General features: G+C 34.3%; 1 protein-coding gene and 1 long non-coding RNA gene across 2 annotated transcripts; both read left to right on the forward strand.

Moving 5' to 3' along the window:
* Nucleotides 1–14,904: 14,904 nt before the first annotated feature.
* Nucleotides 14,905–22,610, forward strand: LOC139429056 (uncharacterized). Its single transcript, XM_071194498.1, has 2 exons — nucleotides 14,905–15,631; nucleotides 20,458–22,610. The coding sequence occupies exon 2, from the start codon at nucleotides 20,458–20,460 to the stop codon at nucleotides 22,279–22,281; it is 1,824 nt and encodes a 607-aa protein (XP_071050599.1). The 5' UTR covers nucleotides 14,905–15,631; the 3' UTR covers nucleotides 22,282–22,610.
* Nucleotides 22,611–43,434: 20,824 nt separating this feature from the next.
* LOC139430224 (uncharacterized) lies at nucleotides 43,435–43,775 on the forward strand. Its single transcript, XR_011640734.1, has 2 exons — nucleotides 43,435–43,652; nucleotides 43,709–43,775. It is a non-coding gene; the product is annotated as an uncharacterized lncRNA (long non-coding RNA).
* Nucleotides 43,776–72,089: the final 28,314 nt, after the last annotated feature.

The raw sequence follows: 72,089 nt of genomic DNA on the forward strand, positions 1-72,089 counted from the left end.
GTGAAATACACTGTAGATCATAAATTGAAGCTTAAAATGTCCTGTTTCGAATGACATAAAGAATATCCGAGATACATCATAGATATAAAATGATGCTTCTTTAATCATTAAAGGTGGTCATTCATAAGAATGATATTTCTCAATATTACCTTCACACCTTTGAAGGTCACATCTCCAACGTCATGCCAAACATCCCTCAATGTCCCAACAAATCCATCACAAACATCCCAACATCATTCCTATCACTATCATTCGTGACAATTCCCATTATCCCAGATATAGTTTAAAGTCATTCATAACATTTTAAAACAATATCTCCCTGGTAATCTAAATATCATTCCTGGTATTCTAAAACATTATCTCGAACATCTTTGCACGTGGTCTATGAAAATCATTAACATACTGGCATCTCTTTAGGTTATCATCCTAAACAAATCACAACATCGTCTTGGACATCCTTCATTATCATGCCCGCCATCCTAAAATATCCTAAACTACGTCTTCTCTTTCAATCCTCAACATGTTCTTGACATCTAGAACATCTGGAACTTTTAAGGTGATTCTTAACCTCTTTCAATATAAGGATGATATTGAACCATATGATACTGATCAACACACAACATTGTCCTAAACATTCCTCAAAGCGTCCCAAAACATTGTTAACTAGAATTTGTGTACATTTCATCTTCTTGGTTTTCTTGTAGGTGGCTGAATTTAAAAGGCTTTTTATCGTATTTTTCCTATCCATAATTACGTTGTCATTCCTTTTATTGATGGAACGATGATTTTTTACTCATATGTATATAATAAAAATGTTTGGTGATATTTCTTCTAAATGATGAAAATGGGTGAAATGTACTGTCAAGTTAAATTACTTGATTGCGGCACTAAAAAGTCTTATTAGTCGTAATGAATTTAGGACGGTTTGCCGCACGGTCCTATCGTGTAGTTTCATTAGATCAATTATGAGCACTTGTAGCCGTAACAATGTGCCGCCCGACGAACAATAAACTAATATAATGCTTAGGTCGTTAGCGTACAACAAGTTTGAGGTTTGCATTAGAATATAAATTTGCATTTACACATTCTGCTGGCCCTTTGCCCGACAAACTTCCCTATAGGACGTTTACGTTAACGCCGCCCTTGACCAAACCATATTAATACCCTACAACTACATAGAAGTATATAGTAGTACTAACGACCACGGTATATTAAATGTTACACTATTAATATTGGTCATATTTCCGTTTAATTGGGCCGTTAAAGAAACAACCTCCATAGCCCAACAGAAATTATTATTGCAGCATCTTCATCTCGCCAACACGAAATTAAATAGATACCCAACCCAACTTGCATTAAATACCGTATAAAACAGATAATATCGTTGTATTTAAAAACGAAATTAGTACAACACGAAAACAATTACCGGTTACATACTCGTTTTCCCTTTATACAATCTTCCAATGGTCTCACCATTCATAACAAGATCGCTTATTCAAAGCCCAACCCTACTACAACTAATTTTCAAAAAATTACAAGCTAGAATAAAACGAAACTAATACGTTCTGCGTGCTCAACACGTTCCGATCTAAAGATACAAAGAGCAAACTCGACCGCGACCCGCCATTCCGCGATTATATCGAACAACGTTCGCCTTCGAGATTAAACCTCTTTTGAACGTCGATTGTCCATAATAAATAATACCGCTACCCAACCGCCACGACATAATCTAATTAAAGCAGAATTTAATCTAAATAACCAACACGACGGAGATAGAGAATCATCGGATCGTCTCCTAAAACAGGATCTTCTCTAACTAAAGCCGGCTTTTAAACTCGTTCTTACTTTGCATATTCGACAGGTTTGTGCCTTCCGGCTTTAATATTCATACCGAGTAGGAAAGAAATATGTCAATCATTCACAACGTAAGCCTTAAATCTTCCTCATTGAGTAGGTAGATGATTCATTATAGCGCAACAGTATTGTATTTTATTGGGTTTAACTGGAAAATAGTTTATGACATAACTAGAGAAAGGAGCACACGAAAAGAGTGAACGAGAAAAAGGGAAGAGCAATGACATGGTATGCTAATGGTGAATATTTGAGTGAAAAAGCAACGATTTGAGGCAATAAGAAGAACTGGTCGCGTCGGAATTACCTACATCAATCCATCTGCGTTCTTGTCTAAGAGGCCTGTTTGCGTTAGGCTGTCAATTAGAGAACCTGCGAGAGACAGGTCGGTCTGACCGGCCAATGACACCTCATATTAGATATCCTGACTGAGTATGTATATCTGGTGTGGTTCTCCACATTACAGCTGTATATAATAAATTAATTTTATTCACTACAATACAAAAGAGAACATTAGCACTTATTTAAAGATATTATATAATTAAAGTTTGTTTAAAAATTATGCGAAATAATGAATTTACACATATACTAAAAAGAATTTAATATATATTATAATGGATATATTAATATAGCAAATTCAATATCAGCTAGATATAGTAATATCAGCTAGATGAAAAATATATAACAATATATAGGAATATAAGAATCTTTCTTTCTAAAATCCATAAAAGACAGAGAATAAAAATATGTACATTTCACAACAAGGAATAACCTAAAGAGATGCCAGTAATCAGGTTAATGATTTTCATAGATGACGAATGATATTGTGGGATATTCCGTATCATATAGTATAGTAAGGGAGATGTTTTAGAATGTTATGAATTTATATGACTTTAAGCTATATCTGGGATAATGGGAATTGTCACGAATGATAGTGATAGGAATGATGTTGGGATGTTTGTTATGGGTTTGTTGGGACATTGAGATGTTCGGCACGATGTTGGAGATGTGGCCTTAAAAGGTGTCAAGCTGATATTGAGAAATATCATTCTTATGGATCATTTTATATCTATGATGTACCTCGGATATTCTTTATATCATTCGAAACAGGACATTTTAAGCTTCAATTTATGATATACAGTGAATTTCACTTAAAATTCAATATACAAAAATATATTTCCATAGAAACCTACTTACTTTGCCTCACATAAATACATAGTTGTAGGTCTAGTGTTAGATCTAGTGACAATGGTAGGTAGCGCTAGTTAACATAAGATATCACCATGTTGCATATTTTTATTGAACTAAAACGGAAAAAATTCGCTATAGTGTTAGTTCTAGATACTATATCTAGAACTAGAAACATTCGGGTTTAGCCGTCTTAGGAGACGTACGGCTAAACTCGAATGTTTCTAGTTCTACGCCTAGTATTAGTTCTACATAGTAGCAATGTTAGTGTAAAACTAGAATTAACACTATACCTAGAACTAAAATCATTTGGGTTTAGCCGCACGTCTCTAAAGACGGCTAAACCCAAATGATTCTAGTTCTAGGTCTAGTGTTAGTTCTAGTTTTAATTGTTGTTCAGCGTTAGATTGCTGTATACACGGTGTACAAAAAGTATGGAATAATGGTTCTACCGTCTTGTAGAACCTTCCACAACTTGAGACTATTTTCCACATATCTTGGTGTATAAATAAAATAAAAATGATGAGGGCAGTTTGAGTTATGACATGGTGCGTGTGTTTTCAGGGAACATCCTGTATATTTTAAGGTTTTTGGATTCCTTTTGACAAGGTGGTTCAAAATGCCATAAGGTTTTAATGCTTTAAACTGCATAGTTTTAGAGATATTGCAACTTTTATTTAAAAAAATTTGACGTTAAGTTGATTTCGACAAGGCCTTAATTGTAGATATTATATAAATAAGAATATGGGTGGTTACTACATTTAATTGTAACAAATAATAATTAAACAATAAAACTTCATAAAGAACAATAACAGAAAATAAAACAAAAACGGTAACAATATTAAATTAAATGTTCAAAATGTTGTCCATTAGCAGCAAGGCAATGGCCTAAACATCACAAAAGCTCGAATTGTATTTTTAAAATGATCGGGCAGTATTTGAGCTACTTCGTACCGTATTCGCCGTTCTAATTCTGCTAAATTGTTAGGGCGGTTTTTGTATACTTTGCTCTTTAGGTGATCCCATAAGAAAAAGTCGCATGGTGTCAACTCTGGCCATTCTACAGGACCCCTACGACATATCCAACGATTCAAAAATACTTCATCTAAAAGCTTGCGTACATTTAGTTGACAGTGAGGTGGTACCCTATCTTGTTGAAACCAGAGATTGTTTTCGTTCGGAAAAAGGTCTCTACAGGTCGGAATTATTTGTTCCTGCAGTAATTCCAGATAACGATCGCCAGTAAGGTTTTCATAGATCATAAACAGGCATAATTCGATCTCTACAAATACCTGCCCACAAATTTATTTTCTGCGGCGTTTGCGTATGAGTTTCTATTACCCAGTGGGGTTCTCAGCAGACCAGTATCGGCAATTGTGTCTATTCACTTTTCCATTCAAATACAATGTGGCTTCGTCAGAAAATATTATGTTGTTAACGAAATTTGGATCATCGTTAATTCGCCTCATCATTTCTTCACAAAATTGTACACGTCTATCAAAATCATCTTCTGATAACTCTTGCAGTAAAGCTGGTTTATAGGGATGTTCTTTCTCCTTTTTCAAAATGTTATGAATAGATCCTGTACTGATATCGAAATTTAAGGCTAGTTGACGAATCGAAGTATGTGGATTATCTGTTATAGTAGAAACCACGAGAGCTGGCAGTGACAGATCGCTTAAAAATGGTATGAACCAAGATATGGACGTACGACTTAGATTATTTCGCCACATACATTTAAATGTAGGTTATGTTAGTAATGGAGGTTATATGTCAAAGATATTATTTAATGATTTTCCTTTCAAAGAAAACATTTTGGGCTTGTAAAAACACTAACATATTCATGACAACACTCACAAGACGTTTCGATTTGAGGTGATAATTATAGAGTGACATCCCTTAGAAGAACAGACGTACTTTTTCGATGTGGCCATTTGAATTGTACAGCAGACATATTAAACTAATGCTATCTCTTTCCAACACACATTACTCTCTAGCGGTTTGTGAACTACGTATGGCATTTGTAAGAGCAGAAAATGATGATTTACTGCCAGCTCTCGTGGCGTCTACTATATTTCTTCTAACACACCTTGCCTCATCATCTTCATTTGTTGCAACATTCGATAGAGCGCATTTTGGAATATCCTTTACATGACCCGTCTCCTTAAAATGTTTTAGAGTTTTACTAACAACCGATTGACTAATTGGTTGTCGATTTGGATATGTTGCACTAAATAAAACACATACTTCATGTTGCGTTCTCATACGATCTCCAAAACCAATCGTCGTTAAAATAATAATTCGTTCTGTTTCCGTTAAATATACCATTTTTCTAGTAGATCTTTAACTAATAATGCCAGCAACTCTACTTTGTTTAAACTATCTCCGTTACCATGGCAACGCACATAATAATCATATCGTCACGTCATAGCCTGCTCCAGAAATGTGTAGTTTAGTAATTTCATCATTTTGTTTTTAAATCTACACCAAAATATGTGGAAACTAGATTAATGTAAATCCATGTTCTTATTTATTTAATATCTATAATTAAGGCCTTTTCGAAATCAACTTAGCCGTCTTAAAAGACGTACGGCTAAACTCGAATGTTTTTAGTTCTAGATCTAGTGTTAGATCTAGTAACAATACTAGGTAGCGCTAGTTAGCACTAGACATCATTATGCTACGTATGTAAAATAATATGTAGAATATGCTGCTATGTAGAACTAACACTATACCTAGAACTAGAATAATTTGGGTTTAGCCGCACGTCTCTAAAGACGGCTAAACACGAATGATTCTAGTTGTAGGTATTGTGTTAGTCCTAATAATAGTGCTAGTTTAAAACTGGAAATAACACTAGACATAGAACTACAAAATGTCGGGTTTAGCCTTGCGTCTCTCAGGATGGCTAAATCCGAATGATTCTAGGTCTTGTGTGAGTTGTAGTGATAGTGCTAATGTAAAACTAGACTGCGTCTTCAGACGCACGGCTAAACCCGAAACTTTCTAGTTCTAGGTCTAGTGTTAGTTCTAGTTTTAGTTCAATAAAAATATACAACATATTAATATGCTAACTTATGCTAACTAGCGCTACCTCCCACTGCCACTAGAACTAACACTAGACCGAGAACTAGAAGCATTCGGGTTTAGCCGCAAGTCTCTCCATACTGCTAAACCCGTATGATTCTAGTTTGTCGTTCTCGTTCTTTTTCGGCTATAGTCTTGTGTTAGTTCTAATGATAATGCTAGTATAAAACTAGAACTAACACTAGACCTAGAACTAGAAAATATCGGGTTTAGCCGTGCGTCTTTAGACCTGATCTTTAAACCCGAATGTGGATAGCTGTCCAAATTTGTGTGTATTAATAATTATTCATATAACGAACACTGCCTACCCCGTATTAATCCGTTATATCGAGGTTTTACAATATACATAAAATTATTCGCGGTCTATTTATTAATTCTTAACGACCTCGTCGACGTTTTATTGGTATGGCGACACCAAAATAATTAACAAGCCGTGACGGGAAAGAGATAGAGTCGAGATCCGTTTGGTTCCTTCGCAAGAAATCGAGATATTTCACGGTGCCACGGTTCAATATCCCGTTTGATCGAGAATTAATTAAGTATCGATACACGAGACACGTTTGTGGTTAATTTTTATGTACTTGGCTGCATTTGCGCGTCGACCGCAAAATATGCGATGCAATTAAACCAAAAACGATGTTGCGGTCGGTTACGGCACGTTCTAACTGGGGCTTTTGGGACGGTATTGATAATTTTGAGCGGTACTAAGCTGGTTTTATTAAAAATTTCCTATGGAAGATGGCTAAAGTAACCGAAGAGATCTTTTTTTTAAGACCTCTTTTACTTTTGTTTCCTACAGTTATTAACGTTTATTGAAAATTTTTTTATTTAGGTTTAGAAACGTCCCACTTTTTACAAGGTAAGTAATTGAATATCGAAAAAATCGAATTAATCATCATGTTGATTATATCCAACGTTCTGTTCGTATCAATTTAACGCAATGCTCCCTAACGGATCTGTCAAAACGCAGTGGTAGTAGGTATATTGCAATATTGCTGTGGGTTTTGGAGGTACAGAGCAGTAACACGTTTATCGTACCTACATAGAAACCATTTTGTTTTCCAATTAGTTGGTCCAACGGATGCAATCATTTCCTAATTAAATTTGAAGCTGTCTCCCGCTGAAGGGCTCCGCTCTAACGTATCAATATTATAGCAGGTTTCCATTATTGATACGTCGTTTCAATGCAGATCACCGGTGGGTATTTACTGATATTCGATAATTACACCGCAAGTTACATACTGTATATACTAAACGACCGCATCATCTTTATACATAAGTGGTAAATATGTAAATATCGTAAATATGCAAATTTATTTTAATTTGAAAATTGAAACAGATTGTTGATTTTTTTTATTGTTGATAATCTCAGCGGCTAATGTGAGTGGTGTCTCTACGGTAGGTGCATAATTTTTGCTTGGCACGCGAGCTTGCAGAATTACAATTACCGCACCCCGGGTACAATTTAGTTAACCTGCATGGCGTAGTACTTTACACCAGTCCTGCATTCTCCTGGCGTTATTGGATTTACGTATACACATGCGGAATCGTTTTAATTACTCTGTGTGAGTTTGGGAATGTGGCTTTGACTTTGACTTTGTAAAAGATATCCTGCTGTTCTTTTTGTATATCTCATGTTTAGCTAGCAATGAAGATCATATTTCAAATATATTACATACTTTTGTATTTACTTTGCTTTAAAATGTTGTTCATTAAAAAATAATAAGATGAAGTTTAAAAGTTAGTGAGATTGTTCTACTCAGATGATCTTTGATGACTAAATTGATATTTTAACTTTCGTGAACTAATTCCCAATTAGTTCAATAAGCCAAAGGAGCTACCACCTGCTTTGTTAAAGAGATGTTAACCGATAAAACTGAGGTAGAATTATTTGGCCATCTTAAGAGACGTACGGCCAAATCCGAATGTTTCTAGTTCTAGATCTAGTGTTAGTTCTACTTTTATTTCAATAAAAAGAGACAACATTTTAGCTTTAAAAATGGAAAATTCTCTCGGAAATTCATTGTGATTTTGAGAAACGGATTTTGTAATTGAAAAGGTGACTCTTTTCTATATAATTCTTCCAATTCTAAAAACGATTGCATAAGAATCTGATTATTTAATGTAATGTTTAAAAATTGTTAACCTGTAACTATATGATTGTATTTAAAAAATTGTACCTCAGAAGGTAATCAAAATTTTCTAAACCTGATTTCACCACAATAACATATACACTTAATTTTATAAATTCTGGAAATTTGATAATAAAAATATTGCTCATAACATAATATTGATCATAACATTTTTCACTTCAGATCCTGCTAAACAAAAATAACCTTACCTAACATTCATTCCTGGGATGATTGATATTTCTAAAGAATAATAACCTTACCTAACATTCCTTCACAGTATAATTTGCATTTCAAAAGAAAACTAACCTTACCTAACATTTTTTTTCCCGAAACGAATGACATTTCAAAAGAAAACTAATCTTACCTAACATTCCTTCCCGAGATAATTGACATTTCAAAACAATTTTTTATGCTAAAATATTTTGGTTAATAAAAAATATAAATCGATGTGCTTTCAAATTAGACAGGAGGGAGATTACTTTTGACGCAGACTGTATATACAGTGCTTCCCGAAAGTAACGGATAAAATCGTTAAAACAATTAAGAACAGTTTATGGAAAGATCGCTGAAACGGGTCTTTCGCTGAAATTTTTTACAATTTTTAGGTATAGATTTCACATTTTTCCGCCATTTTTAAACCAGTAATGGCGTCATCGATATTTTTTTCAAATAGCAATCCCCCATTTTTATTACGGAATATGAAAAAGGATTTTTTCTGAATTTGGTACAGCCAAAATTAATATTAGTTGCATAAGAAAATTTTCGAGAAAAATTGCCTTAAAGTTTCATGATTTTCCATTCATTTGAGGTAGAAAAATAGCAGTAGCCATGCGTAACCATGGCAACCAGTTGTTTTAGATATTTTATAAAGGGCCGGTTGTACCATCCTCCTAATAAACTATCTAAGGGATAATTACCATGGTTACAGCGGTTTTAAGCGCTCTCATTGGCTAAGTGCGCCAATCTATCTATCGGATAAATTTATCAAGAGGTGGTACAACCGGCCCTTAGACTATGATTAATTTTTGATATCTGAAACAGTTGGTTGGCATGGTTACGCATAGCAACTACTATTTTGCTATCTCATGGAAAATCATAAAACTTTAATATAATTTTTTTCGAAATTTTTCTTATATAACCAATATTAATATTGACTGTACTAGATTTAGAAAAAAAGTCCTCTTGCATATTTCCTAAGAGAAATAGGATATTGCTATTTGAAAAAAATATTGGTGACGTCATTACTATACCAAAAAATTGCACAAAATTTCAGCGAAAGACCCGTTTCAGCGATTTTTCCATAAACTGTTCTTAATTGTTTTAACGATTTTATCCGTTACTTTTGGGAAACCTTGTATATTAATTTTACCTACACACAAAAATACGCGACGTCCAGTCTATATAGATATAGCACCATCTTCCGATTAGAAGGAACTCATCCCGTATGACTTATTTCTGTATTTTTTTATTTATAATATGTGTATCCGCTCTAAAAAAATTAGAGAAACAAAACCTTGAAGATACTGGTAACAGGATTGGAGATACGTTGAAACTACATTACATTGTGCTATTCTCGAATATGATGTCATGCAATCTTGACATTGAATCTTGAAAATCTGCGAGTTGTCATACTGACTCAATTTGTCGAAAAACGGCACTCATGTATGAATTGTTGTGGTAATCGATACAGAATCAAGTGTTACTCTCGCGTTTTTTTTTTTGATAAGACCAACGTCCAGCATACGTTTCACTTCAGTTGCCATGATGGTTTTTCTGCTAAGAGACCATGGACGTGGTAGGGTGATTATAGATATCTGTTTTTGAAGATATTCTTAATTGAGCTGGTTAATAAGTTAATAATAAAAACAGTTTTTTGAAAATCAATGCTGATGCCCTTATTGGTAAGTCATTTTTCATATAGAATCATCAGAAATAACTGATTTTGACGGGTGATTATTTAGAGTGAACTACAGCAACCTTGCTTTTCCTAAGACGGTTAAAGTCACCATTTGATCTGATTGTTTGCTTTTTCATTCTGAATTAATGAGATCCTAAATATACAGCATAACGGAACCGATCGATAAGTGAAGTGAAACTGACACGAACACGAGCAACGTTTGTGCTAAGGTTTTCCTGTTCTACACAATGGTGATGCCTTGCAATGTGTCACGATTGAAGTGAAGAGGCACAATTTGACGTAGTTATTTGGCAGGAAGGGTTTATTGGCGTTTCTTGGTTAAGGGTATTTCAAATACATGTCTTAAGTTAGCACTACACCTTACGATTTGAATAAAAAAACTATTGCATTAATTGTCGCTTAATTTGTTGTAATTTGTCGTAAAGTTTACAAATTTGTGCCAGAATTGGACCTAAAATTAATTACATAAACATACATAAATTGCTGGATGTAACTCACTTAGAGACGCCCCTGGTGTGTTTGAAAGAGTTCGGCAGCAAATGACGAGAAGTTTGATGCTTGTATTCAGGCTGGAGGAATTCATTTCGAACATTTATTGTAGATTGAGCAACTTTATATGTACTTTTTGATAATAAAATGTTGTTACTGTTACACATTTTGTCCGCCCTGTATCTTCGAAACAAAGGGGTTTTTCAAAAATCATCATAGGACACAATATTCTTAGAATAACCATACACACCTCCACGAAAACCTCCCGAACTCTAAAAATAGCTGCTCTCTCTGTACCATTATATTTTCAGTGTGTTTGATGTAGGGAGTTAATATGTTTATGTTGTAATACCTCATTTTAACCAATTGAAAGTCAACCTATTCAAAACAAGAAAGTTTAAATTCAATACACGACAATCACATTTGACAGATTACCAACATTAAAATAGAAAATATACCATTGACAGTTTCAACATAACCTAAAATATAATAAAAAGTGATGTATGATAGCACATGTTTAGAGATTAACATTTTAATAGTGAATTAATTCAATAAAGTATCACATACATGTTTAGTTGTTCAAAAAATTGACGTAAGTTAAAATGTAAAATTGTATAATAATAGAAAGTGTTGTAAAATTAATAACTTTAGGAACTCCTGAAGATGCTCCGAAAGGAGTGAAACCGGTAGAGTGATAATAAACACATTTCACCTTTAAGTGCAAAATTTGTTTAATTGAATTACCCAGGTGAAAAGAAAACAAAAATGAATATTAATTCTTAGAATAGGCCAAGGAGTATATGAAGTATATTAGTATATGAAACTTGTAATGGATAGTTTATATCGGCCCATACCACAAATATGCATCCTTTCATTTATCTTTTTTATTTATTTAAAAAAAAATTCTCTTTCTTGTTTCCATTTTCAGAAAGTATTTTTTTTTTGTTTTATGGCATCCTTGGGATGCATATGGTATGCGAAGAAAGGGCACTTTATTTCCACAACAACTCCTTGTCTCACTAAACCGTCTGTACTTGCATCTATGAACAATCCGCACGTTTCTACCTTTATATTATCCTGTTCTTCTAACTGATGTACAGCCTTAGATCTACTTACTGCATCACGCGATTGATGCGACAAACTTGTAAACTTTACGACAAATTACAACAAATTAAGTGATAATTAATGCAATAGTTTTTTTATTCAAATCGCCAGATGTAGTGCCAACTTGACAGACGTGTCAAATACCTTAAACTAGTACTCCACTGATTCCTTTATTCTCCCGGAATATTTCTTGTCACACTCTATCGATTCTCTTACTAGGAGTGGGCTATGAGCATGGTGTGGAGTATTGCTTACCTTTCTTTGCTCTTCATCTTTGCTCTTGCAGTTTCACTAAGATTTTTTTTCATTCGTAACTGTCTATAAAATATTTCGCACCATTATTCAAATCTCCTAAAACTTGTTTATTGATTATATCGTTCGAAATAGTTCCTAAACGTTTTTGAGAATCCAAACTATTTAACATATTTCTTCACTTTCTCAATGCAATCCTCTTCTTTTAGTATTAATTTCAACGTCATAAGTGTTTTCCTGGTTCCAAACCTATTTTGGAGATCTTTTTCGTTTCCCCATTGATGATTTCAGTCAGACATAAATTGCATGCAATAAATGTTCCATGTAAACGCACCATAATAGTCTTGTTGCAACACCCATTTAACGGGTCTCCAACCAAGTCGGATCGTATCGAAAGCTCAATAGACATCAATAAAGTAATAAATTACGTTAAACTATCCGACGAAAATATTTCTTTTCCGCATAATTGAGATTTTCTAATATCATACAAAGAAGACGTTTAACTATTGTGTAACCATTGCACAATCCTAATTTATTCCCAACCGAGATAACGTCGGCGTCAAGTGGCTTTGTAATCACAGCAGGGGTATTTATCACGTCGTCGTCGTTGGTGCAAAGGCTCTTCCGCCACGCTGTGTCCCTCACGATTCTGGACTCAGTACAGGCCACTCCGGCGTTTGTACGCCACAAATTGCCGTTCGCTTTGTGTGTTTTGCCAGAGAGCTAAAGCGTTCTCGTCGTGAACGTCAAGGTTGCCGCCGACGGCAATGCGCCTTTGTCATCGAGCGATTTTAGAGCTTCCTATGGCCACGCAGCCGGTTTAAGTAACACTTTGTCGACAACGGATTTGTGGTGGTTATATTCGAATTGAAATCGAGGCATGTAGCGTTATCGTTGATCTCACGCACGTAACGAGAAGGCGAAGAAAATTATGGGAGGAAGAAAGATACGAGGCTTATTCACGTTGTTGTAATTAGAAGTCGACGGGGTTCAGATTCACGTTATTACGAAACTTTCCTGTTATGGGAATTACCGAAAATTGAACGCAACATATCTCGGCGTTAACGAATTCGTTGCTATTATGTGATATATAAGTATAGGTTAAAAAAAATTAATTAGGGCGCTTTAAAAAAAATGAGTAATCTTTTTTGTGATACAGAAATATGAATACATACATGATTCATTAATTACAAGTTTCTGTGTGCCTTACGGACAGAAAGCCGTCGAGAAGGCGTTATTAATTTTAATAGATATCCACGGACGATGATGTCATCATCAGCTTTTGACTTGCACGGTCGTCCGATGATCAAGTTGGTCGCGGCGCGGATATTAGGACCAACTTTACCTAAAGTGTAATTAATTATAATGACCGCGACGCGGGCGTCGTTTATCTCGGAGAACTTTCCGGGCACTTAAAACTCAATTAAAGCGCCGACAGAGAGGGCGGAAGGAATCAGCTCGGGATGAAAAACTGAAAAAACTCTCTTCGGGGGCGGGTTTACCACCGTCTCGAGTTTGACCGGGGCGACGTCGTTTTATGTGCGCCAGACGTCTGACCTCCGCGTTTTCTCTAAATTTCTTATACCTCACGTTCGGTAATCAACGCCATCCTTAAATATTAATAATAGGGTTCGCGTGAGAGATAAATCAGCAACGACAGGCTTCCATCAAAGTTATAATAAAAAATGTTTATTACATCTTTTAGTAAAATGAAGAAATTATCAATTAATTATTAACCTTCGAGCGGGCGCGCCCGATTTTATAAACCGAGCGGGCGCCTGTCATAAATTTTTTGTAATTCGCGACGGTAATGAAAGCTCTAACAGTACTCAAACGGATGCTGTAATGAGACTCCTTACAGCATCCGATGCTATAATGAGATTTTAGTAACATTTTATGGAACCAGTTCAAGTTGGTGACATTGGGTCATTAACTTTTCTAGTTGTCAATGTGACAATTTTTTTCTATGGATGTTTAAACACGTTCTTAGAATCGAATACAAGGTCCACAATGATGAGTATATTGAACACTGAGCAATTTCTCTTATTTTGGGAGGTGTACATGAAAGATTTTTTTCAGGTGAATACATTTTGTGTTTTGACAGTTTCTAATTGTCAATATAAATTTCTATTTTCAAGTGTTACGGTGTTACCAACTGCTACATACCTATTTCCCTACATTGATAAAATTTATTTTATTTTTGTTAAAAAAAAGGATAAAAACGCGAATTACAAAAAATAGCATAAAAAACACGTTTCATAAGACTAAAAGCACTCATTCATTAAAAATGAATGAGTGCTTTAATCAAAAAAATGATGCTAGAGTAAAAATATTTAATTTATGTTAAACAATTGTTAAAAACATAAAATGAAATCAATGAAATCGATTAATTTTTGAAATCTAACAACATTTACAAACTACATACGGGAATTTCATACATACAGTGTGCGGCAAAATTATGGAACATATTCAATAAATTGATAACAAATTTTTTTTGCAAAAATGCCGAAACGGGTCAATTTTGGTTAATCATAACACACATTATGACACCATATTCACTTCCTAACAATCATTTTTTTATGAGTTATGACGTCATCGGCATTTTTTTTAAATGGCACCATATGCATTTGTTTACAGAATCTGAAAGGATATTTTTTTCTGCGACCAACGATGTAAATATCGATATGGGTTACATAAGGAAAATTTTGAGAAAATTAGCTTTAAAGGTACAAATTTTATTTCTTTTTGTGAACGTAAAAATAGCCTTACACATGGGTAACCATGAAAACGCTTTGTTTGGTTTTAATAATGTCTATTCAAAAACGTCAAAATTAGTTTAGTGAGTGTTTAATTGAATTGAAACAATTTTTATAGCGATTATGTTGCGAGTGTATAATTATAATTATGTTATTCTCCTCTCTTAATGTTATTCTTTTCTCTTAATGTTATTCTTTTCTCTTAATGTTATTCTTTTCTCTTTATTTTAAACTCAGTCATTTTCTTTTCTATTAATTAACCAAAATTGTGTAACATGATTCTTTTCCTTACTTAGCAATATTGGTCGACAATCCTATCTTTCCTTTCTTTCTTTTATTCCTTGTCTCTATTTCGCAATTACGAATTTAGGTAATTTTAAGTTAGTTGTAAGCAAGTTGTTAATGTAATAAGAAGTAAGCACGTCAATAAACTGTGGAGCGTTAGTTCTGTCCATACTTTCAAAAAAAACCTCGTCAGCATCCCAAAATCTACGTTGGGTAAACCATCCCCAACATATTTTGGTGTCAGGTGTGGGGTGTGCAAAATATAAGAGGTGATACGAGGTATACTAATCAAACTCTTATTGGAGTGTGGAAAATTTGGTGGGACAACCTAAAGCAAGGAAAAGCGAAGGGTATCCGAGTACACCAAAAGGAGGACCAGAACTACGAGGGGACTCGTAAAAATCATCCACGTCATCATCAACGCCCAGGACGCATTATTACCGGAAGTTGCTGCCAACTCATCAACGACGCCATCATCAGCGCCACCTAGCATAACTTCATCAATTCCAGCCATCATCAGCGCCGCCTACTGTGAACGTCAATACCGAGAGACGCGCGCAACACCAACAGTAAGTCAATTGTTGTACTTTCATGAGAATATTTTGATGAATTTGCGAAGCCAAACAAAAAAGTTGAATTTTCCACCAGTATCTCAAAATTTAAATCAAAACTCACATATTGTTTCAAGGGTTTATTCTCCTCCGAATTCAAATAATTTAGATGACAATATGACCGAATCGAAACTCGACATTAATATGGCTCTTAAAATAATACCCGAATTCAGTGGTAATCGATCGGAATTTCATAAATTTGTGTCATGTTGTGATATTATGAGTACATCTTTAACATCCGATGCCGACAAGGCGTTACTTGCAAAAATCATAATTACAAAACTTTCGGGTCCAGCTTATCACTTGATTAAATACAAATCTGTTACTAAATGGGCCGATTTAAAGGTACTGCTACAAGAACAATTTTTAGAGTCCAGGTCAATTGCACAACTTCAATTGGAATTATTGAATTGTCGACAAGGCAATAACGAAAGCGTTAGAGATTTTGCGAACAAAATTGAACAATTACTTAACGACTTAAATGACGCATGTATAGCGAGCCAAGGGCCAGAATCCGCAACTCTTATTCAAAATTTAAATCAAAAATCCGCTTATCAAGCATTCACACAAGGTCTTAATTACCAATACAAAGTTCTTATTAAAGCTTCGCGATTCACTACCCTCACTGAAGCAATTTCGGCCGCAGTTGAGGAGGAACGTCTCAATAATGTATTGGGTCATAAAAAAACTGAGAATAAATCCACGGGAAGATCCAAATGTCATTTTTGTTCAAAACTAGGTCACCTAGAAAAGGATTGTTTTATTAAACGTAATCAAACTCAAGGTGCGCATGCACAAATTCCTAGCATTCCTTACAAGCGCGAAATAAAACAAGAAACTACGGTAAACACGATCACTTGTGCATATTGCAAAAAATCCGGTCATCACATTCGCGAATGTTATAAAAAGAAACGCGCTGACGAATTCAAACGTCAACAACCACGCGTAAACACGGTTGAAACAGATTCTAATTCGAATTCGGGAAACTTGATGGCGACGGCCGGAGCTTTAGGCAATCCGAGCCGTCCACATTATTAGAAGCCTATCCGACGTCATTAATTCAGAATTCTTCTATTCCTTCTTATAAAATTAATATTGTAACGAAAACAACCTTAGATGAAATAGAACTCTGTGCAGATATCACTCCTAAACCTTTAAAATTCTTAATTGACAGTGGTAGTCAAGTTACAATCATAAAAAGGTGCTGTGTAAAGGAAGACACTGTATGCCATCTAAAATACAAATCGGAATTAAGAGGCATAGGTGATAACCCTATATTCTCCTACGGCATATGCCATGCAAAATTCTTCATTGGAAACGAAATCGTCCCTCATACAATTCATTTAGTCCCTGACGATTTCCCTATTACGTCTTGCGGAATATTGGGAAAAGATTTTTTTATGAAATATAAAGCAAAAATCGACTACGAACGAAGACAGGTAGATTTTAAGATTTCCGTTCAAACTATCTCCCTACCTATGGTAGAAGTGGCATCGAATAATGTGGTAAAGTTACCGGCAAGAACTGAGTCGATAGTTCACGTCAAAACAAGTGCAACATCTGAATCTCTATGTCTTTCAAATGAAATTAAAAATGGATGTTTCATCGGAAACTGCATAATCAAACCAGAAAACGGTTATTGTTATGTTCCAATTGTAAACAGTAATGAACACGAAGTTCAAATTGGAAATCCTAATATTGAATTTATCGATCTTACTCAGTTTGACATACTAAGTTTTAATTCCTCTGATACTACCTGCGAAAGGCTACAAATCTTAAAAAATTCTATTCGAACAGATCATATGACTCCTGAAGAATGTGAAGGCATTCTAAAAATCTGTAAACAATTTCATAGTATTTTTCTTTTAGAAGGTGATTCTCTTCCATATACGAGTTTAGTTAATCATTCTATACCGACTCAAGATGAAATTCCAGTAAATATTAGACCCTATCGATTGCCTCATCATCAACAAGAACAAATAAAAACGCAAATTGATTCCATGTTACAAAATAACATAATCACTGAATCCCAGTCACCATATAATTCTCCTCTTTTGGTAGTTCCCAAGAAGAATGATCTTCATGGTAATAAACAGTGGCGAGTAGTGGTAGATTTTCGAAAGCTGAATGAAAAAACAATATCCTCAGTTCATCCGTTACCAAACATCACCGAGATTTTGGATCAACTCGGAAATTCAAAATTTTTCAGTTCATTGGATTTGGCTTCCGGATATCACCAAGTGCGCATGTCACCTTCGGATAAACATAAAACCGCTTTTTCCACGGCATATGGCCATTATGAATTTAATCGTATGCCATTTGGACTCAAGGGAGCACCAGCTACTTTTCAAAGATTGATGAATTCTGTATTAGTAGGGTTACAAGGAATCAAATGTTTTGTATTCTTAGATGATATAATTATCTATGGGAAAACACTTCAAGAACACAACCAAAAATTAACTGAAGTATTCGAACGATTAAAAAAAAGTAATTTACGTTTAAAACCGGAAAAGTGTGAATTCCTGCGGCCAGAGTTAATTTATTTAGGCCATATAATAACCGAAAATGGTACGTACCCGGATCCGACTAAAATTGATTGCGTTAAGAATTATCCTGTACCACAAAACTCCAAAGAAATAAAATCGTTTTTGGGATTAGCAGGTTATTATAGGCGTTACATACAAAATTTCGCTAAAATTTCTTTGCCATTAACAGAATTGCTCAAGAAAAATGTTGAATTCAATTGGTCACCCTCTTGTTTAGAAGCTTTTGTAACACTTAAAGAAAAATTAAGTACAGCTCCTCTTCTACAATACCCGGACTTTTCGCGTGAATTTCTCCTTACTACTGATGCCAGTAATTTTGCTGTGGGCGCAATTCTTTCCCAGGGAAAAATTGGGAAAGACTTACCTATAGCATATGCTTCTCGTACACTGGCTAGAGCAGAGAGAAATTACAGTACAACGGAACGTGAATTGTTGGCAATCTGTTGGGCTGTAAAGCATTTCAGGCCGTACCTTATTGGAAAAAAGTTTTGTGTCATTACCGATCATAAACCTTTAACGTGGTTATTTTCCGTAAAAGATCCAGGGAGTAGACTTTTAAAATTCAGGTTGAAACTTGAGGAATACGAGTATGAAATTATACATAAACCGGGGAAACAAAACACAAACGCCGATGCCCTTAGCCGTATTCCAACTCTTATTAATGCCATTACACGGAGTCAATCAAAACCCAACTACGAAGATTTTATTTCTAAATCAAATAACAGATTAATTTTAAACGAGAAAATAAAAGACAGTCATGAAAATATTGAATCCGCTTCTGCGTCTTGTGTACGGGTACATTTCATAACAACTAATCCTCGTGTAAACGGTATCATGTTCGAGAAAATGCAACTCGATGCAGAAACGATTGATAAGTTTAATTCTACAACTGTAGTACAACAATCCGTAACTCGAGTCAACATGAAGGATATTGAATTCCTATTAATAACGACAAAAGAAAAACTTACTAACGAAGAAATGTTTGATTCAGTCAAAATTCTTGCGGATTACGTTCAAAGAAATAATTTAATTAATTTAGCCTTGGTAAACTTCACTAAGTATCCACCTTATAATAATTTTAAAATCAATATCATACGATCAATGTTACGGTATATCTTTCAAACGATAACTAGCGTAACTTTAACAATTTATCACAATAATGTCAGTGACATCGGGACAGAGGAAGAGAAACTAATAATTTTTAAAGAATACCATACTAACCCTTTAGGAGGACATCAAGGTATCGCAAAGACTTATAAACGCATTAGAAAACATTACAAATGGCCCAAAATGTTAAAAGATATAAAGAACTTTATTAAATCATGCGGTAAATGTCAGCAAAATAAATCAGGTAAACATACGAGAATGCCTTTAGCGATAACAACAACATCTACTAAACCTTTTGAAAAGGTTTTCTTAGACATCATGGGTCCTTACCCGGAAACGGAAGCGCGAAACAAATATATTTTGACATTCGAAGATGATTTAACGAAATTTTGTGAAGCAATTCCCCTTCCAAATCAGGAAAGTTACGCTATTGCGGAAGCATTTGTTACATCAATAATTTGTAAATTTGGAACGCCAAACTGCGTATTAACAGATCAGGGTGCAAATTTTTTAAGTTCAATATTTAAGGAGACATGTAAAATTTTAAAGATTACTAAAATCCAAACAACAGCATACCACCCACAGTCAAACGGCAGTCTCGAACGTTCGCACCGAAATTTAACAGAATATTTAAGAAATTTTGTTGACAAGGATAAAAACAACTGGGATACATGGCTTCCTTATGCATTATTTACATACAATACTTCCGTACATTCTGCTACGAATTTTACACCGTTTCATTTATTATTTGGTCATGAAGCAGAAATTCCCTCTTCCTTAAAGAAAATACCCGAAATATGTTACAATTACGATTTGTACCAAAATGAATTAAAAGCTAGATTGCAGCACTGTCATGAATTAGCGAGAGAAAATATGATAAAAAATAAAGAAATATCTAAAACACTTTACGATAAATCAGTAAACCCATTGACGGTAAAATTAGGTGACAAAGTTTTGTTACGTAACGAAAAACGGAAAAATAAACTTGACAAATTATATAACGGTCCTTATAATGTCATCGAAATTAACTCTCCAGAAAATTCAACTATACAAATTGGTAACAAAAAAGTTAAAGTGCATAATAACAGATTAAAATTGTTTCAAACTATTAATCAAAGATAATCATTTCAGATGCTGATACTAATCCTAATCTCTATAGTGGTCGCCACGCCGGAGCAGGGATTTGAGATAAATCGAATAGAATCAAATCCTGGCCTCTATTTTGAACAAATACACGCCTTATCTCTTTACAACACTGTTTGGAAACTGTATAACTCAATAGATCTTAGAAGTTATAAAGAACTGTATCAACTAGTCACTGTTAGTTCCTTAAAAACCAATGAAATTTGTAATAGTAATAGAGAGGTACTTCCTGATCAATTTTGTTACACATTCACTTCTGTAATGAATGCGACTCTTGAAAGATTAAAACAGAATGATCTTCTTGTAGCTGACCTTTTAGCCACTACTAATAATAATGTAAGAAACAAACGGGGTGCAGTTAATATTATTGGCGGAGCAGCCAAATTGCTTTTCGGTACATTGGATGCTGAAGACGGTGCTATGTTCAATAAAAAGATTAATTATTTAGAGGAAAATCAAAATAAACTCATTGAGTTATCAAAATATCAAGTGTCGACTTTCGAAAGTGCCATGAATGCCTTGAACACTACTAAGAATAATCCTATTTACCGGAAATTACAAACTAAATTAGAACATATTACAGATTATATCGAAAAAATATCAAATTCTGTTAATAATGCCACCGCAAAAATAAAGCTTTATCAAACTATTGACGAAAGTGTACTACTTTTCGATTTACTTGCAAATCATTTTAGTCAATATCAAGGTAATTTACTAGAAATCCTTATAAATGCCCATCAAGGAATTATCCACCCTTTGTTATTAAGCCCAGCAAAATTAGTTTCGGAACTGCAGAAAATTCAAAATTTAATTCCCACAGATTCGACCTTTCCAGTCACTCTCATTTTAGCAAATTCTCATGAATTGTACAAACTTTTGAAACTGTCAGTATATCGAAATGGAGAAATAATATATTTCATAGTGCGTGTACCATTAACCAACCGCGACGTTTACGATTTAGTAAAAGTGACAAGTCTCCCAGTGCGTTTAGATAAAGATTTATTTAGTTTTATTGTGCCATCGAAATCGTATTTAGTAATAGATAATAATAAGCAACAATTTTTTCAAACTGATATAGATTATGTTAAGTCATGTATTACTTTAAATGAAAAATTACTTTGTGAACAAAAAGAACCTTTACATTTCGTAGCTGCCAGTGAGAACTGCGAAATATCAATTTATAGTAAAAGTAAAATATCAGAATCATGCGACAAACGATTAATACATTTATTACACCCTTTATTCGTAAAAAATGAAGCTCCAAATTCTTGGATTTTTGCAGCCCCTAAGGCGACATCCCTACAAATAAATTGTAAATTTAGTAAATCGTCGATTGAATTAAATAACACAGGAATTTTAAATCTACAACCAAAATGTGTAGCTTATGCTGACAATGTAATTTTACAATCATTTAACGAAATTAAGCAAATTACAAATTTTATTACTCCTTTTATTCCAAAAATTAATATGACTGAAGCGTTTTGGAAGTCAAAGATAAATTTTGCTAATGTTCCCAAGTACAATTATTCGTTAATGTCAAATAACTTAATAAGTTTAAGTAAATTTAGTGTTAGTTTAAGTCATTTAAAAGATAAGCAAAAAGAATTAGTTCCAAATGTTCACGATGTACATCATTATGTATCCATTTATGTATTATTGATAATTTTTATAATTGTTACCATTGTAATAATAGTATTGCGAAAATTAAAAAAAGAAAAACCTGTAGACGTAGTACAGCCTACTCAAAATTCTGCCGAATCCGTAGATACAATAGAAATTTGCAGCAACCCTTCCTACAAATTTCCTAATTAAGGGGGGACGTGTTGCGAGTGTATAATTATAATTATGTTATTCTCCTCTCTTAATGTTATTCTTTTCTCTTAATGTTATTCTTTTCTCTTAATGTTATTCTTTTCTCTTTATTTTAAACTCAGTCATTTTCTTTTCTATTAATTAACCAAAATTGTGTAACATGATTCTTTTCCTTACTTAGCAATATTGGTCGACAATCCTATCTTTCCTTTCTTTCTTTTATTCCTTGTCTCTATTTCGCAATTACGAATTTAGGTAATTTTAAGTTAGTTGTAAGCAAGTTGTTAATGTAATAAGAAGTAAGCACGTCAATAAACTGTGGAGCGTTAGTTCTGTCCATACTTTCAAAAAAAACCTCGTCAGCATCCCAAAATCTACGTTGGGTAAACCATCCCCAACAATTACTTCGTGTATTTTTGGATTGTTTTCTGTGTTGTAATTGTTTGTTTGTATTTTTTTTCTGTTTTATGTTGTTTAGTTTTGTATTAGTTATTTTACAAATTTTATTTTTTTTCGAACAAAAATATAGTATTACCCTTGCGTAACCATGTACGTTGTCATGGTTCTTTAATTTTTTATTCTCTATTAAAAAACACTAATAATTTAAGTTTTAATGTGCAAGGTTTAATATTTAAAGTTATTTAATGTCCGTAGAATATGAATTATGTTATAAAAAAGAAATAAATTCTGATTCTAATCATTTAATCAATTGTTCGAAATGCCCTCCACCCACTTCTTGACAATAAGCAAACCTATTCATACATTCTTTCAAAGTATTATAAATAAATTGCGAACTAATATTACGAATTTCAGCGCTAATACAATTTTTTAATGCGTCTACATTGAGTGGTTTCTCAGCGTACACTTTTGATTTTAGATAACCCCATAGAAAAAAATCAAGGGGTGTAAGATCTGGGGATCTGGGGGGCCATTCTATCGGCCCGCGTCTGCCAATCCACCGCTCAGGGAAACTATTATTCAAAAATTCGCGAACAGGATGTGCAAAGTCCAGTAAGTTGGGGTTATTATTATTTGGGAATGCTTCTAAAAGGACAGGCATCAGTTCATTCCTCAAAAACTCCAGATATCGTTGACCTGTCAGAATTTGTTCAAAGAAGAAAGGGCCAATGATTTTATTGTGAATTATGCCTGCCCATACATTCACTTTTTGAGGGTATTGGGTATGTACCTCGCTTATCCAATGAGGATTTTCGTTACTCCAGTATCTGCAATTTTGTCGGTTTACTGTGCCATTCAGGCAAAATGTAGCTTCATCCGAAAATAAAACGTTGTAAATAAAGAGTGGATTACGGTCACATCGATTCTGCATAATTTCACAGAATTCCATGCGGCGATCTGTGTCATCTTCATTAAGTTCTTGCACTAACTGCACTTTATAGGGATGGTACCTCTCTGCTCGTAGCACACGTAGTACAGATCGCTGAGAAACTTGATGATCCGCTGCAATTTGTCTCGAATTACTATGGGGATCATCTTCAACAGCTAACAAAATATTAAGTTTCACATTTTCGTTGATTTTAGGACGTCCAGCATGTGCAATGTGCTTAACATGTCCAGTTTCTCTAAATTTCTTGTCAATTTTGCTAACTGTTGATCTACTAATAACTCTGTCAGGGTACTTTGCATTAAACAAATTGCATACCTCTTGTTGTGTTCGGGTTTTATCTCCACATCCAATAAGAATTAAAATTTCTATGCGTTGGGTTTCACTTAAATGAGCCATAATTATTTTAAAATAAATACGTAACAACAAATGCTCAAAAATAAAAACAAAACAGTAACAAATATTGAACAAAACTGGACTAATGAACACAGAACACGGCAAAAAACAACAACAAAGAACAATCTCAATCAGAATATAACGCAAAATAACTAATACAAAACTAAACAATATAAAACAGAAAAAAATACAAACAAACAATTACAACACAGAAAACAATGCAAAAATACAGGAATTAATCGCTATAAAAATTGTTTCAATTCAATTAAACACTCACAAAACTAATTTTGACGTTTTTGAATAGACATTATTAAAACCAAACAAAGCGTTTCCATGGTTACCCATGGGTAATGCTATTTTTACGTTCAGAAAAAAAAATAAAATTTGTACCTTTAAAGCTAATTTTCTCAAAATTTTCCTTATGTAACCCATATCGATATTTACATCGTTAGTCGCAGAGAAATATATACTTTCAGATTTTGTAAACAAATGCATGTGGTGCCATTTAAAAAAAATGTCGATGACGTCATAACTCATAAAAAAATTATTGTCAGGAAGTGAATATGGTGTCATAATGTGTGTTATGATTAACCAAATTGACCCGTTTCGGCATTTTTGCAAAAAAAAAATTTGTTATCAATTTATTGAATATGTTCCATAATTTTGCCGCGCACTGTATAACTCGAAATATATGAATGCAGTAACCATAGTTACGAATGTTCCACATAAAATGCAACATAGCTTAACCCTTTGTGTCTATTCGGCATATTTAGAGCTGTCGGTACTTTCTACTATACAAGAAAGAACCTGTATAAAAAATGTTTAGTGAAAAGTGGTGTTGCTGAATTTTGTTGTTCAGAAAGGTATCTCTTTGATAAATGGTTATTAGGTGTGATTTTTAAGCAGCTTCGTGTATTGGTTACGTATTGCAATTACAATTATCAAACATTTCTTATTTTTATCCCGAAAAAAGTTACATTTTGTCGTTGGTACGTAAAAGTACCGTCAGGATAATAACAGGTACAATATTGGAATTGATGTAAAAATGAGTTAAGCGAATATAGAAACGTTTTGATACTTGTACAAAGCTTTGACCGATGAAGTACTTTTGGTTAAGGCTGAAAAAGTTTGTGTTGAATTAGAAAATCTCCCGTTGGATAATTCTGAACAAACAACATAGAAGATGACATTGTTATTAGTAATGCTAGTGAGGTACCTATACTGGAAGATGAAGAAGTAGAACAACTAACTAATCAAAATGAGGAAAGTGACATTGAAGTGGTAGAAATAAAGGGCTCAAGAAGAAGAACAAGGCAAAAATTCAAAAAAAAATAAAAGCAGACTGAAATTCCAGGATACGATTTTTCAGAGGGAATAATTGGTGATACTTTAGCAACTTGCAATAACCCAAGAGATTATTTTCTAACACTGATGGGTAACTGTGTGAAAATATTACCTTTCAAAGTAATTTACAGGCCACTCAAAGGAATAAAACACTAAACTTGAAAGAAGAAGAGTTGCTGTCTTTCCTTGGATTGTGCTTCAATTTACTGAAGATGAGTGGAATAAAAATAGAATGATTTATTTCGATAACTTTTGTACAAGTATCCGTCCTTTGAAAATTGAGAAAACCTTAACTAGTGGAACAATAAGGTCTCACAAAAAAGGTGCACCAAAAATTTGGTAGATGATATGAAAAGAGGAGATTATGATTACCGGATCACAAATTTAGATATAAGTTATTACAAATGGAAGGACAACTTTTAGAAAAGATTTTTAAATTACTTTTGGAAAAGAAAGAGGATGGTATAAAAATTGCTCTGTCAAAGCTATTCAGTCCAGACCACATTCAAAATGTACTGTGTGCAATGTTTATTTATGTTGTAATGAAAAAAGAACTGTTTTTCTGAATATCATAATGTGATTTAGGATTTACTCCTGGAATGGGGGGATTGTCATATTTTGCTAAAATTGATTCCAAAGGCCTTTACTAAGTGTATTTTGATAGCATCTTAATTCTGTCACAAAGTTTCAAAATTATTGACTTCTTGTGACGTCCTTATGATAATCTTGAGTATTCATCCGTCTTAAGATACGCACGGAACGCTCCGAATGTTTCTAATTCTGGGTCTAGTGTTACTTCTACTTTTCGTTCAATAAAAATAGCACACAATCAAACACTGAATAACATTTAAAACTAGGATTAATATTAGACCTAGAAACATTCGGATTTAGCCGTGCGTCTCTCAAGACGGCTAATCCAAATGATTCTAGTTCTAGGTATTGTGTAAGTTCTAGTGATAGTGGTAGTGTAAAACAAGAACAAATACTAGACCTAAAACTAGAAACATTTGGATTTAGCCGCACGTCTCTCAAGATGGCTAAACCCGAATGATTGTAGTTCTAGGTCTAGTTTTAGTTCTAGTTTTAGTTGATTAAAAATATGCAACATTATGATTTCTTATGCTAACTAGCGCTACCTAACATTGTCACTAGATCTAACGCTAGACCGAGAACTAGAAACATTCGGATTTAGCCGTACGTCTCTCAAGACGGCTAAACCCGAATGATTCTAGTTCTAGGTCTACTTTTACACTAGTACTAGAACTAACACTAGACCTAGAACTAGAAAGTTTCGAGTTTAGCCGTGCGTCTGAGGACGCACGGCTATACCCGAGACTTTCTAGTTCTAGTTCTAGGTCTAGTGTTAGTTGTAGTTTTAATTTAATAAAAATATGCAACATAGTGATTTCTTATGCTAACTAGCGCTACCTACCATTGTCACTACAATTAACATTAGACCTAGAACTAGAAACATTGGGATTTAGCCACACGTCTCTCAAGACGGCTAATCCCGAATGATTTTAGTTCTAAGTCTTGTGTTAGTTCAAATGATAAGGCTAGTGCAATACTAAAACTAACACTAGACCGAGAACTATATAATATAATCCTACTGACGTAGGATTGTCAATCTCTTCCTCAGACTGTCAATATTTATTGTTAATATATCAAATATTTTTGTTTTTGTCAAGCCATCCCATCAATATTTTCATTTTTTTCATCATGTTCGAAATATGTAGTACATAAATACTTTAGTGTTAAATCCTTTCAAATGGATAATATAAGGAGATCATACATTTTATAACAGCTCGAAGGTTAAAGCGGAATCGTGATGATTTATTAATTGTAGTAGAAAAAGAAAACTTTTTGTTATGGCCAAACTATTAACATTAACTAGGGAGTGAACCAGGTGTGGATGATAACATAATGTAATTGTGTTTGCAGCGTTCACCAACAACTAAACACTAAGCACAAAACTAGAACTAACATAGAAGTTGACGTGTAACGTAAGCGAGTTGGAATTAGATTTATACGGTACAAAGGGGCGCAGAACTCGAAGGATTTTCTTGTTTGCTTACGTCACAATGCCGATAATAATGACACGGTCGTTCGTTCCTTCGTTTTACGATTTGTGATGCTCCGGTGATCTTTGATCGAGCACCACCGGGGAACTTATTATTTTCTTTGTTTGTGGGTGGTCTGAGAATTGGCAGTTTTCAGTTGCAAAGCGAATCGGTCGTGTCATTAAACGGTTGTTGGTGCAATTATTCCTCTTCGGAATTGCATCTGCTTTCACGGATGATATGGTTTAATTTTTTGTTCTTTTTTCTATTTAGTTTCCGTAATAAAAAGAATTACCCAAGCCGTTATTTGTGTCGTTGGCAGGTTCGGTTAGGGAGGTCTGCAACGTCGGTGAGAGTAGATTTGTGCTACGTCGAAAAATAAACCAATTTCGTAGAGAACTTTTCTCGAAAGCACGCTTTGAATTGTATCCCTAACGGGTTCTACCTTTGATGTCACTTAATTGGAACGATTATGTTTACCTCATAGGCACGAAAAAAATCGAATTCCTTTCAGTTTTATTTGCGACCGATCGCAATTAGCCAATTGGTAATATTACACGCACCCACGCTTTCCCCCCGAATCCGTTTTTAGTTCCGCGCAAGCAAGAGATATTTAATTACTTGTTATTTGTATCCTGTCGCGCAATTTATATACATTAACGGTAAATTATAGGGCCACGTTAACGCATTGCCGAGTAAACACCCAGCTAAATAAATGTTTGTTTAAATTGTCGATATGACGCTACGGCCGTTTGCAACAAAATTAATAATACTGCTCGGTAACGAGTGTAACGAGGGATGGTAAATTGCCTGTACTCAATCCAATTTGTTACGCGTATAAACTATTATTATTGTTTGGACGTTTAAAAATTTTATCAATATATGGAGCTGATGGAATAATATAACGAAGATTTTGGAAGAGGTTTTCTCATGCAAATCATATTCTGTTCTCTTGTACCAATTGTTGCTAAATTAGGTATATAATATTATGGATTACGAAGATAACGCAGTATAATTGGATTCAAAATTAAGATTTTTACTTCTTGTCTAAAATTTAAGTTGAAAGTTTGCATATTAAGTTTTTAAATACTTAGCCTTCTTGTTCATAGTCATTCCAGTTTGCTTACAAATAATGATATATACAGAAGAAACCACGTCTGGAAACGCCAAATCTACCAACATTTGAGATTGAATTTATTCTGGAAGGTCTAAAATAAATAAAATTCTTAGCACAACCTAGATATGAAATAATTCCAAAATGCAGTGATTTTGACATTAACGCATTATTAATTAAAACTGTCAGTAGTTTGTCGTGTTTTGAAGAGTTCTGCAAAATATGCCGTTTCTCTAATATGGTTCATAATGGACTACATTAATGGTTATCATATTGTACAAGGTGTACCATTTTGTTGTAAGCAACGTTATTTTTTTGAATAACTTGAAAACAACTCAATATTCTGCTTAGATACGATCATTTTTTTGAAATTTGGACTTGTATAATTTGTTTAGACACTTTCTGAAAGTGATGTCTGGTAGGTGGCCTCCCCTAGCTGTCACCACAGGGCATTTTTTTCGACATTTTCCATCACTTTGTGTCTGGCTTGCTGACATAAACCTTGCTCTTAAGGTATCCCCAGAGGAAAAAGTCGGGAGACGTCAAATCAGGCCAATCGTAATCGCCACTTTTCAATATCAATCGATTAAGAAACATGGTACGCAACAAATCCATTCTTAATTGAGCAGTGTGGCATGTTGCATCACCTTGCTGGGACCAGTAGTCCTCCATGTTATTTTCTTCGAGTTCAGTTGCCAAACCGTCATCGTAGAGAGACCAAACTGCTGAGCGTGGCGCAGAACGGAAACTTGATGACACTCTTGCATATAGGCACTTACAGCAGCTACAGTCATCACTATGGCGTGTACGAGTCTTAACTTTGAGTTTCGATGTTGCTAAAGAACCACTGGTATTGAACGACTTGAGCAGCGTTGAGCAAGCGTAACAGAGGAACTTTTATAGAAATAAATGTACTGAAATGACGTTTCAAACGCGCCATCAAACATAGCGATTTGACAACTGGTTGTCAAGTTATTCAAAAGAAGCATCGGTTACAACAAAATAGTACATCCTGTAGTTATGTGGCAAACTTGTTCAACCCAACCCAAATCGTTTCCTATCCATTACGAACCAAGCAAGTCGAAAGTATCAGATAGAATTATTACAAGACGATTCTTTGGATTTTCTTGGACAAACGACTAACTTGGACATCACACATTAGTTGCAAAACCAAAAAAACAACGATTGTACTGACCAAGTGCCGAAGGGCTATTGGAAATACTTGGGGACACTTGTGATAAGATCCATAGTAGCTCACGGAGCCATAGCTCAGCACTAAAACATGCATATAAAGCTAAATTGCTGCATCAATATCAATGACTGGCCTGCCTGTTAATCACAGGCGCTATGAGATCTACACCTACGATTGCGATGGACACTATGCTGAACGTGCTGCCCCTAGATATTTTTATACGGTGGCCGTGATGGCACGTTGCTTCGATTGCCATCAGTAAATGATAAGCAGGTTGTTAAAATGGGAATAGTCTGGAGAAAGCTCTGGAGTGAGACTGTTCGTAAACAACCCCTCCTTAAAGTTCGCACAGACTACATTATCTGATCTCCCCTAAACCGTTTGTACCACTAGCTGTAAATACAGCATCAAAGCTGATAAACTCCATCTTCCATCGAGCTTTTTGCGACATATGGGATGGGACAGCAGCAGGTGTCTTTGCTAAGAAAACTCTGCTCTACCCTGACCGGAAGAGATCTGCTCAGTTTCTAGGAAAATCAAAAAATGACTTGAGGCTTCTCACCTACTTCCTGACCGGACACTGCAGGTTACGTAAGCACATGTTTTACATGAAGCTGGCGAATACACCCCTCTGTAGAGGGTGTGAAATGGAAGACGAGACGGTAAGTCATATTGTTTGTGACTGTCCCAACCTCGTATACTTAAGGGAATCCATTTTCGGAGTACAATGGTTCCAAATTTCGGATATAAGAAACATACCTTTCTGTTCTATATTAACGTTCGTGAAAAGATTGGGCTGGTTTTCTGAGCCTTGAATGAACAGTAATTGTGGGAACGTACAAAGAGCCCGCTGGGGCCTAAGTGCTGTGAAGAAACTCACCCCCACGTGAAACTACATACATACATACATACAAGACGATTCCTTATTATTCCTCCTGCAACTTAGACTTGACGTAAAACTTGCTCCGGAAATGTGCTGGAATGATATGAATGTATAAACAAATTCATCTATAAAGCTGCTTAGGAGGCTCTTCGGACTCTAAAACAAATTGTTAAGAAAAAGAAGGCCGCAGCTATAAATAACTCTTAGCACGCAACAGCCGGAGAATAGAATTTATACAAGAATGCACTAGTGACAGAAAGGTAGGTAAGGCAAAGGGCAGCATATAGCTCAGTTGATGAGAATATGTGGATCGATAGAACGAGAGAAGCTTGGGTGACTATCTCAAGCAAAAGAAAGACTAATCTATCACCCATAAACGGTGGCGACTGAAAAAAATAATTTCAGAATAGCAGACATTAAAAACTAGTTGATCTCACACACAGTTCCAGAGTAGTAAAGGAAGCCTGAACAGGGATATTCAAAAATACCTGACAACCACACATAACCCTGATTCATAAAAAGGAAGTAGCTCTATTGGCAGTCTGAACGGGCGTATATTAAAGACAAGGGTGGAAGATAAATGGAGCAATATTATAGATCATACACGGACAACATATTTTTTCTTCAAACGTCATTAAATGACAACTTTGTTGTCGTGTTTACTCGCGGTAGAAGTAAGTCATTGTTGCATAACGACGGTTGGTAAGATCAACATAGCAAAAAAGTACTTCAGCGTTATGGCGCTAAAGTAAATTTCACTTTAGCGCCATAGCGCTGAAGCACATGTCACTTTAGCGCCGTATTGGAAAATAAGTTAATTGTCATTTTATTAAATTTATTAAAATTTATATTGCAATTATTTGCAACGTTTGAAGAAAAAATACTATGTTTTATTCGGAAGAGAAGCAGATTCGTTTGTGGCTGGTCCGTCATTGCCGGACTCACTTCGTTCGTCCGGCAAACTGTCGGAAACGCCACAATTTTAACGGCTCATCTGTCATTAGCGACTCACTGCGTTCGTCGCTAAGCGACAGACCACGCCATAAAAAGCACTGCTTCTCTTCCATATAAAACAATATACTATTGTTTAAGAGAAATTAATAGGAAAACATTATGTCAGGAATTGTTTGAATCATTAGACAAACGTGGTCTACAGGAATAAGGATCTGCACTAAACGCAGAATACATCAATCTATAGTCAAATATACTACAACGTATTGCTCTGAAACTGATTGGAATATCTCAAAAAATTGTGACCAAAGGCTACAAGCCTTAGAAATTAATACAGAATGATTCGAAAGATTTGAGCAGAATGGGAGAGAATAGATGGCCAAGAAAGGTTTGGCACCAAAAAAGCATATAAGAAGACGACCCCGGAGAACATAAGCGCAGGGTGTGAAGAAGGCTATGCAATTTTCCACAAAGGACGAAGTATTATACCGTTTTGATAGTTCTCTGGTTTTGGTTTGGCCAAGGTCTGTTCCTACTGAGAGCTTGTATTATTTTAACAAGATATTAATTGCTGAGCCTCGTCCGCAAGCGATCTCGGCTTAATTAAATAAAACCCAACTCTTTGGCCTTCGTTTAACCGACGTTAATTCCTGTTAGAGCGTTTCAATGCGCAGGCAACCTTGTTGTAACAAGATATGAGTTGCTGAGCCTCGCTCGTGAGCAACCTCGGCTTAATTAAATAAATCCCAACGTTCTCTATCATGGTTTGGCTGAAGTCAATTTCTGCTGAGCTGCTTCAATACGCTAGGCAACTTTGTTTTCACATGGAATCAAGTTCTGAGCCTCGGCCGCAAGCGATCTCGGCTTATTTAAGTAAAGTTTAACGTTCTCTGGTCTTGACTGCTATGGTATTTCAATGCGCTGGGCAGCATTGTTTTAACAAGATATGAATTGCAGAATCTCGACTGCAAACGTCATTGGTTAGCATAAATCTTGTAAGGGCGTTTTCATGCGTTGGAGAGCTTTATTTTAACAAGATATGAATTGCAGAACTTCGACCGTACGACTATGCGTCTAACATTTATTCTACTTGCCGATACTTAAGTCTTTAAGAAATCAGGATTTTCGCATTTTTGCTTTGTAGATATAGCAAAAAATTTTAAGAATATGTTATGTGGAGCAGTTTTGGTGAATAAATCGGGAAACGCGCTTGGTTCTAAGTACGGCCTTGTTAAAATCATAACATTATAATTTTCTGAAGAATCAGTAATCTTTCTTATGAGTGCAGTAGTAATTTGAAACTGCGAGAGAAATCTACAACAACCAATTTTTATATCTCCTGCAAATACGTTATTGAATAATTGTATATAATGTTATCAATCAATGAAATATCACGTATTCAGTTGATTAGTCTAGAATGTATATGCGGTTGCACGGGCAATAGCGGCTTACCGAATTACAATTCCATCTAAAGGCCATTTGTTTGACTTCCAATCAGCGTCCATTGGCACGATTATTAATTCGAACGGTCTTCTCCTGGCATTCGGTATTCGACGACCCAGTATTGTGAATGTAACACGTTGGAAACGGGCAGTCGTGGCACCGTGTCGAATAACCACCATCGCTCGGTTCACGACACATCGTCCGTCCGCAAATTACCATTGTAAATATTTATACCGTCGTCGTGTATCGCCCGAAATCCCGCAGCAGCTCTCCAAGGGCCCCTAAACCGTATCCCTAAATTATTTAGGCATAATGAATCGGGATTCGTGCAGAGATACATACCCTATGATAAACAGTTCACCACAAGAATGGATAAAGAAAAAAATGTTTTAATAGAAATAGGCGTTTTCAGGTTGTTGTTTGGCTTCCGGCGAAAGGAGCAAGGGTCCGCACGGATAAATCTTCCCCTTCCGTCGACAACAGGTACAGTCGCCGGGTCTCTGATGTATCTCCGTAATATCTAAAGACCACCTAGTTAATTCCTTAATTACAAACCCCTTGTTACGGTGAAATATAACCGAGCGCCATTGTCTTTACTTAATTTTCTGTTACTCCGGAGTTATTTATTAGGGAAGAGTACTCGGTTCTGCGCCGTGAAGCTACAAAGGACCAGGGAGCGTAACCAGAACCGGCGCAACCACCGGAGATGCAATTTGCACATTACGTATTAACGCGGTTAAGGCGGTGGCTTCCGGAAGTAGCGTGTTCGGGGAATTTCGGACAAACGGAGTAGAATGTTGCAGACCGTTGTTGTAGGTCATTGTTGTTGGTGCCAATAAATTACAGACGTAGTGGATCATCGAAACGGCATTCCTAATCGGCATCAACGTCATCTATCGACGTGACCCGTCAATTGATTTGGGCCGTAGTCGAATATTAGTTCTGGCCGTGTTTAATTGGCCAATTTCGCATTTACGGCGGCAACTTCCTGCCTAAACTCGACACCGAAATCCAATATGTAGATAGTTCTACGCTAACCCATTTGGGGACGCCAGGCGTCACCACACCATGTGTACATGTATGAATGTGAATGTGTTCTATCTGTGTACGCGACTCTCGACGTATGTGCATCCACATACACTGCCCCCCGGCTATAACTGTCATGATCTGTTTACGTGCCAAGTTTCAGTATGGTACAGAGAACACGGATCGTTTGCTTTTGGCGAAAATAAGACATTATTAAGGCGGGAAATATTAACGAGGTGGTATGAGTCTTGGTAATAATACCAATTTTATTTTATTGGTTCAGTTTTATTCTTCGCGTTTTACACTTCGCTGGTTATTGTGGTAAATTATATACTGCATCAAAGTTATTTATGCCACGTTATTACATTCATTTTATCAAATAAATCCGGAAATAATTAAGTAAAGTAAAACTTCGATAGAACGGACTATATATTAATATTATCTATTTAATACATCAGTTTACTTAAATATAAATGTTAGCGCTCCTAGATAGAATCCAAATCGGATTATTCCCCAAGTTGCTCGATGGAAAAATCAAGGACGTTTGTTCTAGTTAATAATAATAATAATGTATGTTTATTAATTCCTAATACATGAAGTATAATACAACATAACATAAAATCATGAAAAAAAAAGTGTCACTTAGGAATTAATTAGGACCAAATCATTGCAGTTAATAACTGCTAATGTTTTTCATTGGTCCTAGCAAAAAAAAAAACAAAACAAAACAAGATAATACTATATCAGAAAAAAAATCTTTTTTGAAAAGAATGTTTAATATCTGGCTCAAGATATGTCTGTACTACTATATAAGATCTTGATAGCAAAATATGCATGCTGTAGAAGTCCACTAATATGTCTCCTGAATCTCAGATCTGAATCAAAAATGATTCCAAGATTGCGAGCCTCAGATGAAATACCAAGTTTAACATTGCCAAGTCGCAAATCTTGGTGAATTAATAGTAAGACAGTGCCTCTTAACATAACCAAGCAGTCTATCAAGGTCAGCATTCCCTATCAAAGTTTAGCAGTTTAGTTTCTAGTTCTAGGTCTAGTGTTAGTTCTAGTGCTAGTGTTAGTCTAGTTTTATTTGTTATTCAGCGCTATATTGTTGTATATTTTTATTGAGCTGGAACGGACACTGCGTTTCCTGTATTGATCCGTTATATCGAGGTTTTACTGTAATGTCAAATTATATTGACACGTTGCATTTTATGATTCGCTTTTATTATATTAAAGTAATTAAAGTAAACAGGTTTCTATGGAAATATATTTTTATACAGGGTGTGTCAAATGTCTGGAATATAGCCAATAACTTCGCCATTTGTGGTTTTAAAGAAAAATGTTTTAATTTATTAATTGTGACGCATTTTTTGGCGATACTTGCTTATTTACATTGTTCTTTGTTTCGTTGCTATAGCAACCAACATTGTTATTTTAAATGGGATGTGTATATGTTTTTTTTGCACATTTTAATAGAGGATAAATACCTCTACGCAATGAATATATCAAATCATATGGTTGTATTAGATAAAATCGAGAAAAAATGCGTTCTCTGAAAATATTAAATTAGCAAATTACAATCAAAGTAGGCCCCGAAATAACGCCGTTGACAGCTTTAAATGTCAAAAAATTGACGGTTTAAACAAATGTGATGCAATTAAGCGAACGACAAAAAATCCAAATATTAATAATGTATGGGTACGGTGCAAGTGATAAAAAACGCACTCAAAGTGAAATTTGTACACTGTTCAATATCCACAGTATCCAAAATATCAAAAAAAGTTTTAACACCGGAAGTGTTAAAAACTTTCCAAAAAGTTGATAGCCGAAGACAGTTACCATACATTATTAATTATTCATAATTGTTGAAACTGTAATTTTTTTGACATTTAAAGCTGTCTTCGGTGCCTACTTTGATTGTAATTAGCTGATTTAAGACTTTCAAAAAACGCATTTTTTCTTGATTTTTATTTATACAACCATATGATTTGATAAGTTCATCGCATAGAGGGACTTTTCCTCTATCAAAGTATGCAAAAAAAATATATGCATCCCATTTAAAATAACAATGTTGGTTGCCATAGCAACGAAACAAAAAAAATACAAACAAGCAAATATCGCCGAAGAATGCGCCATGGTTAATAAAGAAACTTGTAAGGTTAAAAATAAAATTAATCCTACTTCTTGGTGATATGTTTTATTCACTCGACCGGTTTCAATACCATCCACAAGAGATCCTATCAAAAACAGTGGACAAAATCAAAATACAAAAACTATCCTCAAATAAAAGCACATTGACATAACCTATAAAACACTTACGTTAAAAAGGGGGTTTCTAAGAGCAAAATAATAAGTTGAAACATCATACACTAGTAATACACGAGTACAATCATCAAACACAGGAACGAGCAGATTATGCAATTTGACACTAATTATATTCTTTCTTCGATTAAGAAGTAAAGGAAGTAAAGGGGATGTGAGCAATGATATTACAATAGGTATACAAGTTCCTTAGGTTATGTATCGAAATGAAGTCAGCCAATATAAACAGGCGGTAAAATTCAAAACATCATCAAGCAAATTTCAAATTATAAAAATAGGAAAAAGGAACGCAAAAATAAAAACATAAAATCAAATCACTTTTACAAAGTGATAAACAAATATAATATATATGCACGTTAGACCATCAACAACTTTTTCTCCTTACCTGTTGTATATTTTCTCCTCCTCCTCCTCCCCCCCCCTTCTTTCTTCATATACAGTGTGTCCCCGCATAGGTCAAACGACTCTTATAAAACGTAAAATTTTTTTTTCGATATTTTCATTTTTTGGGGTTTGGCCCTGCATGATTAAAGACTAATTTTGAACGTATTTTTAAGTTTTAAAAAACAAGTGAGCCTAGACAGTGAAAGAAAAACTCTTTTTGTGGCAGGTAAAGTACCTTTTCTGTTTACAGTACGTGAAAGTGTTACTAAGAAGTTTTGTTCAGAATGAAAAACTATGGTCATATGCAAATTTTCGGAATGATCGGCTTACTTTGGTAAAAATCTTTTTACCTGACACACAAGGAGTTTTCGCTTCAGTGTCAACACTCACTTGTTTTTTAAAACTTGAAAATATGTTCAAAATTAGTCTTCCACCAAGCAGGGCTACACCCCAAAAAATGACAATTAATATCGAAAAAGAATTACATTTTATAAGAGTCGTTTCACCTATCCGGGGACAGACTGTATATAATGGTTTTTGTTCTTTGTTGTATCAAGTTTGTAAGGCACATCATATTTATCATTTTGTTATTGTGCTTTCTCTCATTTTTGCATGATCAGCAAAAATCTCAGGATGTGAAAAAAGTTGAGGTAGTAATAGAAGAGAATTATGGTTCAGAAATATAACTGAGCAGGATGATTTTACGGAGAAATTTTCCAAATTTTTAATGATACACAAGATTGATATAAAAATAATCGTAATGTTTTTGTTCAATTTTAAAAATATTTTATTTATAAAAATAAGCAATTTTAAACAATGAAGCCTTTACACACAAAAAAATCGAAAATATTCTATATAAATATCTGCAAAACAATAGTTGAATTCTTTTATAAATTAAACTTTAAAATATTTATGATATTCAAACTATGCATTTATATTGAATATGGTCCCTTTGATTTTTAAAATAGTATCCATACAACTACATAACAAAAATATTGGGGGTTTCTAAACATAGTTTGAATATATTTTTCCTTTAACAATGATTCATGGTGCAATTTAAAAAGCAAGTATTTTCTGTATCTGCACTAAGAGTTTAAAGATAGTGATCAACAAGAAAGATTTATAACGTGGACTTGGTCGAGAACAAACCGCAACAGGGTTGTAAAGTCTCATTCGTTGTTCGGTAGCGAAAGAGGAATAGAAGAGAGAAGGTGGGCAGGGCGTACAATTTATTTCTTTATAATTACCGCCGGCCGCCTTTTAGAAAAATAAACACGGCGCGTCCAAGGCCTGTACGTACCCGAGGTAAAAAAAGCAATAAAAGCGGTAATGTTTCGCATAAACCACTCGACCCGGGGGCCTTTTTCAGGCGAGATTATTACCAGCAGCTGCCCTCTTCAACCACTTCGGTCGATAACTGTGCTCTTTTTTTATGCGAGCGCACCATTCGATTTTACAGGTCGCTTCTAATACAATTAGCCCGTTCCGCTCGATGTAGTGCGTTTCGATTAAACTTGTTCGGGTGCAAAACCACTTCTTAACTTTACGTAATTACACCTACCATCCAGGTACACCGCTTACATTACGCTCATCATACCACCCTCGAAAACTAACCCACCAAGTTAGGAATTCCGTTAACAGTCTAACGACGGCACCATTCAATGTGTAATAATCCACTTAAGATTAAAACGAAAGTGAATTTTATTAAGGATATTTTCAGTTAGTACAAAAATGTGTCACTGTAAAACAAGTTAGAACTCGTAGAAAGTTTTCGTTTGGGGAGTAGGGAAAGAGAAATGTAGGAATGAGTCGGGATAATGCGGGCGAAGGATGAAGGGGGTAAAAGGGGTACGTCGAGTAAATTAGAAGCGCACAGGTAGAGGAAGCGCACCGGAAATGGAAACGGAAGTGGCCGGGATTATGACGGGGATGCAGTAAGTCGACGGTAAGTGGTGTGCCAGGTTCTAAAACCTCCTCACCCTGTGAGAGTTGGAATGGGGGATGCCTAAAACTCGGCAGTAGGAAAACGTAACCGCGCTAAAACATGCATGGGGAATAAAAAGCTAAGCACCAAAATTTGGGGTTAATAATCGTATTAACTCTTCGGATTACCTACATATAGTTATCTATACACACCAAACTAAACACGATTTTGAACGTAAACAATGGCGATTCCTTCCTGTGAAGGCATTGATCAACAATAGCTGATATATCTATTACGCGCCGATAAGCCGAATTCGACACGACAATTCCCGGGGCTTCAACGGAGATAGGTTCTACCGAAATCGGAATTTAACTCGGTTCCCGTTAATTTGATGTAAGCAGGAATTATCGGCATCTGCTAAGCTTCCTGTGCGCGATGCACATCCGCACGGTAAACTACAAGGGAATAACCGGGCCAACAAAACAAGAGTTATTGCGGATTCTGGTTAACAGGAATCTTGCAGCGAGCTGAGTATGTGTCGGTAAATCAGGTGGAAATTTCGGAAAGCGCGGCATCTCTTACGCGGATATGAAATTTACGTCAAGAATTGATTTACTCCTGCATACCTTTACCTGGTTCCTCCTTCTCTAATAATTTATCCCTATACATTCCTGAATACAAAATAGTTGGGTATCACCTATACGAAGTACAACAATATAAAAAAGTAAATTTCGAATTAGCTCACTTTAATATTGGCCAAGAATTAAGAATCAAGCTTTCGAATGAGATATTACTCATCAAAATCGGTTAAAAGAATTGTGGTGTAACTTCGTCTGATGCTCATTTGCATATGAATTACCTTTTTCATTCAAACTTACTACGATGCTGCCGCTTACGTCTTCTGTATACTCAGCTGGGTCCGATAGGATGACGGTCCTTTGTCTGCACTAAGAAGATTAACGGATTTCGAGCGTCGTCGGCGTCTTATTTCGCTATGAGCAGGCGAGAAGAGTAAACATAACGGCGCTAAAAGCTGCCGGAATATTCAATAGTTATCACCCGGCAATTTCCAGGTGGATATCCGCTCCTTCGTTTCGGAGCTTTTGCAACTACAATATAATACAAAGCGACAAGAGAATCGAGCGCAAAGTTCTCATTTTCGAGTTTCTCGTTGTATAATTTCGTGTTTACGGTTCGTTCGCGGTTCCGGTTCCGGTACCGCCTTCTTCTGCTGGTCTATGGCGTGACAAATACACGTGCACGTACACGTCGGCCGTATTGGCCCAGTTTATTTAGTCGCGTAACGAGTTCTGGAAGTGTTTTGCTCCGAGATCCGGCGCCTCCGCCAAAACTTGTTCGTGCCCGCGTTTGAGTTATGTACGACTGAGATTAGAATTGGGAATGAAAAGGAACAGAACGCGAAATTTACTTTTCACGGAGATTTATATCTAACACGATTGAAATGAAATGTTTATTAACTTTATCATTTTCTGAATCGTTCTGTCATAAAACAAAATTTTGTGATTTTCGATAGAACTAAAATTTATTTAAAACATTATATTAAATATTAAACAATACCATTATAGGATAATATTATTGACAGAAACAAAACGCCAGATACAAAATATCATATTAAAAATTAAACATCTCTAGCACAGAGACAAAACATCTTGTTTAGAAGCAAAATATGCTTGATAGAGGCAATATATCATGCTAAGAAACAAAGTATTATAGGCGGAAACAACACCATGATCAGATAGAGAGGATAATATCATGGGCAGAATCAAAATAGCTTTGGCATAGACAAAATATCATGTTCAGAATTAAACGTCTTTAGTAGAGAGACAAAATCTCGTGCTCAGAAGCAAAATATCCTCAGAAGAGACAAAAAATCATGTTCAGAAGCAAAGTATTATAGCCATAAACAACAGCATGATGAAGTGCAAAAGAAAATATGCGTAGAACCAAAATATCGTTGATAAAGACAAAATATCGTACTGAAAAGAATGTGCCATGGGCGGAAATATAATCATCCTTAGGCGCAGAAGGAAATAATGTGTATAGAAGCAAAAAATCATTGGCAGAGAGATACGAAATACCTTGCTTATGGAGGCCACACACCTTAGAGTTTGCATTGGGGTTTTAGCCTTGCATGTATAACCGACAGGTATAACCGAGTTTCATATTGTACACGTTATACATATACACGTTAGGGTTTGCATGCACAGTTTTGCCATAAACTCTCAGTTAAAAACAGTTGGAGCTACGTGACGGTATGTGTAAGACAGTTATCTACACTACTGTGCATGGTATACCAAACTAACAACGGACAACGGCGATCTGATAGCTGTACTTGGCTTAACACTTGTTCTACAGAATAGAAAAAGAAGAAAAGCTCGCTCGGAATGGTGTAAACGCTGGTTATTGAAAAGAAAGCAGTTCTCTCACGTAAATTTGTTAAATGAATTGAGATTTACACCAACAGATTACAAAATTATTTACGAATGGATGAAAATCTTCATTTGAAACTGTTATTATTGATCACTTCGTTAATACAAAGACAAGATACTGTTATGACAAATGCAATATCAGCGCATGAGAGACTGCCAGCAACGTTAAGATTTCTTGCTACAGGAAGAACATACGAGTGTCTTAAAGTATCATACGAATGCGATGACAGTCGCAGACAATAAACTGAGAACCACTGAGCACTGATAACAAAGTGAACAAACTGAGAAGTCTGAGAACTGTGCATGCACGCTTGCCGGACGCCACACACGCCTGGTATGCATGCGGGCAAACATAACCGAGCGGCAGAAAATATCAATTTTGATATTTGCTTGGTTGCATGTACATATCACATACACGCTAGAGTTTGCCTGTCGGTTATGCATGTAAGGCTAAAACCATCATGCAAACCCTATAGTGTATGGCCTCCATTAGAAGCAAAACAGTTTTGGCAGAGATAAAACATCATGCTAAGAAACAAAAAATCTTCCACAGATACAAAATATTAATAATAATAATAATGTTTATTTGTCGCAAAGAAATGTGCGTACAATAATCAACAATACAAGAAAATAATAATAATATTTAATAAAAAATGTAATTTAAGTATTCCTCTATTGAGTAGAAGGAGTATTGTATAAACAATCGCTTCACTTTCCCTCTGAAGATGGGCAACGGCAACTCAGAATAAGCTGGTGGCAATTTATTATATTAATATTCATTTTTGTTTTCTTTTCACCTGGGTAATTCAATTAAACAAATTTTGCACTTGTGTTTATTATCACTCTACCGGTTTCGCTCCTTTCGGAGCATCTTCAGGAGTTCCTAAAGTTATTAATTTTACAACACTTTCTATTATTATATAATTTTACATTTTAACTTACGTCAATTTTTTGAACAACTAAACATGTATGTGATACTTTATTGAATCAATTCACTATTAAAATGTTAATCTCTAAACATGTGCTATCATACATCACTTTTTATTATATTTTAGGTTATGTTGAAACTGTCAATGGTATATTTTCTATTTTAATGTGGGTAATCTGTCAAATGTGATTGTCGTGTATTGAATTTAAACTTTCTTGTTTTGAATAGGTTGATTTTCAACAGGTTAAAATGAGGTATTACAACATAAACATATTAACTCCCTACATCAAACACACTGAAAAATATAATGGTACAGAGATGTAGTAGATGACATACTAGTCATTGTTAATACTAAAGACAACAACACTATAAACAGGATTCATAAATATATTAACTCAATACACAGCAAGATACAATTTACGATAGAGCAAGAGAAAAATAACGAAATAAACTACCTAGACATAAACATAAAAAGAACACAGGATAACGGTTTTATATTTAACACATACAGAAAACCAACACAGACAGATGCAGTCATACCCTACGACTCATATCACTGTAACGCACATAAACTAGCTGCTTTTAGATCACACATACATAGAGCATACAATTCAAAAATGAACACAGAAAACCTTACCACCGAAATAAATACAATCTACCAAGTTGCGAAAAATAATAGCTTCCCAACTTACATAATAAATAATATTATAAACAAACAACAGAAAAAACAAAAAATGATTAATTGTACCACTCTAAAGAATCAACACAATGAAGATCAAAGTATTTATTATAGAGCTATAACATTCCAAGGCAACATATCCAATAAAATAAAACAGAGTTTAAAACAATATAATATAAATCTTAATTTCAAACCAAATAAAACATTAGAAAGAATGCTTATAAACAATAAGGACAAAATAAATAAACTGGACGACAATGGTGTGTACATACTAGAGTGCGACACTTGTAAAGCAGCGTACATTGGAGAAACAGGCAGAAGCCTTAGAAAAAGAATAAGAGAACATAAACACAAAAATAACTCCAACTTCGGAAATCACTTAACATTTAACTCAAAACATGAATTTAACGAAGATAAAAATTCCAGAATCCTTCATCATATCAATAAAGGTTACTATTTAGAAATAATGGAAAACTATAAAATTAATAAATTCCTCAACAACTGCCCTGATGTAACATGCCTAAACGAACAAATTATACCTACAAGAAGACCACTATATACCTATCTCAAACAACCATACACACCTCCACGAAAACCTCCCGAACTCTAAAAATAGCTGCTCTCTCTGTACCATTATATTTTTCAGTGTGTTTGATGTAGGGAGTTAATATGTTTATGTTGTAATACCTCATTTTAACCTGTTGAAAATTAACCTATTCAAAACAAGAAAGTTTAAATTCAATACACGACAATCACATTTGACAGATTACCAACATTAAAATAGAAAATATACCATTGACAGTTTCAACATAACCTAAAATATAATAAAAAGTGATGTATGATAGCACATGTTTAGAGATTAACATTTTAATAGTGAATTGATTCAATAAAGTATCACATACATGTTTAGTTGTTCAAAAAATTGACGTAAGTTAAAATGTAAAATTATATAATAGAAAGTGTTGTAAAATTAATAACTTTAGGAACTCCTGAAGATGCTCCGAAAGGAGCGAAACCGGTAGAGTGATAATAAACACATTTCACCTTTAAGTGCAAAATTTGTTTAATTGAATTTATTATATAATTTTATACACATATAATTAGTGCTTTGTTGTGCTTTTTTGATGCGATGCTGTGGAATGACGATCCTATTCTTCTGCCTAGTGTCATGTTGGTGAATATCACTATGAGATGAATATCACATTTTGTTCTTATGCAGAAGGGTGACTACCGCTAGTATGTAGACGCTAGGGACAGTTAATATTTGCATCGCTTTAAATATGCTTCTGCAGCTATCTCACGGTCCTGCACACGCCAAAGCTTAGCGTATGCTTCCTTTTGCTGGATTAAGAGCTTGGAAGTTTGAGGCGATGACCCCCAAACCTCAATGCCATAGTGAAGTATGGAATTAAAGTGACTGAAGTAGGCGGTTCTAGCAGCTTCATGGGTTGAGATAATCCTTATTCTTCTGATGAGGTAGGTTGCTGTGGCTAACTTTTTTGTAACGTATTCCATATGTGAATTCCATTTCAGGTGGCAATCTATATTAAGACCACGGAATTTAATCGTATGTCCCGTATCTGTCTCTTTATTGGTAAGTATGAGTGATTGCGTCTTTTTTTCATTCAGTCTTAGTTTATTGCTGGCGAACCACTTTTTCGCTTCCAGCTCGACTTCTTCGGACCTTCCGAGAAGTTCCTGTCTGTCTTTAGATGTCACCAACAGCGAAGTAGTGAATGTGAAGTATGAATACCGTAGTACTCTAGCTTAACGAGCAGAATCTGGTGGTCGACGCAATTAAAAGCCTTTGTTAAATCGCAGCATTTGAGTAGTGCTTCTTCCTTTTTGTTGAAGGCATTTGCTATCAGTTCTAAAGGACTCGTAACTGCTGATGATGTGGATCTTAACTTTCTGTAACCGTGTTGTTCGGATGCAAAATGTGATCGTTATAAATAATACTATAATCATATAGAGAAGAATGTGCAGAAGTAAACTATCCTTGGCAAATACAAAATATCATACTGAGAAGCAAAGTATCATGGGTGGAAATAAAAAATCATGTTCAGAAGCAAAACATTTTAGCTTCAATGGTAAATATTGTGTGCAGAAGCAAAATATTACGGGCAGAATCAATACTTCCTGGTAAATTTGTCATTGGAACAGCCGAGATTTTAATATATTTCTTTATCTTGCTCTTCACGTTCTGCGGTGTTGAGAGCTTCTCTCACTAGAAGGACATTTAGCACTAATATCTCAAATCGCTATGAATTAATAAATTTTGCAAAAATTAAATTATTCATGCAAGAAATTTATGAACTGTCTAAAAAACTGTACGTTTAAAATGTTTGATAACAGCGGATTTGGAGCTTTAATTTTTTGTTTCCGTTTTTACAGAACGGTTTAAATGGATTTTTTTTCCGTCCAGATATGAAATCCAAATCGTTGCGTGTAACCCCATACATTTTTCACTCAAACCACTTCTATTTTCCCTGCTCTAAGAAACTCTCTAATTACTTTATTAAAAACTTTTGTAAATGTAAGAAAGTTTGCGGCCGTTTTGTAAGTTTTAGTAAACACCTGCGTTTAAATCCATATAAATGAGGACGATAACAATTTGTCGTCAGGTAATTACGGGAAGTTTTGCTCGGTACCCCATCGGTTCGCATCCTTTTGCTATATTATGCGAACCACGACGATCCACTCTCGGCGTCGGTTTTTATGGCGCCCTGCGAGTGCACTTTGAAGTAATCGACCGCAACGTCCGCTGCTAATTTATTTAGCGTCCTCGCAATTTCACGACGACCGTTGCTTTGTCTCTTAGCCACAACCGAGGTTCTAAGCCGCTTAATATTGTATTTGCGTAAGTGGATTATTCCAGATCCATCGCGTTAGTCGCGGGACAATTTACGCTATTTCCGGTACATCTCACGTCCTCTTAATGATGATTTATAATTACTGGATATCCCATGCATCTAGAATAACGTCTTCTTATGCCGTTTTAAATGTTATTACATTATCGGGGACAATAAATAAACGAGATAATCAAATTCGAGTTTATTTTTCTGGCTCATAAATGTAATAATAATGGGTTCTTAAGCATCCCACGTTGAAGAAAAGCTCGCTGGGAGTCATAGAGATACGGTTTTAATAACTTAATAACACGTTATGCAAATTCGTGGACCTATTCGGATTGTACGAACGAGACTGCGACTTCTGGCACATCCATATTTATGAGGGCATCCCGAACGTTATCACCTGTCATTCGCTTGTTGCCGATTGTTGTTTGAGTCGCGTATCACCCACCCTGTGGTGTAAGGCGATTAAACAGGGTAATTAATTCAGGCGTCGCGACGCTATCTGTGAACGGTTTCTGAGTCTTCCTTGGGATTATGCGGTATTTAGACGTTCAATGATCGATCATCGCAAAGCGAGCGCAGCCCGCAACTTGTTTCATTAATCTTTCAAAAGGATAACATACGAATTCATGGTTGTTACGCAGATAGGAATCATATTTTTGTGGAATAAAGAGCACGTCTGTGTGTTACCTTAATTGTCTATTCATGTAAAGGATGTTATATAAAACCAGCATATGTTTTCATAATATGAGGTGATTTTAAATAGATTTTGGATTTTAACACCGTAAAAAGTTTGCTCTCAATTTTTGTAGCCCTCAAGATGTAAAACTACGATTTCATGTAATTTATCATATTTTTGCATAAAATTTGCAATAACACAATAAAACTTTTTTTCTAAAACGCTTAGAATCCAAAACCACGATTTCATCTAATTTTGACCTTTTCGAACTTTTCTGGATATGTATGCACCTGAGAGCAAAACTGTAAAAGAGCAATATTGTTGAGAATAGAGTTTCCTACAACTTTTATACTAAAACTTTTTTTATAAATAGTTCCCAACCTCATGCGTTACCAACAATAAGATGTAAAAGCACAATTTCATCTAATTTTTATCTTTTCGAACTTTTCGCAATATTTATGCATCTGAGAGCAACAGTTTAAAAGAGCAATATTGTTTTCTACAACTTTTATACCAAAACTTTTTTTTATAACGTTCCCAACTCCGTGCGCTACCAATAACAAGATGTAAAACCACTATATCATCTAATTTTTACATTTTTGAACTTTTCTCGATATTTATGCATCTGAGAGCAAAACTGTAAAAGAGCAATATTGTTGAGAATAGAGTTTCCTAAAACTTTTATACTAAAACTTTTTTTATAAATAGTTCCCAACCCCATGCGCTACCAACAACAAGATGTAAAACCACGATTTCATCTAATTTTTACCTTTTCGAACTTTTTTGTAATATTGTTATAGGGTAAACGCACCAGTGTTTGACCTGTTAAGGATATTTTAATGTCAGTGTTTGACCGAGTCATATTATTTTTCTTGTAGATCCCTCTGCCTTTACATAAAATGATCAAAATATGATCAAATACACATCTGATTCATTTAAAGTTACTTACCCTACATATGAAATATAACATCAAAAAGTAATATTTTTTTAAAATTAAAAAGAATAACTGTATTTCGCATTCGGTGTTTGACCACTTTGATTACATTATTTGACCAATAATATCTAGTCTTTGACCTTAAAACCGTAAGTGTTTGACCGATTGTTAATATAATATTCATTTTCATTATTTTTCCATACTATTTTGTTCATAAAAAAATGTTTATATTTTTTGACTCTTTAAATGGAGCAAAATGTTCTTGACTTGACTTTTCACCCAAATTTTGTGTTTTCCAACTGGTTTTTGTAACAGGACTGCTGAATGAAACAACCATTCAACCAGTAGTATTTCTTCATCAGAATTTAAAAATGCTGGTGGGCCCATTTTCAAATTGCATTGGCGTTTTTCCTTTTACTGTTTAAGTGTGTTCAATTACTTTTATTGTTATAAAAAAGGCTAAAAAAAATAGAAAAGAACCAAACATTTACACTTACATTTATATTAGGCTTAAATATTTATAAAATTTAAAATCGGTTAAAAAACTCAGTGTTTGACGTGTTTATGTCCTATAAATGACCAAAAGAAGAATCAGTAATTGACCGCATATTTAAACTGATTGTATCTTACTTTTAAAGTATAAAAGTTTTGGTTAAATACTAAACAATTTAAACAGGAAGATATAAGTTTTAAAAACAAGTATTACACATTTTTCCGTTTTATTAATCAAATATAAATACTTGTAAGATTATACCACAACGAATTCGTCTAGTACTTGACCGTTTGGTCAAACACCGCCTTTATTTTCACAAATAATTAATTAAAGCGGTAATTTTTTAATACAACCAATAGAAAACATTATTAGATCACTGGCAAACAAAAAAAAACACCATACATGCAAAAACGGCTGAATAATACGACCTTGTTTAGGCGAATTTCTAAACATAAAAATTACCATTTTTAGCACGATGTGAATAGGCCGGCAGTTAGCGCAAATTAAACAACAAGAACTCAAGAACGGTATGGTCGTAGACTTTTTGCGTAGTAGGAAGTGGGGAAGAGACTGGTGGCTATTTTTGGACAGATTTATTTTTTTTTGGATATTCCTTGGAACCTTATTTTTTACATTTTTTTACAAAAACGGTCAAACACTGACCAACGGTCAATTACTGGCGTTTTACCCTATTTTGTTTTGTTCGATTCTAAATTAATTATATGTATAAACCAAATACATAAACAAATAAATCACACAAAAAATATCTAACGATTATTTAAATATTAACAACGAACAAAAATATATTTATAAATTATAGAACATGAATCTTAGGGAATAGAAAAATAAAATGCCGGTTCATGGAGACATCTATTAGTTAAATTCTAAATCTACGGAATAACATAAAAACGCGCCTAAATAAATACGTCTGTGCAAGAAAGAGGTAACCCGTTTAGAAGAGTGTTGTTGTAGACAAACCTTATACGCGTTAGTTTTATGGGTGACTTTTAAGATTGATTTTTTAATCGCGATGGTTATTTAATAAAATTAAAAAATTCTGAAGGAACGGAATGGATTAACGATAAAAGGAAATATGTTCACTTAACTTTCTGGAAGTGTGAAATGTCAGGAAAAATGGCTGGCTAACCTTGATCTTCAAGGATGGGTATTCTTTGGTCTTATAAATTTAGGATCCGGAAGGTTTTCGGGTTCTTCGGGAATAGGATGGTAGGTTTGAATCGAACTCAGGTATGGTTCCGATTTATAAATTTTCTTAATTCTTGTTCTTGTAGGTTAAAATGTTCCTTAAATATTTATTTTCACTTCTTCGAAGATAATTGGGAATCACTTATATACTTTTGACTTAATAAAAAATTTGAGTTGTCAAAAAAAATTCTAAGTTCGGATTAAGGTTAGGAAATTTAAAGTTAATTTGACGTATATTCAACAACATTAATGCGAACCAAATTTGAACTCTCCCCAATGTCAATTTGCGCGGCCTTATATACCCTTTTTGGACAAAGGCTTCTTAGATATCCGAATTTGATCGGCTCAGTTTGAATCTGGGCTCTTCGATTGGTTGATTAAGTAGCGGGAATTATAAATTACACAAGTTAGCCAAAATAATTGATTTTTTTAAAGAAAATAACTGTCAATTTTGAAAATATTCGAAATTATTAATAAACTTTAAATTTGATTAAGACTTTGTAATTTTGTAACTAATTTTTCGTTTTTTTAGATAAACGCGGTGTCGGATGTCAATTTCCTTCGAGAAAGTCGTAATTTGATGTTGAAGTTTGGAAATGAAAAAATGGAATTTAGATATATAAAATGATACAGAAATGGATGAAAAAGCGGCCTGTGGACTAAATCGATACGATCTATCGATCTCGCATGGTTTTAGACTCGAAAATCGTCTGAAAAATCGCCAAAATTAATACCTGTCAAAAATGTAAATGACAAGGTCAATTTTGAAGGTCATGGACTTCAAGGAATTACCTTTTTCTTGCACATCGACCTAATTTTTCTTAAATCTAAACGAAAATTTTAACAAAACGTAATTACTTAGCCTAATCTATAATACTAAATTTCTGAAATTTAATTAGTCATTTTTGGTTTCTCGGAATTAACAATGTTATTTGTTTAACTTCGGATATATGTAGGGATATTATTACAAAAGTTTTGCTACAACTTTTATACTAAAACTTCTTTTATAAAACGTTCCCAACCCCGTGCGCTTCCAACAACAGGCTGTAAAACCATGATTTCATTTAATTTTGACCTTTTCGAACTTTTTTCGATATTTATACATCTTAGAGCAAAAGTCCAAAAGAGCAATATTGTTAAGAATAAAGTTTCCTACAACTTCTATAGTAAAACATTTTTTATAAAACCTTCACAACCCCGTGCGCTACCAACAAGAAGTTGTAAAACCACGATTTCATCTATTTTTTTCGAAGTTTTCTCAATATTTATGCGTCTGATTGTGAAAGCAAAAGTGGAAAAGAGCAATATTGTTAAGAATAAAGTTTCCTACAACTTCTATATTAAATCTATTTTTGTAAAACGTTCCCAACCCCGTGCGCTACCAACAACGGGATGTAAAACCATGATTTCATCTAATTTTTACTTTTTCGAACTTTTCTCGATATTTATGCATCTGAGAGCAAAAGCGCAAAAGAGCAATATTGTTAAGAATAAAGTTTCCTACAACTTTTATACTAAAACATTTTTTATAAAACCTTCACAACCCCGTGCGCTACCAACAAGAAGTTGTAAAACCACGATTTCATCTATTTTTTTCGAAGTTTTCTCAATATTTATGCGTCTGATTGTGAAAGCAAAAGTGGAAAAGAGCAATATTGTTAAGAATAAAGTTTCCTACAACTTTTATATTAAATCTATTTTTGTAAAACGTTCCCAACCCCGTGCGCTACCAACAACGGGATGTAAAACCATGATTTCATCTAATTTTTACCTTTTCGAACTTTTCTCGATATTTATGCATCTGAGAGCAAAAGCGCAAAAGAGCAATATTGTTAAGAATAAAGTTTCCTACAACTTTTATACTAAAACATTTTTTATAAAACCTTCACAACCCCGTGCGCTACCAACAAGAAGTTGTAAAACCATGATTTCATCTAATTTTTTCGAAGTTTTCTCAATATTTATGCGTCTGATTGTGAAAGCAAAAGTGGAAAAGAGCAATATTGTTAAGAATAAAGTTTCCTACAACTTTTATACTAAAACTATTTTTATAAAATATCCCCAACCCCGTGCGCTACCAACAACAAGATGTAAATCCACGATCTCATCTAATTATTGCCTTTCCGAACATTTCTCGATATTTATGCATCTGAGAGCAAAAGTGTAAAAGAGCAATTTAAGAATAAAGTTTCCTACTACTTTTATACTAAAACTTTTTTTATAAATCGTTCCCAACCCCGTGCGCTACCAACAACAAGATGTAAAAGCACGATTTCATCTAATTTTGATCTTTTCGAACTTTTCTCGATATTTATGCATCTGAGAGCAAAAGAGCAATATTGTTAAGAATAAAGTTTCCTACAACTTTTATGGTAAAACTTTTTTTATAAAACGTTCCCAACCCCGTGCGCTACTCCACAACAAGATGTAAAACCACGATTTCATCTAATTTTGACATTTTCGAACTTTTCTCGATATTTATGCATCTGAGTGAGTGCAAAAGAGCAGTATTGTTTTTTATAACATTGTTTTTCTATAACATTCCGGATCCCCTGCTCTACCAACAATAAGAAGTAAAATCTCGATTTCATTTAATGTTCACCTTTTCTTCTTTTTCTCCATATTTATGCATCTTAGAGCAAAAGTGTAAAAGAGCAATATTCTTAAGCATAAAATTTGTTACAACTTTTATACTAAAACGTTTTCTAAAATATTAACTTGTGTGCTAACTTCGTATAGCTATATTAATACGATAAATAGTATATAAATATCAGAATTGCGTTGAAATTATTAAAGAATTTTTTTTAAAAATGTTTTAATTAATTTCAGATTTCTCTTTACATTTTTGAATCCTTTTATATTTGCTTATTACATACAGATGGCAACAAAGGTAATGAAAAGTCTTTGTAAAGCCAGTTAATTAACTCGATTCCGAGAGTTGCAAAAAAATAAAGCGTACCATGAGACAAATTAGATTTCGAACTACCGCATTTCTTTCATATATGTATACATTGAAAACACCTGTCTGCTTCCAGATACCGAACTGAGGTTAGTTGAATGCAAATGAAACCAAATTCGAATCTCCTCCGTTCCCATGGTCAATACATCCACCTGCCAGAACCGGTTGCAGCAGGTGATGGTCCGGCTTGTTGAAGGACGAAAAGCGAGGAATATTCGTGATAGTTCGGCGAGTATCGGACACGCGAAGAGCACGCGAAACGCTTACGCCACTTGTTTAAACCGGTTTTATAGCGTTTCGAAGTTTAGTTGATGATGCGTTTAATGTCGCCAGTTTATTTTGTATACGGAGGGTTTGCACGCAAATATAAAATTTGATATTAATCTTCCGTACACAAAGGATTTCTTTTGAAAAGGAGGTGTTTTGTAAATTTTTCTGGGTAGCCTACCAAACATAGGAGCGGTAGTGGAATACAATAAACCTGGTGAGGAGGTGATCTTTAAAAACAGTCCCGTACTCGAGACCCATTATTATAAAACGCCGCTCTTTGGGTCGTTAAAACCGTGTTTACGTGGGGCCTTTCGGGCGCCCCGGACAATTCGTCCGCTTGATTTATGACGTCCCTGCGGTAGGAGGAATAATTACCTCCGAGCGAACTGGAGCGCCAACTGTACCACTCTGGTCTTTACATGCGGGAACACCTCCGTTGCATTTTGATGTAATAATTCCGAGTTGAGTTTATACGAAACTTAAAAGAAGAAAATCAAACATGTCTTCTTAATTTTATACCAACAACATTAAGATAAACAGCAAATAAGAAATACAAACAAAAAAAAGTTCTCGCTCAAACATCATCCCGGAGTAGTTCCAGTTAATCACCAATTCCCGCGGTAATGTCTCGTCGTAATGCCCGTGTTCTTACGATGAAACAAGTGGAGGATGTAGTAAAAGCCAAAAAAAGGTAAAACTAAGAGGTCGTGCGGAAAGAGATGGCGCAGATAACGACAAGCAAACGGGATAAGAAATAGTTTAATGCGACCATATTGTTGCAATTTCATAAGATCTCAACTAAACCGGTACCATTTCACATTTATCCAGACATCAAAGAAAATTAAAGATAACCATGAGATTTCAAAGTTAATTTCACAGCGTTACTAAGCATTCTAAAGAACTCATTTTAAAATAATGCACGAATGCGGATGTTATTAAATAAGTTTTAACCATATCAATAAAACCGTTTGTTTTTCTTATTTCGATATAAATCATGGATAGAGGACAAAAGAAGTTTACACCGTATTTCTTACAGCGCACGATAAAGCATCGTTTAATGGCTTATTTTTACAGTACATTTAACGTTTAGCCGCAATTGCCAGAACACTACGGCGTCGTCACAAAAACTTTATTGTTCCAAAAACGACTTGGAAGTTTAACACAACAGTTCCCGAGGTATTTCGAACCAATAACACGCAATCCTAAATAATTAAATAAAGTTTACCCCTGTTTTGATGAGGGTGGCGCATCAATACTGGGTATCGTGTAAACTTACCAACATTAACATCATCCCTAACCGGTACTCATATTAATTTCATATTCCATTGAATTAATTATAGAACAGTGGGTTGAATTCTCTTTGGTAATCCACACCGGAGGTATAACCGGGGATAGGTTGATCTTAAGATGCCCCCGAGGTTCTCAACTTTGTAACGCATTAACTACTTTCAATTATCTTATCTAATCTTTTCCACTGTAGGAAGCACATATGCAATTCGTTGACGTAATTAACGACTCTCGGTTAACCAACCTGTCATAATCATCAAGAAACGAACGAGAATAACTCATGTTCAACTATAAGAAAAGAAAAAAATAAATAAAGACGTTCGAGTATAAGAGAACTTGATGCCTTGTTTCATTTGTAATTAATTATACAGATATGATTTTGTGTAGCGTTATTTTATGTAATATTAAGCTTAAAATTACATGTAGCCAAGTTGAAAGCGATGTAGTCGAGGATGTGATGTGTAATTGAACGTTTAAAAAAACATACCGAAGCAAGTATTGGAAAATGGACATGAAAACTTCAAGCATTAATTTGAAGCCAAGGTAATAGTGCTGCCGTGGAGAATACTTGATTGTCGAGGTAAATATAGCAAAGAATTTTTCGATACGAATGTGTTATATAAAAACCGAGGCAACCATGTAGTTGAGGATGTGTAATTTAACTGAATGTGGACTTAAACGATAAATTTGTAATATTCCCAACCTATATCCCACGGTTAAAACATCTTTAAGTCGCGTGCTATATTTATGCGCCTCGATTATAGTTATTAACATTTAGGCATTACAATAATACAAGAAAATACCAGGAAGAGTTAGATTCCTTAGTTCAGTAAATGGACTACTTCAACACGCTCTATAATCTGAACCTGTAATTACCCCTATCCATCTCCTCTTAACAGCAAAAACTGTATGTAATGACCCCGATGCAGAATACCATCAGATAACCAAGTTTCATCAACGTTTTCAGTAAAATAAAGCTCATCCAATGATTTTTAATATGAAAATTAGACCTAGACTAGGAAATAGCACTAGACCTAGAAACTTTCGGGTTAAGCGTTTTTTGAAAAAATGTTTGACGTTTCGGGTGCCATGTTGCAACCTTCTTCAGAAACAAGTTCGAAGTGACGAATTCGGTTAAAATTTGACAATAAATACATGAAAATTTAATTAATAACTAATTAGTGTCTCATTGTCAACTAAGCTGTTTTTGTGAAATCCGGGTCGAGAAGGCTTCGTTGAGTTCACTAGCATCTTCCATGTGCGGCTGAGTTCCCAACTATCTTCTCTATTCATGTTATTCCCATATCAATGAATCTCTATCGCCTCTCTCGTCAATCTTTGGAAATAATGTCCGTTTCTTGCTAGTACTTTGGTTTTGTCGAACTCTATGCTGTGTCCTCCTCTGTGGCAATGCTCTGCGACTGCAGATTGTTGGATCTTCCTTAGTAGGCACTCGATGTTACGTCCAGTATAGCCAACGTAATATTTCCAGCAACTGCACGATAGCCGGTAGACTTCCACTCCCTTTAATGGGGTTACTTTGTCTTTGGCTATCGGAAGAGCGTTTTGTATTTTGGTACCATATCGTACCACGATATCATTCTTCTTCAGACGCCTCGCAATGCGTCTAGTGTTAGTTCCAGTTTTAGTTTATTTAACACCGGCCGTGAAAGCCTTCGTACTTAAAATTATGCCTAATTAACGCTCTAGTTGCCAATTACAACAAAAACATATTAAATTTGAATTTCTTATGCTGAAAACTTATTAGAGAGAGATTTTTCTGCCGTTTTTCATTATAGTGTTTTTAAAGACGTAGTTTCTTGTCTAAAATCATACCAAGATATTTGATGTTTTCCGAACGTCTTAATTTACCATGTTCTGTTTGGATGTAGGGAGAGTCTTCTTTGATGGTGCAGTAAGGTATTAAGAGCTGGAATTTGGAAGGGTTGGGTTGTAGTCTCCATTTGAATAGCCAGGAAAGTGTCTCGTTGTAGAATGTTGGCATTTCTTTTGTTGTTACAGTTAAGGTTTTTGCGTGGGTGACCAATATCGTGTCGTCCGTGTATTGTAGGATATATTGATTTGGGTCGCATAGGGAATGATTTGGAGAAAAAATGTCGAAACAGTAAATATTGGATAGAGTAGGTGATAGAGGAGAGTCTTGAGGAACGCCTTGTAAAGGAGAAAACGGGTTAGAATATGTATTGTTGATTTTTATACATAATTGTCGTTCATTTAAAAAGTCAGTTGTGATTCTGAGCAGATGGATTTACATTTAGAAGATACATTTTGTAATAAACCTTGTTGATGTCCAAAAAGAACGCTGCTGTGCGTTTGTTTTGTAAGTGTGCTGTTTCGATGTTGTTGAATAGGAGTGAAAGAGGAAGGGAGTTACAGTTTTGTGGTATTAGGTTTGGGTATTGTAATGATGATTCCAGATTTCCACGAGGAACGGAATATTTGTGCCTCTAGGTAGTAATTAAAGAGTCTACGTATATAGTTGTGAATCTCTGAATCTAGTTTTCTTAAAGTAAGTTTTGTTACTAGGTCATGCCCTGATGCGGTGTTATTTCCTTTATGAATATGTATATTGTATTTGTTTCCGGTAATATCTGGGATAGACTTATTGTGTATTGGTGTTGTTAGATACCCTGCGTTTAGAAAATGTTCTGCCATAGCGTTGCATTTCTGTACGTCAGATACCCACTCGGTATTGTAGTACATTAGTGTTCGGATCGATCAGGATCTCTTGTATTTGCTGATTTTCTTAATCTTATACCAGGAAAACTTATTATTTTTAAAATAATTGAACATCTAATATATTTTGCAAGCCAGCTACATTAGTATAAGACATATTGGACTAAATAATCGTTTTTGTTGCCTAATATATAATATAATTTAGAAATTAACCATTCTTTTAGACCTACTTAGACTTACCCTGTAAAAGGTTGACTTGGATTTGTTGTCAACCTGTATGTATCCTTTTTAGGGTTTAAGCAAGATGGTGTACTAATACATTTTAGCCTGACATATTAAACACAACTTATGGAAGTCGCTGGGTTGGTATCACACAAGTGACCACTACTCCAGGAAAAAATGCAGACGGTTTAAGATATTTAGTCAATACTCTGTGTATCAGCAATTCCTGCAAATCTGCTGCCATAATAGGGATCTCTAGATACACGTTATTCAAGTATATTTTTGTTTTGAAATCCAATAATAACAAAAATATATCATTTTAGATTAAAACTATCTTAATTAGATAATTTAGTTTTAGCCAACAATGATAACACAAATAATCGAGTTTTTGAGATTCCTTCGACAGTTTCTAATCATTTACAACCTGCGTTATTTCATTCATAACACTTATACTACCTTAATAAGCTAAGTTGCGTGCATCACATTACCATAAACTGAGAGATGCAAAATATGTTAATAAATTGAATGTTCACTCCGTTTGGTTTAAGTTTGATTTAGGTCAGTATTAAGTTGAATATTAATTGGCGATTTTTTGTACGTAAAAATTTATTTCAAAGCAAATTGAATAAAACAATATAGTTTGTCGCATCCAAGAATAACTTATATCAAGGTCAACAAGAACGTTCAAGATATAATGGCGAGTCTCAAGGAATATACAATTATGCGCACCTGTCGGTCACTACGCATATACGTTTAATGAATACTGAAACCTGATTCTTTAAGCTTCACATCAAAACAACGATGAGAATATTTTGCGCAAAATTATTATGCGAATGTTTCACAACCAATATTTATTCTTTTAATTTCTTGTTTTACAAATAAACTTATTATTCTCGAGCTTTATTAGCTATTTTCAATTTTCGGCCTTCACATTTCATGAATGAATTTTTTCGTAACTTTATTAGAATTTAATTTGTGTGGCATCAATTTGTGCACAGACATTTTCCTTATTTTATAACTCATCCCGTACAAATTTTTCTTTAAATTAATTAAAGGACATAACACGTACATCATTGTTGAAGTGAATTTCCTTTATTACAAACAGCGCCTTTCGACACCACACACATATTCGCAATTTACACGGCACAACACCGTCCTCTAATTAGGGTCCTTTATTTGCGTAAAGTACGCGATTTCTCACGTCGTATTTAATTCGTGGCGGCGGCAGCGGTTGAAGCTGCGAGCTCGCCTTTTAATCTCTCTTTCTCTTTACGAAAAAAAAAGACAACTTGGTTCTGTGAAGCTTCTTCGTTCGATCTCCCGTAGCGAGAGCAGAACCATATATTTTGTTACATCCGCTTCGCTTAGGTGAAGAGCACAGCCTCTCATCCTCTCCTTCGGACAGGTCCTCCTTGTCGACTTGCACCTGCCTACTTGATTCGAAGAACTGCTTCCCGTGCGGTCACCGTACGCTCTGTCCACAGCTTCAAAGCACTAGAAGAGAACAGATCTGGAGGCACTGAAATTGATCGTACAAGTTTAACCTTTGCTACTAAACGTATTAATATGACCTCATGTGTTGATGGTTACAAGATCTTTTTTTTTGAAGAAAGTTAATACAACATACATAGCAGGGTATAACCGTGTTGTAAATAGCCTATTCCAGGTTTGTGTTTATCCTCAAATCGTTGAATTTAGTTTAGCCCTTGGCAACTTACCCGAAAAGTAAATAAATCGGGCTTTATTCAGGCACAAACGAGCACAAACTTCCGTTTTGTTTGCGTTTGAACTTTACATTGCCGTGAGTTCTGGGCGCATTAAATACATTTCGCGTAAAATAATACATTTGCAAGGTGGAAATGGGGATTTCATTTCCAAACAAGATTTAAAAACATGTTTATCAACAAGAAATAAAATTTACTTTGATATCAATGTAGCATATTTAGTAAATATTTAAAATAAATTTTTGTGAAACAATTTGTGTTTCAATATCAATTATTATAATTAAAGCTCTAACGAAAGCTCTAAATCAAAATTGGCGTTTTTGAATAATTTTTATTTGTTATTGGATGAAAATTTTATGAATCAAAATTGTTTATAATAAAGCAATAAAATAATAGCTCTAAGTAATTAGAACCTATCCATCATTATTATTAACCTACTGACAAGGGAAGTGTCACAACTGTGTCTCACCGATTTCGATGCAATTTGGTACAGTCATAGAATGGGCCAAAATAAGGTTCGCACATTTTTTTATACGTGCGGTAAAAGCCCCTGGGGCGAGTTATAGGGGTTGAAAGTTTGGAGAAAAAGTACGTTTTCACTTATATTTTGAAAACGAAAAGTGCTATCAAAATTTGGTAAATTGTAACTGATATTCATTTTAAAAGAGCTTTCTTTTGATGTGTCACACATATAGCAGAGGGTTAAAAAGGGCGAACTACCCCTATTTTTTTGGAATTATTTAAAAACCACCCTATCGATTTTGGCGGCATTAAGTATACTTCTAGTGCGTTCAAAAATATTAGTTAAGGGTTTTTTCCCATTCGCCCTAGATCAACCCCAGCGAAGTTACGGGGGTTAACATGTAAGCACTTTTCGTAAGAATGATGTGATAAAATTGTCAGGTATTTTGAAAATACTTTAAACAAAACCGTAAATTAGTCGCACAATAAAATGTTTAGTGTAAAATAAGGCATAATACACCATATAGGGGTTGTTGGGGTTATCCACCCCCTTAAAAATTAATTCTATCCCGGGCGTTATTTGTCGATTACGGCGAAATTTGGTACTGTGTTTGTTTTATATTTGAAGTAAAAATTTTTGAAAATGGTTATAAGGGTTACAAATTAGGGGTAGTTTTTTGTTTATACCTCGAAGATGAAAACTGCCATCGTAACTGTGGTATTGTTTTTTAAAAATCTATCTATCGATGTTCCACGAGGTAAACTACCCTCATTTTCTTTAAATAATAAATATAAAACTACTAGATAAATAAGATATTTTATTTATTTATGAGTTAAAAAGCAACTGACAAAAAAAATAGTTCAATATACCAAAGAAGTTTATTCTACATTACTAATTGACGTTTTTTATGTATTATATTAATTTTCAATATTAAATTTATTTTTATTCTACGTAGTGTTGGCAAAAATGAAAGTCGTGGAAAAAATGTTTTAAACATAAGGATTTTTTACACCATGCACATGTTATGACCGCTATATCCCCACAGATATCACACGTTGGCTTCTCACTCGAAAAGCAAACTTCCACGGGATTTTCAAAATGGTCTGGTCTCTCCTCTATATAGCCACTTGCAAACCATGCGTATTTAAAAACATTTATAAACCGAGGGGAAGCCAACTGGTTATGCGTCAACGATTGCAATTTTAATATGTTATCCCTCTGATGTAAATTGACATCATACTGGTAAAGAATAATCTGATCAGAGAATCTTCTAATAAAATTTTTCCATATTCTGAAACCAAATACATCTAGGGGCTGTATTTGACCTGTTGTCCCTGCAGGTATAGATAAATGTTTAAAATTAGTACCTGATGGAGTTATTTCACTAATAACTTCAGGACAATGGCCACTCCAAGAATCTAATAATAATAATGATTTAGAACCAGTATTTGGAAAATATACATTTTGGAGCCAATTTTTCATGTGTTCTGAAGTTAACTTTCCAGATTTTGATGCCAAAACGTATATATTGTCTGCTTTAAACATTGTATTTGCTACCCTCGGTCCAAAGCTGCCAGAGGGTTCTTTTAAAACAATAAAAAGTGGAGAAAGAAGTTTCCCATCAGCAGATATTACGGGTTGAATTGTGTAACTGTGCGTTGTAGATGACACCGACTGGACCACACTTTCTACGGTTTTAACTCCTAAATCGCTTAATGTTCTTCCCGAATGGAATTCCAAGTTAAAACCGCTCTGATCCGAATTGTAGGTGTTTTCAGGTCCATATATTTGGATTTGTAGCTTTGCCTCTTTAACGAAATCTTTTGCTAAAGTTTTTACTCGATCAACATTTCCAATTTGTTTTTGGGATAGAAATTTTGTTATTTTTCGGCTTACTAACCGATTTGCTTTCTTAAAACGTTGCACCCAGCTATGAGATGCTTTGAACAGTTGAGGAGATAAATTCTTTTCATTTCTAGCTTGTATAGCCCATCTGCGTATATCAATATCATGTAGTGGCAATTTATTATCTACGGCGGCTCTCGCTTGATTAATTACAAATTCGGTAATTTCTGCTAATTTTTCTTTGTATGTCCCTCTTTCTTCAATATATTTAGACCATCTGTGCAATTGGGTCTTTGACGTTACTTTTCGGTATTTGTTTTTTACGGTTTCTAGTTTCAAATAACCTTTCTTCCCACTTGTCCAGTAATTTACCGCCTCTAATTTGTACTCGTAGTCGATGTCATCCTTCAATGGACAATGAGCATCAGTATCTTCTACAAACCTGTCAGTTGTATCCTGGTCTTCAATAATTTGCTGACCGTCATTGATGCCATTGGATGAATCGAAAATTAATACAGTTTCGTCTTCAATTTGCATATTGTAGTCTTCCATACTTTCCATTAAAATACGCTGTATATTTTCTTTTAAACTAACTTCTGCTTCATTTACAGGAGTCTGGGGAATATTCATAACAGTAAAAACTGTCATTAGCAAATTTAAAACGTTTATTGGGTTTATTGTAACCATTGCTTCTGTCAGTTGCTCTGAAACTAAAATCTACCCACTGGGCACACGTTCTTTTATACTAGAAAAAACTATTTTGAGAAATGACCTTTAGCAAGCGGCACTAAAAAAACAAATATTGTGCCAAAATTTTTTTGGTAGGTGTATTTTTGGCAACATTATGTAGAATAAAAATAAACTTAACAATGTTAATGATGTGATAGAGAATTTCTATTTATTCTTTCATTAATTTTCCTTTATTAATAAAGGAATTTTATAGAAGATAGGAAAAAAGTGTTAAATTAATGAAAGAATAAATTTAACATTGAACATAAAAAACGTCAATTAGTAATGTAGAATAAACTTCTTTGGTATATTGAACTATTTTTTTTTGTCAGTTGCTTTTTAACTCATAAATAAATAAAATATCTTATTTATCTAGTAGTTTTATATTTATTATTTAAAGAAAATGAGGGTAGTTTACCTCGTGGAACATCGATAGATAGATTTTTAAAAAACAATACCACAGTTACGATGGCAGTTTTCATCTTCGAGGTATAAACAAAAAACTACCCCTAATTTGTAACCCTTATAACCATTTTCAAAAATTTTTACTTCAAATATAAAACAAACACAGTACCAAATTTCGCCGTAATCCACAAGTAATGCCCGGGATAGAATTAATTTTTAAGGGGGTGGTTAACCCCAACCACCCCTAAATGGTGTATTATGCCTTATTTTACATTAAACATTTTATTGTGCGACTAATTTACGGTTTTGTTAAAGTATTTTCAAAATACCTGACAATTTTATCACATCATTCTTACGAAAAGTGGTTACATGTTAACCCCCGTAACTTCGCTGGGGATGATCTAGAGCGAATGGGAAAAAACCCTTAACTAATATTTTTGAACGTGCTGGAAGTATACTTAATGCCGCCAAAATCGATAGGGTGGTTTTTAAATAATTCCAAAAAAATAGGGGTAGTTCGCCCTTCTTAACCCTCTGGTATATGTGTGATACATCAAAAGAAAGCTCTTTTAAAATGAATATCAGTTACAATTTACCAAATTTTGATAGCACTTTTCATTTTTAAAATATAAGTGAAAACGTACTTTTTCTCCAAACTTTCAACCCCTATAACTCGCCCCAGGGGCTTTTACCGCACGTATAAAAAAATGTACGAACCTTATTTTGGCCCATTCTATGACTGTACCAAATTGCATCGAAATCGGTGAGACACAGTTGTGACACTTCCCTTGTGAGTTTAAATTGTAAATGTTTAAAATTTGACACATTTACCAACAATATAATATGTGTATAACTCTAAAATTAAAAGTGGTGGATGCGGATATTGTTAACAAAAATTGTTCATAATAAATCACAATAACTTAATTTAAAAACAATTTTATTCCAACTGTTTCGAATTTTGAGTTATAAACCATAATATCCCTAAATCTCGGAATTGATGTTTTTGAATAATAATTTATTTATAAAAATTGTTCATAAATAAGCAACAAATTATAATCTATAAGTATTTAGTTAAGTATTTAGTAATTGGTATATGTATGTTATGATCCAGTATAGGATCTATCAAACAATTTTTCTGCATACAGATGCCTGTATTTTGGCTTCAGAAACGCTAATCTATACTCAACTAGAGCTTTCCAGTGAAGTATTATTCATGAAAAATCGATTAGTAAATAAAAAAGTTATTAAAATGAGGTACTTTACACAAGTGTTAAAACATAACAAATGTATAACCATCGCTATCTCTTCTATTAGTGATTCGATTGCTTTCATCCATTGTATTAAACTTTGAGAATTTACAATAGGAAATCAAATCAAACTCAATCAACCGAAATCAAATCAGACCGAGGTACGGATATGGTTGTGCGCGTTTCAGCTTATATAAGAAACAATCCAATCTATTAGTCTCATTTGCAGAGAGCCGTGCTCGACGAACAAGTGGGTCGAATTTGGAATTCACGGTTTAGCGTGTAATCAAATCAAGGCGTCCTGCAGGTGCCCGAACTATCCCTGAACCCGGGGCTTCGAATACAAAGAGGCGACCGCGTTGTGACCCACCGAGCAGTTTCGTAATTAATAACACAATGAGACCCCGGTTTCGAGTCGGCTCTCTCCACGGTTTAACCTTAAAAGCTGACTTGGTTCACGGTAAATCCAAAGGATACACGAAAATTGAGATTGAAAATTTTATAAAAATTGAATAAATTAAGTAAATGGGAAGGGTTTAAAAACAAATCAAATTTTATTTTTTATCTACGAAGCTTTTCTCGCTTTCCTGGTAATTACACGGGAATTTTACGAGATTTACTATGTTAATTACATCCGTTCGTGTGTGGAAGAACGAGAGAAAGAAAAATTGGTCCGTTTCTCTGATTTAGAATTACAAAGTAATAATTACGGTCATTAATGGATCCGGCAACTAGCGACACAACGACAAGAACTCATACATATCCTAGAGCTAAAAGCAATCGTGCTGCGGGAACGACGTTCATTTCAAATTTAATCACATGTCGGAAAATCAGTAACATTTTATTTCTAAAAAAAGAAACTTTCTTTTTGTTCTTAAAGGACAAAACTTTACGAAATAAAACACAAGTTAGAAACGTAAAAAAACGTTGGTGCTTTTCAATGGTTGGATATGTGTACGTTGGAAAACCGGGTACGATCGACAATAGTTTTGAAACAGAAAGGTACTCAAACAATGGATAACTTTCTGGCGTACGCAACGAATCACGCTGTCGGTGTAGAGGCCACTTTTAGCTACGGCAATTTAAATAAAAGCGTGCCCCTTTCGAAAGCAGGGCGCCCAGTTGTGCTGTTGCCTGCATTTGGAACCCGTTTTATAGCTACGGCAAAATTACCTCATCCGCCGCCATTTAACGCACCGAGTGCATAAATTCAAATTGGAACTCGGGACGGCGGCTTTGTAATACCGCCACGGTGCTGCAAACATCAACTACAAGAGACGAGACATAGAAAATCGAGCTTTAACATCCTCGCTTTATTTAACTTTATATCATTGATACCATTACTTAGTTTAATTATTTAATTAAAATCATTAATCCGTTTTATTTAAAACTATGTATCAGGTTAACTTTCCAGTATACGTACTTACATAGTCACACCTGGCGGACTGTGAGTTCGCAATTGCCAATAGAAACAATCATTGACACTAGCACTAGAATTAACATTAGACATAGAACTAGAAACATTGGGGTTAAGATCTAACGCTGGCTAATAACTAAAAGTAGAGCTAACACTAGCACTTTCAGTACATGTAACACTAAAGATGATAGCCGATTCTAGATAGGAAGTTGCTCCACAGCTCCACGTCCGCTCCACATGACGTCATCAACCCAATGTAAAAGGATAGGGAAGGGTACCAACCTATGGCTGTGGAGAAAACAAAAATAGGTTGGTATTGGAAAAGTAACTAGATCTGGTGACTTTTAAAAAAAGTAACGCGTCACCTAGTGGCTGGTAGTGCAACTAAACCACTACTAACCAGGTAAACTTTTTTAAAAAGTCACCAGATCTTGTTACCAACCTATTTTTTCCGTCAAGCCTTTGGTACCCCTCCCTATCCTTTTACATTAGGCGGATGACGTCACGGAGGAGCGGAGGAGCCACAACTTCCTGTCTAGAACCGGCGTTTCTGAAAGATGGCGCGTTGAACGCATAAAGGCGTGCCTCACAACTCTTGAATGCGCGTGCGCAGGAACTTGGGAATATTCCGGAAAATAATAATAACACAATTTAATTTCCCCCCAATCAACCCAATAAAAGTATTAATAAACATTTTTACCTATCTACAATCGGCGTTTCTATACTACCAATCATTTTAGTTCTAGGTTTAGTGTTACTTGTACTGATAATACTAGTGTTACTTCTGGTTTTAGTTCAATAGTTCTACTTCAATTATTGCAAATTCGAGACCTATTTAATCTGAAGTGCTTCGTATTTTTCGCCACCTATTCCAGGAAATAATTAAAGAAAATGATTTTTGATAACTTTTATTTTTCTAGAAATCACCTCTTTTGAAAATCCTTGCAAATTTTGAGGTTGAGCAGAATTTCTGATCAACTTAGTTAGAGCTGCATCGTATTCCTTATCATTTATACCATCGAACGGAGAAAAAATTATTTTTGTCGTTTTGCATTTCTCCAGAAACAGGTTTTTCTTATATTTTTGCAGATTTCGGGTTGAGCAGAAGTTCTGATCAATTTAGTTTGACTTGCATCGTAGTCTTCATCATCTTCTCCTTAGTCTTCATCAAATGCGTACATATTTCGTTCAGCAGAAAAACATACACCGTAGGGTATGAGTACAGACTTGTATCGTTTTCGACTCTAAATTGCTTTTCAACAATCATTCGGAAGAATTATTCTCTAAGGATAATAGGTTTTTAGGTTAAATCATCAGAATCTCCAGACCTTTTACTAATCTACAATGTATAAGATCCTTATACATGGCGTATGTAAATAGTATCCTGTGTCTATTGACCGCCTTGAGGGATTGCAGAAAAGATTTGCTCGGTATTTAGCGCACAAATTTATCTTACCATACTGTTCGTACGAGCAGAGGTGTATCGTCTTCAGTTTGCGAACGTTGCTGCTCTTTGTTTTTTAATGACAAAGTAGTGAATAAAAATTTAATATATGTAATACTGTCCCGGAGTGCAGGTCGGCTTGTGTTTTACAATGTGACAGACTTTGAGCCTGCCTTCAATACCGATTCAATATTTTCTGTTTTCCATGAATATACTCAAGGGTTACGACCCAAGTTAGGAGAGCTTGAGGTGTTTCTTGAAACACATGAAACGGTTTTTAATTTTGTCTGTATAAGTGAACACTTTTTACAAAATATAGACTTTGAAGTTGGGATGCGGATTGGAAGGTGGATTGCATCAGAACAGTTTCGAATACACTAATGAAAGTTTCTGAGGTTATAAAACAATATTTGAGGTTCGTTTGTAACAAATTTCAAGTTTCCAAGATGAACAATTTTTTTCATAGAACTGTTTAAAAATAATAGATTTCCATTTGATGCTTTTAAAGATGTTGTTAAAGAGAAAAGTGCCTCGCTTCGGAATAGTATCGAATACACTAATGAAAGTTTCTGAAGTTATAACAGAGTGTATGAGGTTAGTTTGTGCCAAATTTGAAGTTTCCAAGATGAACTATTTTTTTTTAATAGAAATGTTTAAAAGCGATAGTTGTCTATTTGATGCTTTTAAAGATGCAGTTAAAGAGAAACGTGTTTTGCTTCTAAAGAGTATCGAATACACTAATGCAAGTTTCTGAAGTTATAAAAGAATGTTTGAAGTTACTTTGTACCAAATTTGAAGTTTCCAAGATCAACTATTTTTTCTTAGAAAGTTTTAAAAATTGTAGTTTTTAATTTGATGCTTTTAAAGATAATGTTAAAGAGAAAAGTGCCTTGCTTCGGAACAGTATCGAATACACTAATGAAAGTTTCTGAAGTTATAAAAGAATGTTTGAGGTTAGCTTATACCAAATTTGAAGTTTCCAAGATAAACAATTTTTTTCATAGAACTGTTTAAATGTGATAGATTTCAATTTGATGCTTTTGAAGATACTGTTAAAAAGTGTCTTGCGTCGGAACAGTATCGAATACACTAATGAAAGCTTTTGAGGTTATAAAAGAATGTTTTAGGTTAGTTTATACCAAATTTGAAGTTTTCAAGATAAACTATTTTTTTATAGAAATGTGTAAAAACGATAGATTTCAATTTGATGCTTTTAAAGATGCTGTTAAAGAGAAAAGTGCCTTGCTTCTAAAAAGTATCGAATACACTAATAAAAGTTTCCGAGGTTATAAAAGAATGTTCGAAGTTACTTTGTACCAAATTTGAAATTTCCAAGTTCAACTATTTTTTTCTTAGAAAATTTTAAAAATTGTAGTTTTCAATTTAATGGTTTTAAAGATACTGTTAAAGAGAAAAGTGCCTTGCTTCGGAACAGTATCGAATACAGTAATGAAAGTTTCCGAGGTTATAAAAGAATGTTTGAGGTTAGCTTATACCAAATTTCCAAGAGTTTCCAAGATAAACAATTTTTTTTCATAGAAATGTTTAAATGTGATAGATTTCAATTTGATGTCTTTGAAGATGCTGTTAAAGAGAAAAGTGTCTTGCTTCGGAACAGTATCGAATACACTAATGAAAGCTTCTGAGGTTATAAAAGAATGTTTTAGGTTAGTTTGTACCAAATTTGAAGTTTCCAAGATCAACTATTTTTTTCTTAGAAAATTTTAAAAATTGTAGTTTTCAATTTGATGCTTTTAAAGGTACTGTTAAAGAGAAAGGTGTTTTGCTTCTGAACAATTTCGAATACTCTAATGAAAGTTTCTGAGGTTATAAAAAAATATTTAGAGGTTAGTTTGCAAAAATTTGAAGTTTTCAAGATCAACAATTTTTTTCTTAGATAATATTGAAAATTGTAATTTTAAATTTGATGCTTTTAAAGATACTGTTAAAGAGAAATGTGTTTTGTTTCGGAACAGTATCAAGATTAGTTTATGCCTAATTTGAAGTTTTCTAGATGAACTATTATTATCTGCACAGAAATTTTTAATGAAACTTGGTTTCTAATTTGATGGTTTTAAAGATGGCATTAAAGAGAAAAATCCTTCGAATCCACTTATGAAACTTTCTGAAGTTATTAAGGAATATTTCAAGTTAGTAGAAACGAATCAATATTATTTCATTTAAATTGCATCAAAATTTGTCGTTTTGCATTTCTCCAGAAACAGGTTTTTCTTATATTTTTGCAGATTTCGGGTTGAGCAGAATTTCTGGTCAATTTAGTTTGATTTGCATCGAAGTTTTCATCATCTTAAAACAGCAAATATGTACAAAAAATCTTTTGTCATGTCCTATTTGCTTTGAAAACCAGTTTTCCTTGAATTCAACATTTATGTATACTATCGAACAGAGAGAAAAATATTTTTTTTAGGGAGAAAATATTTCTCTAGAAACAGGTTGTTCTTATATTTTTGATTGAGGGTTGAGCAGAATATTTGATCAATTTATTTTAACTTGCATCGAAGTCTTCATTACGTTAAAACAGCAAATATGAACTAACACTAGACTTAGAACTAGAAAGTTTCGAGAATGTGGAGACTATGAATGGCGCTGCTAGTACAAAATTGAACTTGCGCGCGTGTATTGAAAAGTTAAAATCAAATAGAACTTAATGATATTTCAGTAAGAGACGTCAGCAGTGGCTGTCAAAATAGAACCACCATGAACAATGTTGATTTTGGAGGATTGCTAAGGCGTAAACATTCAATTACCGTCGGCTCAATTTCCCCCGGTCTAATAAGATACGGTTAAAGAGAAATGTGGTTTGCATCGGAACAGTTTGGTATACACTAATGAAAGTTTCTGAGGTTATAAAAGGATGTTTGAAGTTACTTTGTACCAAATTTGAAGTTTCCAAGACGAACAATTTTTTTTATAGGAATGTTTAAAAACGATCAATTTCAATTTGATGCTTTTAAAGATGCTGTTAAAGAGAAAGGTGTCTTGCTTCGGAACAGCATCGAATACACAAATAAAAGTTTTTGAGGTTATAAAAGAATGTTTGAGGTTTATTTGTACCAAATTTGAAGTTTCCTAGATAAACAATTTTTTTCATAGAAATGTTGAAAAACGATAGATTTCGATTTGATGCTTTTAAAGATGCTGTTAAAGAGAAAAGTGCCTTGCTTCGGAACAGTATCGAATACACTATTAAAGTATCTGAGGTTATAAAAGCATGTTTGAGGTTACTTTCTACCAAATTTGAAGTTTCCAAGATCAACTATTTTTGTTTAGAAAATATTAGAAATTGTAGTTTTCACTTTGATGCTTTTAATGCTGCTATTAAAGAAAAAAGTGTTTTGCTGCGGAACAGTATCGAATACACTAATGAAAGTTTCTGAGGTTATAAAAGAATGTTTGAGGTTAGTTTGTACCAAATTTGAAGTTTCCGAGATGAACTATTTTTTTCATAAAAATGTTTAAAAACGATAGATTTCAATTTGATGCTTTTGAAGCTGCTCTTAAAAAGGAAAGTGCCTTGCTTCGGAACAGTATCGAATATACTAATGAAAGTTTCTGAGGTTATAAAAGAATGTTTGAGGTTAGTTTGTACGAAATTTGAAGTTTCCAAGATGAACCATTTTTTTCATAGAAATGTTTGAAAAGGATAAATTTCAATTTGATGCTTTTAAAGATGCTGTTAAAGAGAAAAGTGTTTTGCATCGGAACAGTTTCTAATACACTAATTAAAGTTGCTGAAGTTACAAAAGAATATTTGCGGTTAGTTTGTACCAAATTTGAAGTTTCCAAGATGAAAAATTTTTTCATAGAAATGTTTAAAAATGATAGATTTCAATTTGATATGTTTGAAGCTGCTGTTAAAGAGAACAGTGCCTTGCTTCGGAACAGTATCGAATATACTAATGAAAGTTTCTGAGGTTATAAAAGAATGTTTGAGGTTAGTTTGTACCAAATTTGAATTTTCCGAGATCAACCAAGGTCTATAGAACATCAGGTTACCCAATGTCGATTTTCCTCCTCTGAGAGGCAAGGTGGGTCAGTGACGTAGCTGGTTCTATGAACAACGCAACACGATGCGAGGTTTAAATATTTTATATAGACTGTACCACAGTATAGGCACGTATAGGCTATCTTTTACTCTGATTGTATCGAACCAGTGACGTCAATCTGCGGGGTAATAATCGATACTACAGAGGTATAGGGAATTAGGTAACCTTATGTTCTATAGACCTTGGAGATCAACTATTTTATTCTTAGAAAATTTAAAAAATCATAGTTTTCAATTTGATGCTGTTATAGATACTATTAAAGAGGAACAGAATTATGCCAAGTGGTTTGCTTCGGAACAGTTTCGAATACACTATCCAAGTTTCTGAGCTTATAAAAGAATATTTGAGGTTAGTTTGTACCAAATTTGAAGTTTCCAAGATTAACCATTTTTTTCATGGAAATGTTTAAAAGCGATTTCAATGCGGAACAGTTTCGAATACTCTTATGAAAGTTTCTTAGGTTATAAAAGAACGTTTTATGTTTGTGGAAACGAATTCAGTAAAGAAGGCTTTTTAATATACAGGGTCGCTGATATGTATGGAAACGATCAGTTATCTCTTAAAGTAAGATAGCTAGCGAAAAATGTTAAGATACAAAAGTTTTAGTGTTTTTTAAAATCTATTACAATAAAGACAAATTAACCATCGAGTGGGCGCGCTGTCATAAAATTTATGACAATTTTCGTTTTTATAAAATATCTCCTTATATTATGCATTTGAAAGAATTTACCGTTAAAGTATTGGTGTAACTATGTATTTTGAACGTAATGAAAAAAAATGTTAAAAAGAATATATTCTCTTTATGACAAAAAAGGCATAAAGGGGAAGAAATGTACACATTAATTGCTGATTTATAAGGCCGTATTTATATTATGGGATGTATTTAGGGATATAAACGTATTATAAGCAGGTGTCGAGTCATATATGAAAGTTTCGGGCCGTTTACACGTTTTTGAAAAATGCAGGTCCGTAATGATAATTTTGTTGGAATTGAAATTTTTTTTATTCATCCTTTTAATATTTCGATCTTTTCGGTTTTTCGTGATTTTATAGAAATATTCAATATATTCAAAGAATCAATATTTTTCGAGGGGACGCGTTTTTAATTTTACAATAATTTTAGGACCTTTCATACATTTAACTTAGAAATTTATTGGGGTAAGCACCAGGTGGTCCGTATATGATAAGTATTTAACACACCGATGGATTAGTTGCTCTAGCCATTATATTCGTTTTCACAAACAAATGTAGCAAACTGTCGTAGAATTTTTTAAAAATCCAATTAATTTCCATACATATCAGCGACCTGTATACATATCCGATTCATACTTCAGCTACTTCGTTGACAGATAAACAAATACATCAAAAACCGTCAAAATCAATTTCTTTAAAATATAAATAAGAGATGTTTCTAACCGTTGAAATATTAAGTGCAACCTTTTTGGGGCTACAGCTTTAATAAGGAAAATAAAAGTCACATAAAGTCACAAAGTCACTTAAGCACTTGATGAATTTTTTGAAGTATGCACTGATGTATTACCTATGTATGAATATTCTACATCAAATAAATAATATAAAGTTGAAATGAAATGTGAACACATTTACTTATAATCGAAATTGAGTAGGTACGCAATGTTCTTTAAGCGAAGAAAATAAAACTTGTGGTGCTAACTGAATAACAGATTTTATTAAAAAGTTTTAAGTAGCACCCGAAGATGTAGTGAGAGATCTTGAAACATCACAAATAGATCAAAAAAAGGGAGAAAGTGGCACTTAAAAAGTTTTATAACGCGCTTGTTCCAGACGTTATTGGTTACATTGTTTCTATTTTCTACAATTTGTTTGAATTATGCGAATTATTTATCACTTCTTTAGTTTCATAAAATTTTACAGATCTTTTATAAAAAAAAAAGTAAATTAATAGTTGATCACGCGAGTAATATAGCAAATTAATATTTTTTTGTTGCATCCATCCGTTTAGTCATACCAAATACGGTCGAATCAATCAATCTCAAATTATCGACGCTGGTAACCGCCCGTGTGGTCTCCTTACTAATTACATTAATCTAGTAGATCTCGCGGTGACCAACGATCGATCACCCAGTAGCAAACATGGAAAAACGTGGAAAAAACAGAGTAACCGCTTGCATGCGTCCCGATATTTTCTCTACTACGGGTTCATTTTTTTTATTGTCCTCTTCCATTTAGCTAATACGCAGGTGTATATTACGATAACACCGTTTAAAGTGATTAAAAAATTTACAAATAAAACAAGTTCTTTTTTAAAGCATTTCTTTTAAAGACGAATTAAACGTCGTATATAACTTGGTAAAATCTCCTTCTTCCAGTTTACAAATCTACCTGAAGGTCGAAACAGCGTGCATAAATCCGATCGGAATTAAATTGGAGTTTCTCGAGCGA

Source organism: Onthophagus taurus, chromosome 1 (genome assembly GCF_036711975.1).
Source record: "Onthophagus taurus isolate NC chromosome 1, IU_Otau_3.0, whole genome shotgun sequence".
Taxonomy (NCBI): Eukaryota; Metazoa; Arthropoda; class Insecta; order Coleoptera; family Scarabaeidae; genus Onthophagus; species Onthophagus taurus.

Coding starts and splice junctions, on each gene's coding strand:
- LOC139429056 (XM_071194498.1), top strand. CDS start 20,458: ATGCTGATACTAATCCTAATCTCTATAGTGGTCGCCACGCCGGAGCAG.